The following is a 72,089-nucleotide window of genomic DNA, read 5'->3' as shown; positions in this document are numbered from 1 at the left end:
TTACGTGAAAACTATCGTCACCTTTCAATGTGATCACTCAATATTATGATAATTTAATCACCGTTACTTATGCCCTTGGTCAAAGTAATATCAGGATTATAGACGTTTCTCCTAAATTGAGGATATAGATTGTTTCTCCTAAGTTTTTTTTTATTAAAATTCGTGCCCTAGAGCCAATCAAATTTGATATTTTTTAATTTAATTTTATATTAATAATTAATAAAAGATTTATTATTATTCAATTTATATATTGTCTATTTATATGATTTTGTGAATAACATGTTGTTAGAATGATAGAACGGTGACATGAGGATCATATGATTGATTGTAGGAACCTTATATACATTTCTAATGGTCATTCTAGAAATGTCTGTAATCTCGACATTACAATGAACAAAGGCATGTGTAATGATGATGGGATTATCATGGTGTTAAGCGGTCCTAGCAAAAGTGGTGATAGTTCTCACGTGTCAAAGCTGTTATAGATAATTTGATACAACACATGGGTGCACGTTGTAAACTGTTCATCAAACTGGCTTAACTAAAGGATATCTATATAGATGGTTGCTCCAATGTCTATGAAATAAATCCTCTGAATACCACATAAACATGTGATCCTTTGACTTAAGGTCACCAAACCATCTCATGTAAGGATCACTATGGTTTGACAATATCCAACATGTTATCATAATTAAGGTAACTGTAAATATAATAATCAGCCATATCGTGAGATACATGCAGGCTATGGTTGACCAATAAAGGATTTATCACCCTTAAGCACAAGAGAAAATATCTTAGATAAAAATACTAAATGACATCTATGACATCTTGAATTTCATAGTGGGATGAAGTTGTTGCCTAATCCATTTTAGTTATTGATGTGTATCAGTTTATACCGAGGAACCAATGAGATAAAAACATTTCTATGTCTTAACTTCAAAACATATTGGTTGATAAAAGAATTGAATTACATGAAACTATGGTGTTGTAAAAGTTTAAAAGATATTCATTGATACTTTGTTGTCCAAATAGCCATGAGCTTTGCTAGAGGCCAATCTTGGTTTGTTTTCTAATTCAATCTAAATTAAAACATTTTCAATTCGATAGAGAGCTTATAGGTCATATGTATATAGAGATTGATTAGAACCTAGAGGTGTGGATTATTTGATGATAATCCTAGTGTTTAGGGAGAAAAAGAATTAGTTGACCATACTTTGACCAAGTCAAATTTAGTATGCATGAAGCTAGTTAGCACCATGCAAAATATAATAAGCATGGCACAACTAGACAACATAATGTCCAACCATTCAATGCTAAAGGTCATGTTGAGCAACACACTTGTGTGCCACCCATGCATGGCTTGAAAACATGTTAGGCGGCATATTTGTGTGCCACCTGTGCATGTTATGAAACATACAGATTGTGCATGTTTACATGCCAACTGTGCATGTGTGTTGAGGGTATCGAGTTTGGATGAGATCCTTGCTGTACTCGAACACCTATACATATTTAAAACATGCATCAAAATTAAAGAATAATAAGAACACTTATATAGTAAAAACCCTTGCTGTAGGTTTTTTGTTTTTCTCTCCTATTCTTGTGAACACAAATAATTTGATAAAGAAGCCCTAGTAGCCTTCTCCTTAGATTGTGTTCATGCTTCACATGGATGTCAAGGCATTGCCTCTTAAGAGTTGGATAACTTTCAATTTCAAGACAAATGAAGATTTGAAGGAGTCACCAGCGTAAGTATAAAATCTAAAACACCTTATGTGTGTTTTGTATGTTCATGATTATATGTCTAAAACGGGTATCTTGGTTAGGGTTTTTGGGATTGTATGTTATTAAAAAAATTTAAATTTCACTGTGCTATTGGTTATTGGTACCTTGAAAACCCAATAGTGGTATAGAGCCACAATTTAGCAAATTTTCATGAAAATATATATCTACAGGATTGTTTTGACTAATTTTATATATTGAATACATGCAATCAAATTGATCAAGACTAAAATTGGTAAAGATGATTTGCAATCGTATTGTTGCACAATTTGTTAAGTATTATGTATAACGTAAATTATGTTAAATTCTTAATGGATGATTTCTATTTTTTAGTTTTGTTGATATTTGCAAGTTAAATTTTGGTTGAAAGTCATAGGTTTCATGTTGTTGTATGAAATTGCCTTTGAATCCTATTGATAGCATGATTTAAGGGTTACTACCAATGTGAGTATGATTTATTTATCATATTTCCTCATCCCGGTGATTGGCTAGCCAAGAATGGGAGTTTTCTAGATTTTTTGTCATTTGAAAACCTAGAAGACTGGGTCTAGAAACCTCTCTGCTTGGCTTATTCTAAGCGTGCAAAGAGGGTGTCAAGTGGAATGGCCATGTCATGACTTTAGTCGTGCAATATTCTAGAATTGTTGAATTTCATATGTACGGTTGGACTTCATACCTGGATGCCCCACAAAGTTGAAATTTTTTATTTTAAAATCCTATTTTGTTGAATTTGGACCGACTTAAAATTTTCTTGAGTTTTGGGGTTGAATGACAATTTTGCAAAACTTCAAAAACTAACATGTAATTTATTGCTTGAGACAATAATAATTAAATTTTTTTAATTGATATGTATATGTATGGATATATGCATGCATGATGTCTAGTACACAGCTAAAGAACCTTTGTCAATGTTTTAATTTCTTTATTTTGTTTTTGGGTTGTAACCTCTAAAATAGGGCTTCCATGCCCTACCTTTAGCCTCTTTTTTTCTTTTAGTTTAGGTTGTTTTTATTTTTTAGAATTCTATAACTAGGAAATAAAGTCATCTAATAAGTGAAGACCAAAGACAAAAGAACAAGCATGAAGACTCGAAGATGAAAATTCATTTAGGTTGATTAGTCAAACTCTACTTAGCTTGAGAGGGTTGACATTAGTTATGACTTTGTGCTAGCACATTTTTATTTTATTTTGTAGGATGTATGTGTAGGTTTTATTTTGCAAATATCACCTAAGATGTGGCTTAAAATCTGATGAGACTAAATAATAAAACCCTTAACTTAAATATTAATTCAAAGATTTAATTAGTGTCTTCCAATATGATGCTTTAATTAAGTCCCTGTTCATTGAAACCTTATTCATCAAAGCGAATGGTACATTTTTACCAATTGAAAAATTAGGTAACGATCATGTTGGGTCTGCCTTAACTAATGTATTTCGCTTGCCACCAAAGTGAAGGTGAATTATGTTAGAAACATAAGAAATGCATTTGTCGATACAAGGAGATATGTAGTATCCACCCTACTGATACTGAGAGTCACATTTAAGGTTGCATGATTTATTAGGGTAACACATGACTTAAGATCATGGGCTTTTGGTGATTAATTTAAACTTTACCTGTTTGATTAATTTGAATTTGTTCACCAAAACAAATGGGGTAATTAATGTAATAGGATCTTGGTCCACTAGGAAGTTCATAAGAACTTCTCCAGTTCACTAGTAAGGGTTATGGGCTTGAGAAAAATAATGGGAGTATTTTAATTAATAAATCTGTAATTAAAATGAATATTAATTAGTTAAGTAAAGTTATTAATTCTTTGTTTGTAAATTCTAGATCACTTAATCACCATGTCAAACTCAACATATCGATCAATTCTCTAAAAGGAAAATAAGGTCACTAGAAGTAACTTTACTAATTGATAAATTTTTGGATTATTTTGTGTTAGGAGAAAAGGTTGTATATCCTTAAGGGGTTGTTGCTTGTTAAAGCTAGTCTCGATGCCACCTAGAAGCAAAAGGATACTTTTAACGAGAATCTTAATGACTCTATAAAAGTTCAGTGCCTCATGCTAACTTTCATGTCACCTAAGCTTCAAAAACAACATGAGAAAATAGATGCACAATTTATTCTTCCACACCTTCAAGAGTTATATGCCACTTGTGCAAGGGCTAAATAATATGAGGTGTCAAGTATAATGTTTGATTACAAACTTTTTGAGGGAGGACAAGTTAGCCTTCATGTGGTCAAGATGATTAGCTACATCAAGCAATTGGTGAGTTTGGGTTTCATCATAGACAATGAGCTTACCATTGATCTAGTGCTAAAATCCTTCTCTAAATCATAGGCTAATTTCATCATGAATTTTAACGTAAACAAAATGGAGAAAATATTTAAGAAGTTGTATATGCTCAGACAGATTGAACAAGAAGTATGAAAGATAGCTTTAACTAATTTACTTATGGTTGAAGCCCAAACAACAAAAGTTAAGGCTAAAGGCAAAGACAAGGCTACGCCTTAGTTTAAGCTCAAAGTGAAGAAACAACTTGATATTTCTACTCAGCCTATGGGTGGTATAGGGAAGGGAAAGGTTGTCTGCTTCTATTGTGGCAAGATAGGTCACTAGAAGAGACATTGCAAGGCTTTTTTAGAGAACTAAAAGAAAAAGGTAATTAAAGCTTCTAATTCAGATATGTTTATCATTGAGATAAACTATTCTCCTTATTCATCTTGGGTTAAAGACACAAGATGTGATTCTCATATTTATTTTGAAATGTAAGGATTACGACAAAATAGATTGTTTTCCAAATGAGAGGTTGATCTATATATTGGAAATAAAACATGTGTTGTTGCATTAGCCACAAGTGTTTATTATCTTAGTTACCCACCAAGCTAGTTTTAAAATTAAAATATTGTTATAATATTCTTTCTATTTCTAGAAACATAGTTTCTATGTCTGTTTTGGACAAACAGAGATATTTATATTTTATTGCTGGTGGTATTATAACTATCAACTTAAATAATATTCTCTATGGAACAACTGAATTGCATAATGGCTTAAATATTCTAAAACTGGATAATGAAATTCTCAATGTGCAAAATAATAAACAATTAAAATTGAACAATCTAAATACCACATATCTTTGGCATTACAAGCTAGGCCACATAAGACCAAATCATATATCAAGACTTATTGAACACGGAGTCTTGCAATCATTTGACTTCTAGTCATATGATGAATTCAAATCGTGTTTATTAGGTAAGATGACCAAAATATCCTTGACTGAACATAGTGAAAGGGTGACTGAATTATTAAAGACCATTCACAGTGATGTGTGTAGGCCTATGACAATACATAATAGATATAAAGAAGTTTACTTCATCACATTTATTGATGACTTCATTAGATATATCAATGTCATTTTTTATGAACAAAGTAATAAGAACTTGATGGAAATGGTCAAGTCTATGATAAGTTTTACTGATCTACCTATGTCTTTCTAGGTTATGCCCTAGAAACTATTACCTTTACACTTAACCATGTCCCATCTAAATCTGTGAATAAAACTTCATACGAGTTGTGGACTGGGCAAAAACCTATTATAGATTACTTAAGAATTTGGGTATGTAAAGCTTATGTTAAGAAATTGACTTCAAACAAGTTAAACACTAAATTCAAAATGTGTGTCTTTATGGGGTACTCGACGATCACTAAAGGATATTTCTTCTACCATCTAGAGGAGCAAAAGGTCTTTGTTGCTCAGACCGATCTATTCCTTAAAAAAGAATTTATTCTCAAGAGAACCAATAGGAAAAGGGTGAACCACAAGATACCGCAAATGTTAGACATGACAATATGTTATTACAGATGGTTATTCATAATAAGAAATTTCTCCCAGTTTAGGTGGAACAACCTCAATGCATATAAAAGCTACATAAGTCTACATGAGTACGTCACGAGCCAGAGAGATTTGGTTTTCTCCTAACTCAGCACGATGATGTACTAGTCATCAATGATAACAAGCCTAAAACCTATGACAAGGTTATTTCAAGTCCAGATTCTGATAAATGGTTAGATGCCATGAAATTTGAAATATATTATATGTTCCAAAATCAAGTATGGACTCTAGTACATGTACCTAAAGTGGTAAAACCCGTAGGGTGCAAATATGTTTCTAATAAGAAAATTGACATGGAATGTAATGTGCATACCTATAAAACATAATTAGTTAACAAATGTTTCACTCAGAAATATGACATTGACTATGATGAAACCTTTTCATCAATCATTATGTTTAAGTCTATTAGGATTATGCTTGCTATAACTACATACTATGACTATGAAATTTTTCAAATAGATGTCAAGACTACTTTCTTTAATAGTAACCTTGTAGAAGACGTCTATATGGCATAATCCAATGGTTTTATTCTTGCTAGATAAACAAATAAAGTATGCAAGCTGGAAAGGTCTATTTATAGACTTAAACAAGCTTTGAAAAGTCAGAATATTCATTTTGATGAAGTTGTTCATGAGTTCAGATTCATTTAAAAAAATGAATCATGTGTTACAAAAAGATTAATGGGAATGCGATTGTATTTCTAATATTATATGTCGATAACATCTTGATTATTGGAAATGACTTACCAAAATTGCAATCGGTAAAAGTTTAGTTATCTAAGTGTTTTAGCATGAAAGACTTAGGAGAAGTAGCATACATTCTTAGGATTAAAATTTACCAAGATAAATAAGGTATTCTGTTGGACCTAAGTCAAAGCATATATATAGATAAGGTATTGACTAGTTTCAATATAGAAGAATCCAAGAAAGGATTTCTACCCATGTCTCATGGTATATATCTTTTAAAAGATATGTGTCTTAGCACACAGTTTGAGGGAGATAAGATGAGTAAGATCGCATATGCTTTGGTTATAGGATCAATATATACACCATGTTATGTACAAAGATTGATATCTTATACGCTTTAAACACTTGTAGTAGATATCAATATAAGCATTTGTAGTAAGAGGACTTCTAAGTGCCAATTATCATACCATAACAGCATGTTCTCTCTATTGCCAATGATCTTCTTTATCTTGTTCCTTACTAAGCTTCTTAAATTTAGAATTTTTCTCCAAAGCCAAAAGCTTTCCAAGTTTGCTTTGACTTCCCAAAATTATTTTGTTTTAGCTTGTTTTCCTATATCCAATCAACCCAAAGGGAACAGTTTGTGTCAAGATTTAGATTCCATACATGTCTTATCATGAAGGTCTTATACCAATTTTTGATTTTTATTAAACTAAGTCTACCCTCTTCTTTAGGGACACAAACTTCTTCCCAAACAACCTTCACCTTTCTTCTATTCATGTTTATATAATCCCAAATAAAAATTTTGAGTAAGGCATCAATCTCCTTATAGAATTTTGAAGGAAGTATAAGTAAAGAAGACTAATAAATTTGGATAATAAAAAGGATAGACTAAATAAATACCAATCTCCTTGCATAAGATAGAAATTTGCATGTCCAAAAGTTAATTCTACCCAAGATTTTATTAATGAGAGAAGAGCAGGAATCCATCGAAAGCTTTATTGCAATAAGCAATAGGCCTGAAATAATAACAAGTAGAATGATTAGAATCCTTCGGCATAAGAGCAAGGATATTGTTGTTTACCTCCTTAAGAATATCGCTTGTATCAAGGAAATGTTTAATGGCCTTAATGACATCATGTAACACCCACAAGTACATTTTAGGGGTAAAATTGTCTTTATGTTTGTGTTAATATGATTTGAAAGCCAAAATATGAGTTCTAGGTGACACACGACCATGTATGGGGAGGTTATACCCGTGTGTCATACCACATCAACTATATAAGATTGATTCCACATGAATTTAAAATTAAGTTACACACGTTGTGTCCCTTAAGCACATACTTGCGCATATGTAACGCGTTTTTAGTTTATATATTACACGTCGTTGCATTTTTGGGATTACAGTTTCATAATCCCTAAACGCATGAAATCCTTCAAGTTTGAGTAAGGGAAAGAGTTTGGCAATCTGGCTATTGTGCAACATCTTTGACAGTTTGGCTCTAATGATGTGATGATGAGAAAAGAAAAGACAATGAAGCCTATTTGTAATTTTTTTTTTTATGCAAATTTAGGTAAGTAGGATCTGTTAGTTTCTTTAAGATGTATACTAAGTTTGTTTAATGATCCTATATGATTCATGATTAGCATGAAAGGTCAGTTTATGATCATGTTAGAGATTACAATGAAAAGAAAGTGTTAGTTGTATGTTTTGCATAAAATTTGGATTATTAAGCAAGAATTTGTTAATAGAAGATGTACTGTAGATTACAAATAAATATATAAGCATTGTCATGTTTTCTATGATGCTTTGGAACAAGGTTTAACCTGAGAATTTCGGCGTTGTGATACATGTATTATGGCTACATGTTATAACCTCTTATACAATAGAGTTATTGTAAGTATGCCTTAGATTTTCATTTGTCGATTTCAATTCTAACTCATTTGAAGTGGTATTAATTGTTACGATACTCTCTGGTGTGAATGGAATTATGTGAAATCAGTAGAATTGGAATAAGTGTAATAAAAGTTCAACAAATAAGGTTCTTAGTGTGTTTTCTAGGTTTGCCACACGGTTGGTATGAGATACACGCCCATATGTGCAATCCCTAAGATTCAAGCTAAGTGATCATGTTGTTTCGATGACTATTAGATGTTGTTGACCAAAGAGCAATCAAGTAAAACATGCAGACTTCTCGTATATAGCATTCACACTATAGTGTGTAGGGGTGAAATGACTAAAATACCCTTATGAAATGACACGGTTGAGATGAGTTTAAGATAGAAAGTAAAATAAATACCTAAAAGGGCACATGCCAATGCATCAATCAATAGTAACACATAAGGAGATGCCATGGGAAAATTGTCGTGTGCGAGTAATGTAAAGACACACACTTCCATGTGTCCATAGACACACACCAGTGTTTATAGATCATAATAAAAAAAAGAAAGAGGGAATTAGACTGGGAATTTAAGGGCCATCCTAAGTAATAGTATAAAGAGTCCGAGTGCACAGTAGTACCCAACATGCTTAAGAGTTTAGTTATAATAAGGTAAAAGACATTTTGTTAAGTGGAAGCAAGAGTAAGCTAAATAAGTAAAAGCTCAAGTTACATGCATGTTAGACGTTATAAGATCATTTTGAGGGGGCATCATGAGTATACAGTCACTACACAATTTATAGTAGGACATCAGACTCATAGTTAAGCTCAGTTAAGATTTAGTTGGTGTAGTGAAACAAAAGGATAGCTTACATGGCCAAGGTGTCAAATTCTTATATTTAATCTAAACCAATCGACCAATATATAGCTTCAGTCATAACTTTCAAATTTAGATGCTTCCACCAAGTTTAATAAAGTCACACCAAATAGAATTCCAAGGGAGTGGTTCCTTAGTGATTAAAAAGGACATAATTCGATCCAAAAGTTATGATATATAGCCTAAATAGTCCTTAGAGTTTAGTATGAGCACACATCTATAGAGGAGTTTAATGTCGACTCTAAATGATAGAGTTATTATGGTTCAAGTTTAAGGGCATTATGGGGATTTTAGTAAAAGTTATCTATATAGTTTCCTATTTATTGAATGTTTTTATCACTCATTCCTCTGCTTTCTTGTGTACAAATACAGGTGATCATGATGACTGCGAGACAAGTGGTAACAAAAGGTGTAAAACTATGAAGGCCTTTTTGTCATTTCAATTTTATCTATTTTAGTTTATTAAGATTTTTATGTTCGTATTTGACTGTACATATTATGGTTTTAGTTGATGATTATGAGATTAGACATCTTTTGAATGCTTCCAATTATTTTTATGATAAGGGTATTTTTGTCATTTTAAATATTAAATAACGATGTTTATTCAAGTTCTTTTAACAGTTCATTTATAAAGTTTTAAATGTTTTAAAAAGTCAAGTATGCTCAAATAGTCAATTTAGTGACGTTTTTCTCTAGAAGTTAGTACTTCTGGAGAGCGTGTCACAAGTATCAAAGCTTGATTCCTGTACCCAAAAGAAGTTTAAAGTATTTGTGTAGTCAAATTAAACAAGAATGTAAGTCCATCATGCCTCACCAACTGCCCTCGTAACTGATCACTATAAGTTCAATTTATTTATACTTGTTGAGTATTATGAAGACTTATAGTTGTAGGTTTTTAAGGAAAAATAAGGAGAACCAAAGTAAACACTAGAAACATATAGACAAAAAACCCATAAAAGAGCTAGAGTAAGAAGACAGTACCTCTAGTTCTCCAGGCTGATTTGAGTACCCAGGATGTCAAAGACATATTCAGAGAGATATTATAGAGCAGGAAGGTGTTTCAACTTAAGGTAGTGAGTTAGCATAGGTACCAATGACAAAGGCACAAGGATTAGTAAAGGTGACTTTAACACCAATAGTAGCACTGACAACAACACCAACCAAGACTCAACTATATCCCATCTTTAACCTACCTAGTATACACTAGCCTTAGAAATTTGATGATGCTAAGGATCCAATCGTAGGTAAGGAGTGATTGGAGTCAGTAAAGAGTGTCATTAGCCTGTTTAATATGATTGACAAGGAAAGAGTCAGATATGCCATATATTTCTTCAAGCCAAGTACAAGAACATAATAAAATATGGTTAAGGAGACGACTAAGACTTTTGAGATGTCCTAGATAGAGTTTAGGAGGAGATCTGAGATTAAGTATATATAGGCAGATCTGACATGCTCCAGAGCTCAAGAGTTCCTTATCTTGGTTTAAGGCACAAACTCTGTAAAGAAGTATTCTACTAAGTTTAATTATCTAACGAAGTATGCATCTAAGAGAAAAGACAGATTGAGAAATTTATGTACGAGTTCAATCTAGCTATAGCTCAAGACATTATGACAAGTATATAGCCACCCCAAACTTATAGTAAAAGCCTAAGTAGAGTTTTAAGGGCAGAGGTATTTGTAAGGAAGACGTATGGTCAGACCTCAACCTAGGCAACACCTCTACCAGTACTAATATTAGTACCGGTACCAGTTTCAATAGTAATACCAATAACAGTTAGGTAGTAGGAGTACCCTGATTTAGAGAAACCCTCATTCAGAGAAGAAAACGAAAAGAGCCTTCCAACATAAAGGTTATAAGAAAGGCTAAAAAAATAGTAAAAAACAAAGAGGTCTTGAGATTCCAAAATATTAGAGATGTGGTAGATAGCACAAAAGGGAGTATTTGACAGTGCAGACAGTAGCTAAATCTTATCTAGGGGTTCTAGCCTGAGTTGAGCAACTAGTGGGGGGAGTCAATGCCATAGTGTACACAATCACCTAGGGGCTAACTAAAGCCAATCTAGCTATAGCTATAGCTATTAGTCAGATTTCTTTCCTTGGTACTCCTATTTACATTTTGATTAATTGTGGTGTTACACATTATTTTATAGCTAAGAGTTTAATAGAAAGATTATAAGTATAACCAATCAAACAGGCCTAAAGGGTTAAGATAAAGTTATAAGATGGCAGATTAGTGATTAGTGATGAGATAATGATAGGATAGGTTATTGATATGTAGGACAGACAACTTCTAATAGACATGATATTATTCGAGATGCTAAATTTCGATATGATTTTGGGATAAATTTCCTGAGGAAGAATGAAACTGAGATTAACTATTGGTAAAAGAAAGTCTACTACAACCTTGATAATGAGGATCCTATAGAATGACCCCAGTCAAGTTATAAGAGTTAAAGAAGTAGCTCTGAGAATGACTTTATTAGACTAAGTCACTCTCTTTAATACATAGATTATAGAGAGTTGAATAGGGTGACAGTGAAAAACAAGTACCCATTACCTAGAATAGATGATTTATTTGACTATTTGAGAGGATTAGTCATCTCTAAGATCGTTCTGAAGTCAGGCTACTATTAGGTAAGGGTAGCTAAGCAAGATTTACCTAAAACAGTTTTCTAAACGAGGTATAGCCATTTTGAGTTTGTATTGATGCCATTCAAACTAACCAATGCCCCTGCAGTATTTATGGATTTGATAAACAGAGTATTCCATGACTACCTAGACAAGTTTATAGTGGCATTCATTGACAACATATTGGTGTATTCTAGGAGTCATGAGAAGCATAAGTAGAATTTGAGACTTACTTTATAGAGATTAAGGAAAAACAACTATATGCAAAGTTCTCCAAGTCTGAGTTTTGGCTGGATAGAGTAACTTTTCTTAGAGAATGTGGTTTCAACAAAGGGTATATCAATAGACCTAAGTAAGTTCGAGGCAGTTATAGATTGGTAATAACTGAAGATAGTTAATAAAGTCTGAAGTTTCTTAGTTTGGTTAGGTATTGCTGAAGGTTTGTTGACAAGTTTGCTAAGCTAGCAAGACCTCACACAACTCTCACTAAAAAGCAAACTCAATTTCAATAGTCAAATTTTGGTAAGAAAAGTTTCCAAGAGTTAAAAAGAAGATTAACTTCTACTTTAGTATTGGCCCTACTAAAAGAAAGGTCGAGTATGATTTGTACATTGATACATCTCACGATGTTTTTGAGGGTAGTATTAATACAGTGAGACAAACTATAGCATATGCCTTGAGACAGTTGAAAGATTTTGAGACCATATACCCCGTTCATGACTTAGAATTAACAGTTATAGTGTTTGCCTTAAGATTTGAAGGTACTGCTTATATGGGGTAATATAATATCTATATCGATTACAAAAGCCTCAGATACTTCTTCACCTAGAAAGAGCTTAACATAAGATAAAAAAAATGGCTTAAACTAGTGAAAGATTACAACTGTGATATCAAGTATCATTTGGGCAAGGCCAATATAGTTACAAATGCCTTCAGTAAAAAAATTTTCTTGTTGCAATTAATGGTTCAGAGGGAGATTTAATCAAATGTAAACTGAAAACATATTGAGTTAGTAATTGAGGCTCTATCCAGATTGGACGTCAAATCCACATTAGTGGAAAATATCAAAATAGCTTAACTTTAAAATGATTAATGTAAACAAAGGATTCATGATGGTCTTGAGTCAAACTTTTGGGAGATTGATGGTGTCTTTAAGTTTAGAGGTAGAGTATATGTTCCTCCAATAAATGAGTTTAGGTAGAAAATTCTTTTAGAGGCTTATAATTCTCTTTACATGGCTTCTCTTAGAGGTGTGTAGATGTATTAGGATTTGAGAAGAAGTTTATAGTGGTTCGACATTAAGAAAGATATGGGCAAGTACATGGCCAAGTGTCTCACCTATTAAGATTACTTCAGCCTAAGTGTAGCTAAGTGGAAGTGAGAGCATATTTCTATAAACTTTATTGTAATACTCTTGAGAGTTCAGAGTGAAGTTAATACACTTTGGGTAATAGTGAAAAAGTTGACTAAGTTAGCATATTTCTTGTCAATTAAGGACACCACCCCTATAAATCAGTTAGGAAAATTATATGTACGTAAGGTTGTCAGACTATATGGTATTCCCAAGATGATAGTATCGGATAAAGACATAAGATCTTTGTTAGCCTTTTGAAGGAGTTTACACAGACCCTTAGGTATTAATTTATCCTTTAATATGGATTATCACCAGTAGACATATGATTTGAGTAAGATGATCAACCAAATGTTAAAAGACATGTTGAAAGCTCGTTGTTTGGACCATTAGGCGAGTTGGGTTGAATTCTACCCCTAGTAGAGTTTGGCTATAATAATAGTTATTAGGTAACAATCCAAATGGCACCCTATGAAACACTTTATAGAAGGAGGTGTCATTTTCCTCTACACTAGAATAAATTAGGCGAGAGAGATGTCTTAGTGTAGTCACTTAAACATGAGTTAATCGAGAAGATGATTGAGGATGTTCAATTGATTAGATAGAAAATGAAACAAGCCCAAGATTTATAAAAAAGTTATGTTGATTAAAGATGTCTAGATCTAGAGTTTGGTATGGGTGACAAAGTTTTTATTATAGTAGCCTCGTTTAAACATATGATGAGGTTTGGGCGATTTCAATTCAAGTGACTTTGAAATGGTATTAATTGCTACAATACTCTCTAGTGTGAATGGAATTATGTAAAATCGATAAAATTGGCATAACTGCAATTAGAGTTCAACAAATAAAGTTCTCAATGTGTTTTCTGGGTTTGCCACATAGTCATGTGGTATGGTACAAATGCCCATGTATGCGATCCTTAGGATTCACGGTAGGTGATTACGTTGTTTTGGTGATCGTTGGGTATCATTGACCAAGAAATAGTTAACTAGAACATACAGACTTCCTATGTATAGCATTAGCACAATTGTATATAGAGTGAAATGATTGAAATACCCTTATAAAGTGACATGGTTAAGATTAGTTTATAATGGAAATTAAAATAAATACCTGAAAGGGCATAAGCCTATGTTAGTTAGGGTGTACACCCGTGTATCGATCAATAGTTACACATCAGAAGAAAACTTGGGAAAATGGTTGTGTATGAGTAATGTAAAAAGACATACTCTTGTGTGTCCATAGACACACACCCACGTGTACAAAGTAGAATAGAGAAAAGGTAAAGGGCATAGAATTTAAGGATCATCCTAAGTAACAATACAGAGAGCCCAAGTATGCAATAATACTCTATGTGCCTAAGAGTTTAGTTATTGTGAGGCATGAAACATTCAATTAGGTGGAAGCAAGAACGCACTAAGTAAATAAAGGCTTAAGTTGCATACATGTTAGACATCAAAGGATCGTTACTAGAGGGCACCATGAGTATATAATCACTACACCATTTGTAATAGGACATCAGACTTGTAGTAGGGTACATGCTCACAGTAGGGCCCAATTAACATACAGTTGGTATAGTGAAATAGAAAGACGACTCACATGACCAAAGTCTTAAATCTTTGTATTCAATCTAGACTGATCGATCTAGTATACAACTATAGTTACAACTTTTAGATTTAGATGTTTCCACTAAGTTTGATAGGGTCATGCTAGATAAGAATTCGGGGGAGTGGTTCCTTAGTGGCTAAGAGGGATATAGTTTAACCTATGATATATAACCTAGATAATCCCTAGAGTTTAGTATTAGCATAGGAACAATACACAAAGCCTGTCATCATCTATAGAGGAGTTTAATGCCGACCTAAATGATAGAGTTAGTATGGTAAGTTTAAGGGCATAATGGGGATTTTAGTATAAGCTATCTATACAATCTCCTACTTACTAAGTGTTGTTATTACTTATTCCTCTACTTTCTTATGTACAAGTATAGATGACCATGATGGCTATGAAATAAATAGTGATCAAAAGGCGTAGAGCTATGAGGGTATTTTTGTCATTTCAGTTTTATCTATTTTAGGTCATTGATATTTTTATATTCATATTTGACTATACATATTATGGTTTTTGTTAATGATTATGAAATTAAACATCTTTTGAATGCTTCCAATTATTCTTATGACTAGGTATTTTCATCATTCTGAATATTAAATAATGATGTTTATTCAAGTTCTTATAACAGTTTATTTATGAAGTTTTAAATGTTTTAAATAAGTAAAGTATGCTTAAATAGTCAATTTAGTGACGCTTTCCTCCAAAGGGTAATACTTTTAGAAATGGGTGTTACACATCATAACTCACCACATCCTAAGCTTTCTTGAAAAAATAGGCTTTATACCCATCCAAACTCGAGGCTTTGTTGTTGTTCATAGAAAAAATAGTGTTTTTAATTTCCAAGTCTAAGACCGAATTAATCATGTCAAAAGTTGCATCCCTATACACACGATATAAAGTAATCTATTATAATTGGTCCTCATTCAAAGACCCATTACTATAAAAAAAGATGAGCTTGTGGAAATGACTCAAGAACTCCTCTTTAATTTTATCCTTTTCAAAAGAGAAAGATCCATCTTTAAGTTAGATGGCATGAATGGAATTTCAGTTTCTCTGGCAATTTAATTTCTTGAAGAAAAACCTAGTGCATTAATCACCCTTATTAAACTAATGAACCTTGGATTTTTGTTTAGCAAGGAAATCCTTCGTACTACTAACCATACAAAGATTTCTCATTTTCTCCCTCTCCTCTTTCATTAGATATTTGTCCATCGGGTTGCCTTGAAGATGATTTTGTACTTTATCAAGAAGATCTCTAGCTTTTTGAACTCTTTCGAATATGTTCTAAAACTTATTCTTATTTAACTCTTTCAAACCTCTCTTAAGGCTTTTAAGTTTCATAACAAGTCTAAACATAAGGTTGCCACCTATACTCTTCCAATACTTTTTAATAATCTCCAAAAATCTCTCATATTGTGTCCATATGTTGAAGAATTTGAAAGGAATCTTCCTACCCTTTTCTCTCAAACCACAATTCACTAAGCAAAATGTGTGATCAAAGATGGAATGGTTTAAAAAGGTGGCAATGGAAAAAGGAAATTTAAGCTTCCAATCATCATTAACAAAAGCCCTATCTAGTTTACAAGCTATGTACTCATCTCCTTTTATACAATTACTCTAAGTTATGAGTTTACCCATAAATCTTAGATCCTCAATACCAGAATCATTATAACATATATTGAAGTTTTCATTGTACAAATTTATCTCTTTGCTCCCTCAAATCTTTTCATTTTGATATTTAATCGCATTAAAATCTACCATTACCATACAAGCTTTGTCCCCAATGGACCCAGATATATCAATAAGGTCTTTCCAATGATTTTTCCTATCCATTTAACAGTTAAAGTTGCAAATTATAGATAGGTTAAAAAGAAACTCACCTTTATAGTTGTAAACTTCACCATGGATGCCTTCTGCTGAAATTATGAATTGTTTGAATTTTATTAGCTCCTTGTTCTAACCTACCCAAATTCCCCCTCTATAACAGATCTTATAGTTGAAAGTGACTTCTTAATCTTCAAAAATGGTTTTTTCTATGTTTCTCGCATTATTCTCCTTTATCTTAGTTTCAAGAATCCCTGTAACAAAGATTTTATTTCTCTTTATCAAGTGTCTTAACTCATTTTCTTTCAAGTAAGAATTAAGGCCCTTTAAATTCCATACAGTAACAATCATGGTTTACTTAAATTTAAGGGAGGAGACATCTTCCTATTCTTGGCCAATTTTTTCTTCTAACTCCTTCAAAGAGTTTTCATCTCTTTTTCTCTCAGTTCTTTCTCATCCACCTTTAAGTAGGGTTTGAAAGTAATAAATTTCAAAGAAAAGATTTTATCAAAATCTGAATCTAGCAAAGTACTATCAATTGTAATCTCATTTCTTTTCTCCATACTCAAAGAATGGCATACCTTATTTAGCATATTGCCTTCGTCATTCTTTTCTACCTTTCTCAGATCTCTCTCTGGTTTTCATTCTCCTTATTACAACTTTTCCTTCCTTTTAACATTAAGATAGATTCCTTAGCTTTCTTTTGATTCTCTATCTCATTGACTTCTTCTAGTATTTGGAATCTATTATCACTTTTCAGTTTGTCATCAATATGACCAATTAGATATTTCCCTTTCATAGCTCTATATAAGACAAATTTAATTTTAATCTAATTGAAGACTCTTTGAGAACTATCTAAATTTAGAGCCTTTCCTTATTTCCTCACATGTTCTTTTCTAATTTTTTCCACCATATTGCTTACTTTCTCTTCACTTTGGAGCAAGACACACTGTCCTATAGCATAGTCGAAACAAATACACTTTGTACACTTGAAAGGCTTCCAAGAATACATACTCAACTTTTTTTCATTCAAAAGACACAAGTCAATTAAGTCAAGGCATGAGGAGTCCATAACAAGTTCTATAAAAATTCTATCAAATTCAAGATGCGTGCTTTCATCCTTGATAGAGTCAGCATAGTAAGGTTTACCTATTTCATTTGCAATGCAACTCGACCCTTTTGTTGTCTAGAATTCAAGATGTATTCCAAAAAATTTAATCCACATAGCAATAATCTTAGTGTCATTAACCACTATAGCAAGGTTTGGAGCCTATTTTGCCCTTGTCTTTAATAGAAAAAATTAACAGAAGTTAGCCAATGGATAGGTATTTTGGTTTTTTAAACCTCAAGAATGTGTATCTGTATTTGCATTAAAACTTATGATGAACCCCTAAGTGTTTTGATGATGCTAAAAACACAAGTTTGAATATTTAACATTATTAGAGGAATGCATGAAAAACATTATAAAGTGGACACACATTAAAAAATTCAAAAACAAGACATACATGTCTGTGCATCATGATTACACACCTGCGTATCAAACCAAAACACAAGAAAAAGTGATCGTGTATCATTCTTGTGCAGTTTTTGACAAAAGTCAAAATGGTCAAACCAAATACACGTCTATGTATCAAAAAAAAACCCAAGGAAAAATGGTCGAGTATTTTACCCATGCAGTTTTAGGGAAAAGTCAACATAGTCAAACCAAATACATGCTCGGGTGCCTTAAAACACATATTTATGTATTAAAGATGCCTATCTCTCTATCTATCCCTTACCCATCCTTTCATGCCTAAAGCATTTTGGAATTTTAAAAGTGAAGGACGCCTATATGCCTTAGACATATGGCTATGTGTCTCACACATTTTTGCAAAAATTATTGGTTTCGATGCTCAATAGATCTATTCTCCCAACCAACAGTCATATGAGCTATTCCAACCATCTAAAACTATAAAGTGAAGACTCTTTCATGGGGAATAGGTTAGACATTGCTAATGTAAAATCTAATAATCATTTCTTCTCTAATTTCTCTCCAAAGATCATAACTCAATTTCTTGAAAGATACACTTGTGTTTATTTTCTTATATCAGCCTTATAGAGGCATTCACATTCATTTTTATGTATTCAAACAATCTTAGGTGAAATCTTCGATAAATTATTGTGGTGGGCACAATCCCAGAGAACTAGTATATGTGGATGAAATCTTAGAGAACTTTACAAAGAGAGACTATCTTTATGAGTGAAACTTCAAGTAGATTGCTTGAATAAGTGGACGTAAAAGGCTTGGAAGAGAAAGCTCTGAACCACTATAAATCTTAAACATTTCATTTCTCTACTTTTTTTACTTTATGCATTATATATATGTTATAAGATTTTGACAAATTGTCGAATATTATCTATGTTTGATTGCTTAAGTAAACTTCTTGGACATTAATTTAGTTTGAATATTTTTGTTGAAACTATTTGTGAAATTGTGATTAATTGGAAATTTGTTCAAGATTTTAATTTGGTTTAAAAAATTTTAAATAATCCTATTCACCCTCTCTAAAATTATTAGCTATCTGGGGTTTTTCAGTTGGTATTAAAGCTTGGACTCTAGGTTGTGAAATCTAATGATTTTTAGAATTTAAGATTAGTTAGAATGGCTAATTCATCTACCCTAGTTTTTGGTAAAGGATATACCACTACAGGACCACTATTGTTTTGTGGATCAAACTATACTTAATGAAAAATTAGAACGAAACTTCAAATTCAATCCAATGACTAAAAATTAAGGAAAATAATTGAGAATGGTGACTTTATGCTTAGAGATCTACAATAAATTACCTAAAAATAAAGATGACTTTGATGAGGAGGATGAAAGATTAATGAGTTTAAATGCAAGGGCTATGAATATGTTATTTTTTTGATTAGACTCAGTAGAATTTAATCGTGTTTCCTTATGTGATTTAGGTCAAGAGGTATAGACTATCCTTCAAACCACTCACAAAAGTACAAGTCAAGTGAAATAGTCTAAAATCAACTTCTCTTTTGAAAATATGAATCGTTCCAAATGAATTTGAAAGAGAATGTAACCGATATGTATAAAAGGTTCTCAAACTTGGTAAATGATCTTAGAGGACTTGGAAAGAAATTTGAGACCATTGAGCTAGTGAAGAAGATTCTTTAATCATTGCCAAAATCATGGAGCACTAAGGTGACTGTCATTGAAAAATCAAAAGACTTAAGCAAAATGAACATGAATGAGCTTATTAGAAGCCTATTAACATTTGAGATGAAAAGAAAGCCCAAGGAAGAGGAGACCAAGCCTAAAAGAACAAATTCAACAAGATGGTGATGATTATTGAACGGATGAGAAAGATATAAGTCTTCTTGCAAGGAAATTCAACAAATTCCTTTTAAGAAGCAAAGACAAGAACTTCTCCAAATCAAAATACAAAGGAGATAGTGACAATGAAATTATATAATATGAATGCAAGAGGCCCGGTCACATCCGACAAAAATATCCTCAACTCATGAAAAGAAGAAAAGAAGAAAAGAGAAGAAACTCAAAAAGAAAATGCTTGTGGCCACTTGGAGTGGATGTGATAATTCTAGTAATAAAAGTGAGTTGGAGCATGAAAGAGGCAATAAGCGAATCAGAGGAAGAAGGTAATAACTCTAACTCATACTCTTTTATTGAATTGCAAGAAGCATTTGATTGTTTAATAGTTGAGTATAAATGCATGCGTACTAAAAATAAATATTTAAGAAAGTAATTGACATGCATTAAGAATAGTTATGAAAATCTCATTGGTGAGCATGCTAAAATCAACAAAGAACTTGAATTAGTTAAAAATGAAAAGATTTTAGCATCAAATGAGTTAGAAAAGGTTAGAAGTGACAATGAAGCATTGCTTGAAAAAGTGACCAACCCAAATAAGATTTTAGAAAAATTCAAAATAGGCACAAAAAGATTAGATGAGATGTTTGCATCTTAAAGATGTGCATTAAATAAGGAAAGCCTAGGATGTAATGGAAATAATCCTTTTATTAAAACATATAGGCCATTGAAAAATAATCATTCATTGCATTTAAAATGCAAGTTTTGTGTCTTTATTGGTCACACTATTAGAAAATATCCAATTAGAAATGATAAACCATTTAAAGTAAAAAAAGTTTGAGTTTCTAAAGGGACATTGAAGACTAACCTTGATGGACCCAAAACCATTTTGGTACCAATAACACTTGAATTTCTTTGTAGATGTGTCATATGGCATTGGAATCAAATGTTGCAAAATAAATAACTATGTAAGACACATATCCAAGCAATGGAGATGGAAGCACCAAAACACTTTGAAAAATAAAATTCTTCAAGTTGAGAGCTTAGGATATCAAGTAAGTATCTAAACTCTTATTTGAATTCAATATCTATATGATCTTGTTTGATGAGTTAGCTGAATATTTAAATAATGCATTTGAATTGATTGAGTGAATTCATGTGTAACTTGATTAATATGTGATGATATGGATATATTTTCCATATTTACATATTCAATAATTGGCATGCTTCAAAGACGTATGAATATGTGATACTTAATATAAGTTTGAATGTTTAAATGTGTTCAATGCTTGTTGAAAAATTGAGTTAAATCGATCTGAACTTATGTTCAAAGTTGATCATGACTTGATTAACATAAATACTCCTCAAAATGTATCAAGATATCTAAGATTTGTATCATATAGTGTTTTGATTTAATGCATAATTCATATATTTCATTGCATGGTTTTCAACTTCAAAATTCTTGAAAAATCATGTGTCTGTTCACATAAATGTTTAATCATGATTTTTAGCAAATCATTTTATGCAAAATGCTAATGGTTTCTAAAATTTAAGTTTTTGCATTTTAGAAACACCTAATGTGTTTTCTGCTCAATTTTCCTTTAAAATTTGAAACACATAGCCATGCATCGGAAGTACAAACTCATGTACTTTTGGTACTTTTTGATTTTCTAATTTTAAACAAATACACACTCCTGTACTTTTAGTACTAAGCAAAACACACAACCATGTATCGTGGTTTTTAAAGAAGAATCTATTTCTTTTTTTTTTTCATTTTTGCTCACCTTAAAACCCTAGCCATCGTGTGCCTCCACCGTAAACCAACTCTAGCAAACCCTTTCTGATCAAATCGAAGCAGACAAACTCATCTTTGGTCACTATCGTCCTCATTCTTCTTCGAATCAAAGCTAAAAATCATCGAGTCTTTATCTTCACCCAACATCTCACGGGTTTCTTCAATCTCTGAGCAAATTGGCATTAGGCTTTGTGTTTCTAACCACCATGAGCATCAATCTTTATCGGTAATTGGTCTACAAGCCTCGATTCACTTTATTCCTATCCACATTGCTCCATTTCCCTCAAAATATGAAAAGGTGAACATGGTACCAAGAAGAAAATCCATTGTTCAACCACAGGCATACAAAAATAGTTTTAGGATTATCTTGAAAGATCTAGATTAGCGATGTAAGCTTCAGGAAGTCCAAACAAGAGGTATCTTTAATGGTCATTGCTTTGATATAAATATTACAAATGAAATTGGTGTTGGAGATGAATTAATAAAGATAATTAGAAGGATGAGATGGGAAAATTTATTTCTCATGCATTTGGATGTTTATAAAGATTAGGTGTATGAATTTTATAGTTCTTTATCGATCCATGGATAATCATAGGAATATTATTGAATATAATATAAGCTTCAGAATGAGAAGTGATGATTATAATGTCACATCTGAAATATTTATTGAATGGTTAGAGAGTGATAATGAAGGCATTCTGAAAACTCTAATAGAGTGGATTTCAAATTTTTGGTGGCATGATTTGGGTGGTGTCGAGCCATATTATTCAAATATGAAAAAATCAATAGGATTCAACTGTCTAATAATAAGAATTCTGTACTGGATGTTACCATACACATTGAATGCAAGAAAAAGCACCAGTAGACATGTATTAGTGCAAGATTTGGTTTTATTGAAGGTCGCAATGGATGGGAGACAACTGGATTTAGCAAAATGGTTAATTCATAAGATTGTTGAAATTAGAGATGAAAAAGTGGAGATCCAGTTCGAGATGATTGTCACTTTTATAGCAATAAAATTGCAAGTCTCTCTCGGGGATTAGGCATTTAGACATCGAGATGATTTTCCACCACCTTAGCCATGACATCCTTTCATGCATCTCATTTTGATCTTATTCATTGTATATCATAACATTTTTTTAGGAACATGATTCATTTTTAGTACTCAAACTTAGTCTTATATTTATTTTGTTATTTAACATGTTTATAGTTGTGGATAACATAGATATCTAGGTGTCAATTTTGAAATTATGTATCGATACCTAGTTGACATAGATAAATTGAAATATTGATGATGCCTTTGGCTTTTTCTTTAAAAATTTATATTGATCATCTTAATGATGGTTTGAGTTTAAATTATGTACTTTGAAGTTTATTGCCATGAGAAGATACATTTATTGACAATGGATATTGATTGATTATTTGCAAAATGTTATATTTTATGGATTGAAATTGAGTTGATTGGTTGAGATGAATGGAAGTTTGGTGTTCCAAAAGAAGTTTGGGTGGATTGAATGGATTATATTGAAGTGTAATTTTTGTTTGAAAAAAAAAAAAAGATTTATCAAAAATATAGGAGACACAATGCCAAATTTTTTTTAAATCTTACCGAATGAACTTGCTTTTAACACCAAAACTTGTTAATCATGTTTGTTAAAATGTGTTAAAGTAAGGGAAAGCATATAGTCATTGACTAAGAGGGAGAGATTGGTTTGTTTTAAATAATAATGAATTATTGTTAAGTTTGTTGATGAAATGATTTGGTTTTTGAAATTTCCTTTTAACTTGAAATGGTTTATGAAATGAAATGGTTAATGGAATGACTTTATAAATTGGTTGCTCTAAATGGTTAATGAAAAGATTAAATAAAATGGATTAATTGCAATTGATTTCCTTAAATTGGAATTCAAATGAATCTTGAGTTTAAACTTATTATTAATGTCAAAAGATAGGGAGAAATGGTTTGAATACTTGTTAAAAATTAAATTTGATTTTGCATTTTACATGCTTGAGCAAAATGTGCAAATTTATGATAATGTTAAAGGGAGTATTTTTAATTGCATATTTTTTATTCAAACTTGGTTTTTGTCATCAATAAAAAAGGAGAAGATTATTGAACCCCTAGGTGTTTTAATGATGCTAAAAACATAAGTTTGAATATCTAACATTATCTAAGGAATGTGTGAAAAACATTATCAAGCAGACACAAATTGAAAAATGTAGATACAGGACATACACGCCCATGTATCATGACTACACGTTCATGTATCGAGCCAAAACACAAGGAAAAGTGGTCGTGTATCCTTCTCGTGAAGTTTTTGACAAAAGTCAATATGGTCAAACCAAGTACACACCCGCACATATGAATACATGTCTGTGTATAAAGACAAAACTCAAGGAAAAGTGGTTTTTCCTTCCCATGTAATTTTAGACAAAAGTCAATATAATCAAATCAAATACACGTTTGTGTGCCTTAAAACACATGCTCATGTATTAAGGACACCCATCCCTCTGCCTGTCCCTTGCCCATCCTTTCATGTTGAAACATTCTAGAATTTTAAAGGTGCAAGTAGGATGTCTCTCTTAGAAATAGGGACTATTGTCCCTCAAGCGTTTGGGAGCTTTGACCAAAGATTGATCAAGCACGAAAAGTCAAATACACACCCATGTGCCTTAGACACATGCTCATGTGTCTTATAGTTTTTTCACAAAAATTGTTAGTTCAATGCTCAACAGATCTATTCTCCCAACCAACGATCATATAAGCTATTCTAGTCATCCAAGATTATAAATTAAAGATTCTTTAATGGGGAATAGACTAGACATTGCTAATGTAAAATCTAATACTCATTTCTTTTCTAATTTCTCTCCAAGGCTCATAACTCAATTTCTTAAGAGATACACTTGTGCTCACTTTCTTATATCAACCTTTTTGAGACATTCACATTTATTTTTCTATATTCAAACAATCTTGGGCGAAATCTCAGATAAATTATTATGGTGGGCGCAATCTTGGAGAACCAATATACGTGGGCAAAATCTCGAAGAATTATTGTAAAAAGGCACTACCTTTATGAGTGAAACTTTAAGCGGGTTGCTTGAAGAAGTGGACGTAGGAGGCTTAGAAGATCCGAACCACAATAAATTTTAAGCATTTCCTTCTTTTACTCTCTTTATTTTATGTATTATATCTATGTTATATGTTTAAATAATCTTATTTATCCCCCCTCCCCCTCCTGAAGGATTATTAGTTATTTGAGATTTTTCAATTTGGATGAGAAATAGTCCTTCGGCCTCTTTTTTAATTCAAAGATGTTTTAAAAGGTTTTGTGACAAGATAGGTAAGTACTTAGATATATATTGTTATTATTAGGTAGAATGTCATCTTCCAACGAAAACAGGTTTTTCATTTATCCTCAAGTTTTGTTAATGAATAATGGTAAGCTTGCATTGGTTCTGAAAAAGTGAAAATAACCTTTAGTAGATGTTAAATTAAGGATTTCAAATATTATTTTGATAATCTATTTTTTATTAGTTATTTTATTTTGTTAAAATTTTAGTAATATTATATTTCTAATGCTAATAAGACAAATAATATAAGGGGTAATTTTAATTTATTACAAATTTATCATTACTTATTAATTTTTAACATAAAAATACTCACATTTTTAATTAATATAACAAGTAGTTTGTAAAACATTTTAAAATAATTATATCTAAGATATTTAAATAAATAATATTTTAGCAATTTTTTATTATATCTAATCAAATATAATAATAATTTATACTTAATCTTCTAAGTAATTTATCTTTACGATAATTTTTTATTTTTATAATAAAAATTACCAGAATCAAACCGGCATTTGTTATCTCTCTAATATTTGATTAAATTGAATAATGGTTTGCATACTAAGATTTATATATTATATTTTTTTCATCTTTAATTTATTTGTAATTTTAAGAATTAAAAATTCTTGGTGATGGAAAGGTTTATGATAATCTAACCAAATGTAATTCTAGTTATATCATATCTAAGATGACATGATTTAACTCTGATTCACATTGATAATAGTGAGATATGCAACACATTAATGTCAATATGATTCAATTAGATTATACTTCATGGTAAAATAATGGTCAAAATAAGAGTATAATTTGGCCAAAATCCCACCTGAAACACGTATATCTGTTTTGTGGCGTAACTGATATTATATTTATAGTATATGTTTTGCAAAATGAATAAAAATATCTTTTAATTATTAAAATTAATAATTTAGCATTCTCACGCAACTTGACAGAAAATATATATAATATATATAAAACAAATTTTATGTTATTATTAAAATAATAATAAAATTATACATAATTTTGAATACAAATAATAATTTATTATTATTTAATTAAACATTATTTTATTTTTTAATTTTTAGTTATCTAATCATGTAATATTATATATTATTTGTGTATAAAATTATATACTCGATATTATTCTTAAAATAATATATATTTAGTTTTTATATCATGTGGCACAAGATTATAAAATTAAACTTTAAAAAGTTGCATTTCTCCTTTAAAATTTCAATTTTTAAGGTAGCTCAACAAAATCCGGCAGGGCTACAAAGAAGAAGTGTCGAAAATCTAAAGGAGACATCATCGATGAGAAGTGTCGTTTTTTGTCATTTCGATTATGGATGACGTTTCGTTGTCTAGTTATCATCCTTTCATTATTTGGCCACGATTCGTTCGCTAGATTAGTTTGTCGAAAACAATTTTCAAACCTTAAAGGGGAAATGATAATTTTTTAAAACTTTAGTTTTTCAAACTAAGAAAAAAAAATTGTTAATTTTTCAATAGATTTTTAAAATTTTAGAATTTAATTATAAAATAATTATTTTATTCTTGTATATAATAAAAATTAATCTATAAATAAATATATAAATTTTTGAACCACCACAAATATATTTTTCTGATTGTGTTAAAATTGGGTAAAAAGTAATCCGTTGGCCCGTTATATCTCCTAAAATTATATTAGTGAGTTTCTTATATATTATGTTGGTCCACAAAGTTATATTGTTTTTGTAGTTTGTAATGTAAGGCAAGTCATACTACTTGGCGAAAAACCGACATGTATTAGAAACGCGTGCGAATCAATTGGCAACGACATGAGGCAAACAGAAGACCCATTTTGACATGTCGTCCTTTGTTTTATAGTGGTTTCGCACACAGTTTAAATATATATATTTTAAATATGTTTTAATAACAAATAAATTATTATTATTATAATCATATCATGCGCCATGCCAACATCTTTACCATTAACGCTGCGTTGCTTGGTAAACAAGCGAAATTTAATTTTAATCCTTGTTTAGCTTGACAAATTCGATTTGAAGAACTACATCATTAATTTTAATTCAAATTACATAGTTTTCAAAAATCATGATCCTCAACAAGACTATATACCATAAACGTATCTGATTTATAAAGGTAGAACATTCCAACATTTATTTGAAAATAATCTACTGTTAGATTAAGCAGTTCGGGTAATCTATATCATTTCAATTTGATCGAATCTTATCAAAAAAATTTCCACTCTAACATCACTTGTACAACATTCAAGCCAACCTTTTATATAATCAAAATGGACTCAAAATGGTCAATTGTTTTCATTTTTTTGGAGCATTTTTAACATTTTAATTTTTTTTTTTCTAAATTACCCAATCTACTATCAACAACATACACAGCTTAACACTTTGCCTTGTTAGAAACCAAAAATATTTTATACTTCTTAAATATGCTAATAATCTTAATAAACAAATCTTACTCTTACTATTTGAAAATAAAAATTAAAAAAAACCCACATAAGTATAACTTCATGAAGATAATACTATAAGCAACATGTAAGAATAAACTATTGTTTATACTTGTCTTTTCATATATCTTCAATCCACCCCTAATTAATTTTACTAAAATAATATTTGTAAGTCAAATGAGAGTAATTGGAGTTTCTTTCATATTAATTTGAATATGACCTAATTTAATTTAGAATAATATTAAATTAATTCAAACTAAATTTTGTGATAATGAAACATGGACATTAACCTAATTTTTTTTCATATAATTAATAAATAGAGAATAAACAAAATTATGACTGATCTGAAAAACGGATGAAAATATTTCGGACTTGAATTTGGAAAGTAAGCATGCTTTGATGACGTGCCAGGTATTACACATAGGCAGTGACGAAGGCAAAAGTCAGCAGCCAGCCGACTTACCTTTTTTCTTCAAGTCCTTGTAGAGTGTATTCAATAAAAAGGGAGCTACCCAATAAAGTATAAATGCAGAGACGCCTCTTCCACTTGCACTTGGCGCTTGCAAATAGACCTGCAAAATTTGACGTGATTCATTAATTTGATAAAAAAGAAATTATATTAAGATTATTTTTTTATACTAAAAATAATTCGGATCAACTTAGGATAGGCTTTCAAAAAATTGAGTCAATTCAGATTGATATAAAATTAATTCGAATTGATTTGAATTACCAAAAAATTTTATATAAAATATTACATATCGCCATGACAGTAAAAAATTTTTAATATCCTTTATTTTTTAATTTTATGAAAATGTTTTAATCTATAAAATCTTTATTCTCTGAATCAATAAAGAAATCAACGCTGCATCTTTAAACACCAAATTTATATTACTCAAAAACATTCATTATAATTTAACAACTCTTTTTAATATATTTGTAAAAAACTATTTTTAATTTATTTGAGTTTTTTTTCTTTTGTGTGTTATAAGTATTACTAATTTGAACTTATTATATTTGGTGTGTTATATTTTTATATTTGTTATTGGTTTTAATATTTATATCAATTACATTTATCATATGGATTAGAAATTATATTTCTTAAATATTTGACAAGTAGTTATTAATTTCATTTGTCATTAATTACATTATTTTGAAATTTAAGTTGTAGACTTATTTAGATTATTGACTACGATATTATATTTTTTTATCCTTACAATGATTATATAAAGACAAAGAACAAAATTAGTATTAACTTGAAATAGACTAATTTTGTTTAAAAAAATATCATTTTATGTTAAATTATCTTTTTATGTATTATTTTGTAATAAATTATGTTATTTTTTAACATTTAATAAAGTGTATGTTGTCATAATAAATCATATTGTTATATTTTGTATTTTGAAATGATTTTACTAATTATATAATTTAGATTGATTCGGATCAAATCGGGTTAATACAAAAATATTTTACTTTGGTCTAGTATTGAAAAGTTTTGACATGATTATATTGTTGATCGAGTTAGAGTTTAAGCCTTCAATATAAAACATAAAATGGCACGATATAAACACAATTTTATAGCACCAATTGTCAGGTCTACTCCCGCATCAACATGTGCGCCTTGCTGCCTCCCGCACTCTTTCGGGCTGCGTATGAGGTGACGTAATTCACAAAAGTGTAACCCTACCTTTCACTATAAAAACTAACTCAGACTCAGTGCCCTTGCATTCATCAATTATTCTCACCATCCTTTCGATTTTATCATACACCATAAAAGCAAAACCAGAAGAGAAAGACATTTAGAATTATGGGTCAGATTTATGATTTCATTCATGGTTTAAAGCCAGCGATGATGATGGTGGTTGTTCAGGTGGCCTTTGCCGGTGTAAATGTGCTCTACAAATTGGCGGCCAATCAAGGAATGAGTTTGAGTGTAATTGTTGCTTATCGATTCATTTTCGCTGCGGCTTTCATGATCCCTCTTGCTTTCTTTGTTGAAATGTTTGTCTCTTTTCCTTATTAGATATCCTCTCTTTCAGTTCTTTCTTTTTTCAGATATAAAAAATTTGAATTAAAATTCTTTTATATTCTCTAAACATTCTTGGTCTTTCATTGTTGCTGTGGTTTTTCTGGTCAGTGTTATCACCATAATGGTATCTTCTAGCGCTCTAGCAAGTTCTAATTTTTGTTTGAAACTTCCAAGAGAAAACGAAGCGTCTCTCTATTTCTGTTTGGAACTTTCAATAATAATATCATTGAAGCCACGAGAAGAGAACTCACCAGACAACTTGCTTTAAAAATTTTTAAAGGAAAAAAAACCATTTTAAAATGAAGAAGTTAAAAAGTTAAGATTTTATAGGATAATTTGAAATGTAATACGCTTGTTTTAATTATTATTTTTTAATTTTTCAGGAAAAGCAGACCGAAATTGAATTGGAAGATACTATTTCAAGCATTTCTATGTGGGCTATTCGGGTAAGTGTATAAATGCATGCATGCATTATTGCATATATCCAAATATATATATATATTTTAAAATTTTCTATATTAAACACACGTCAAAAACAGTAAAAAATATCTGTAACTTAGCTGTTTATAAAATAATATTGTATATTTATAAAATTAAGTAAAAAAATTTTAATTTAATAAGATTAAAAGATAGTTATTATTAACTCTTTATATTACTTGAATTGCAGGGGATCATTAGCTCAAAATTTGTACTTGGAGAGCATGGCCCTAACATCTGTAACTTTTATTTCAGCTATGTTTAATCTCATTCCGGCAATCACCTTCATGTTGGCCGTTGCTTTTAGGTTAAAACTATAATAATAATTTATTTATTTATTGATTTTGTATGTAAACGAATTAATATTGATATTGATATTGATATTGATGATTACAGACTAGAGAGATTGAGAATACAAACAAAGGCCGGGAAGGCAAAAGTGTTGGGAACATTGTTGGGAATAAGTGGAGCAATGCTTCTCACATTTTACAAAGGAAAAGAGATTAATATTTTCTCAACAAATGTGAACATTCTACATTATGATGGTAATTCACATCTCACATCTCTGCACGCAGAACCTCATAAGCGTCTCATTGGCTTCCTGTTGGCAATTGCCAGTTGTCTTTCCTATGCCTCGTGGTTGATTATTCAGGTTATTAATCATGCTCTAATCAAATAGTTCTCTTAACAACACTGTTAATTACAAGCATGAATGTTTTACAGAAGATACTTATTTAAATTTTGCAGACTAAGATGAGTGAAGAATACCCATGTCAATATTCAAGCACGGCATTAATGTGTGTGATGGGAGCAATCCAAGCTATTGTTTTTGCCCTATGCAGAGAAAAAGACTGGAGCCAGTGGAAGTTGGGTTGGGATATTAAGTTACTGACCGTAACATACTCAGTAAGTTTTCATTAATAAAACAACTTTAATTGCATTCACTCTATTTTTAGTCATAATCAAGTTACTGTGAATGTAAAAGTTTTTTTATTATATTAACTGGTAATTTGTGTGACAGGGAATGGTGGCTTCTGGTTTAATGGTGACTCTGCTATCATGGTGTGTGCGAATGAGGGGGCCTCTATATGCGACTATTTTTAGTCCTCTATTGCTTGTGTTCGTAGCTTTTATTGGTTCTTTAATACTTGATGAGAAGCTACACTTGGGCAGGTAAAAATCAAATTATTTTATTTTCTAAGATGTAAGACCCCTTTAAAAATATATGGTAAAATTTAAGAAATTTTGTTTGTTGTTTCAGCATACTTGGTGCGACGTTGATTGTGTGTGGACTTTACTCGGTGTTATGGGGTAAGGGAAAGGAGATGAAGAAAGCAACTCAATTAGTACCATTTAAAGACTTTGGAGAATCTGAATCAGTTGAGGTTGAGGTTGTTATAAACTCAAACAATGACCAAACTTGTAATACTAACCACAACATCATTAGTAATATGGGTGATGCAGATATCTCATCTAAGGAAAATGAAGGAAAAGAAGAAAATGTGATAGTGAAGATAAAGTAAAGCAAAGAAAAAGAAGAAAATGATTTGGAAGATAAATGTATCTGATAGAATGTAATGAAGAAAGCAACACCATCCAGGAATGTAATGAATTAATGTATATCAATCAAACTGTCCTACACAATAATTCCAATTACCAAGCTGTTTTTCGTTGAAAAGACGAACTCTTGTCAAAGTTTGCACTTGAAATTTTCTATCACTTAAAAAGGTAAGATTCTGCCGATCCTGGGGTTTGAAATGTGAGAATAGGAGGGTCTATTGACGTCAAAATTGCATAATGGTAGACCTCTTGCATGAACTTATTAGTGGCGCCACCACGTTAATGCAGTAAAATGTATATTAACTTTTTAAATATGTGTCAGCTTAAATTTAGTTCAATTTAAAAGTCAAATTAATTTACTTTAAATTCAATAATTTACAAAGAGAAAATATGAGTAATACACATATTTAAGAGCAGTACTATGTGTACCCATTTTTGGTACACAATTCATGTATACAGTGATATGTCATCATATGATAAAGAAACATTCAATCACATGATAACACCTCATCTATGTACACAAATTGTGTATAAAAAATTGGTATACATAGTTTTATCGCATATTTAATATATATCATCAAATAATTAAATAATTTTAAATTAAATATAAAATAATATTGAATCATATAATAACATATTAAATATAATAATTATTTATATTATTATTTTTATATATAATATATTATTATATATGCTTATTTTATATACTTAAAAATAGGTGCTTGACACAATTCAATTACCGGTTGGGGATATTGTTATGCACGAACGTGTAGGCGCTGTAAAGTTTTATACATATATTTTAAAGCATCCGGCTATTGCTACGCACAGTTGGCGTCATAGAAAAGTCTTATATTTTTATGAAGGCCTATAAAACTACTTCCAAGCAAAAATTGATGTCATTGTTATAAAATAATAGAATAAATGACAAAGTGATTGAATTACAAAAATGAGAATTATGCTTTTATTAAGCCAAAGCCACGGCAAAAGGTAGAAAGAAGCAAGAAGAAGCAAGAAGAAGCAAGAAGAAAGCAAAGAAGTGAATGATTTTCATGAGGAGAGGAGGGGGGTATTTATAGAAATTTGCCGCCCCTCCAGCCAATAAAAATGGTTTCTTCCAAGCTAAGTTTCTAAGGCATTTAATGTCTTCCCATTCTCTTTAGGCCAAAGTAAAAAAGATGGGGTGGAAAAATCCACCATGCATAACACTCCCCCTTGGATTTCCACTACTTACAGATAATTATATTAACTTTGTTAAGGAAAAACCCAGTGGGATAAAAAACCAAAGCAAAGGAACATAATTATTTAATATCCTGTAAGTTGGCGTTGGACGTGCTTAAACTGCCTCATTAAAAACCTTACTAGGAAAACCTAGTGGGACAAAACCTAGTGAAGGAAAAAAGAGTACAGGGCACCTTTTGTCCAATATTGGCTAAACTTTCAAATTTTACCTGAGGAATGCTCCCCCTGATAAACGCTCCCCTTCTTTGTAGTAAGATTAACTTGGTTGCTTGTTGAGTTGCCGCATACCGATGTTATACACTAACTTCTCAAATGTTGATGTCAGTAGTGTCTTAGTAAACAAATCTGTAAGATTTTCACTGGATCTGATTTGCTTGACATCAATCTTTTTACTTTGCTGGAGCTCATGAGTGTAAAAGAACTTCAGTGAGATATGTTTGGTTCAGTCTCCTTTGATGTACCCACCTCTAATTTGGGCTATACATGTTGCATTGTCTTCATATAATGTGGAAGGAGTGTCTGTTGTAGAAGGAAGACTACATGCATTCTGAATATGATGGATGACAGATCATAACCATATACATTCTCGGCTGGCTTCATGGAGAGCTAAAATTTCTGAATGATTTGAAGAAGTTGCAACCAAGGTCTGCTTGGTGGAGCGCCATGATATTGTTATGTCATTATAAGTAAAAACATATCATGTTTGTGAACGGGCCTTATGGGGGTCAGAAAGATAACCAACATCTGTATATCCAACCAAACTAGAATTTTTAGGAGATTTAACAGAATAGAATAATCTCAAATCTCTAGTTCCATATAGGTAACAGAGTATATGTTTGATTCCATTCCAGTGGTGACGGGTTGGTGCAGAGTTAAATTAGGCAAATAAATTAACTGCGAACGATATATCCGGTCTTGTGCATTGGGCCAAATATAATAAAGCTCCAATAGCATTAAGATATGGTACTTCAGGACCAAGTATCTTTTCATCTTCTTCTTTAGGACGAAATGGATCATTTTTTGGATCAAGAGACCGAACAACCATTGGGGTGCCCAAAGGATAAGTCTTATCCATATTAAAGCATTTTAATAATTTTTCAATATACGCTGATTGATGGATAAGTATTTCATTTGAATTGTGCTCGATCTGCAGGCCGAGATAATATTTTGTTTTCCCCAAATCCTTCATTTCAAATTCTTTTTTCAAATATTCAGCAGTTTTTGAGAGCTCTTCAAGAGTCCCAATTAAATTCATGTCATCAACATAAACTGCTACAATAGCAAATCCTGATTTTGACCTTCTGATAAAGACACATGGGCATATAGGGTCATTCACATAGCCCTCTTTTTTCAAATATTCACTGAGGCGATTGTATCACATACATCCGGATTGTTTTAATTTGTACAATGGTCGTTGTAATTTAATTGAATACAAGCCTCTTGATTTGACCCTTTTTGCTTCAGGCAATTTGTATCCTTCAGGGAGTTTCATATAAATTTCAGTATCTAAATTTTCATACAAATAAGTAGTAACTACATCCATTAGACACATATCTAGTCCTTCAGAGACTGTTAAGCTGATTAAATATCTGGATGTGATTATATCTATCACAGGTGCATATGTTTCATTAAAGTCTATACCGGGCCTTTGGAAAAAGCCTTGGGCTACAAGCCTAGCTTTATATCTAGCAATTTCATTTTTCTCATTTCTTTTTCTCACAAATACCCATTTATATCCAACGGGTTGTACGTTTTAAGGTGTTGGAACTACAGGCCCAAACACTTGATGTTTTGCTAGAGAAGTTAATTCTGCTTGAATTGTTTCTTCCCATTTAGGCCAATCATGTCTTTGTTTGCACTCAGCCATAGTACGTGGCTCAAAATCATCATCATTTAGAATTTCAGTAACTACTGCAAATGAGAATATATCATCAACTATAATTGTTTCACGATTCCACATTTCTTGTGCATGAACATAATTTAAAGATATTTCAATATTCTCATTTTCCTGTTCTTCAGGATTCTGTACCACTTCAGGGGCTTATGCCACTTTAGGGGCTTGAGTCTCTTCAGGGACTATAACCTCTTCTGGAGGAATATTTGTTTGATTATTTGCCTTTCTTTTTCGAGGAACAGTGTCCTTTGATCCAACAGGTCTACCACGCTTCTGGTGTGAGGTAGATGGATCAGTCACGGCTCAAATGGATTGTTCAGCAGTCACATTGATTCTTGTTAGTGCATTAGCAGCTGGAACATGTGATCTTGTCACTTTTGCCGTATCTACAAATGTATTAGGCATTTGGTTGGCAATAATTTGTAATCGCACTATCCTTTGCACTTCAGTTTCACTTTAGGAGGTGTGAGGATCTAAATGAGACATGGTAGGTACATACCAAGTAAGTTCATGCCTAACTTTAAGAGGCATTTTCTTTTCCTCTAAAGACGGGAAAGTTGTCTCATCAAAGTAACAATCTGTAAATCGTGCAGTAAAAAGATCACTTGTTAATGGTTCCAGTTACCTGATAATGGATGGTGAATTATATCCAACATATATTCCCAAGCAATGTTGGGGTCTCATTTTTGTGCGTTGAGGAGACGTAATAGGGACATAGACAACACAACCAAATATTCTCAAATGAGATACATTAGGTTGGTTACCAAGGACCAATTGTAGGGGAGAATATTGATGATAAGAAGAATGTCGCAAGCGAATTAACGCTGCAGCATGTAATATAGCATATCCCCATATAGAAGTAAGTAATTGACTTTTCAGTAATAAAGTGCGTGCAATTACCTGGAGTCATTTGATAAGAGATTCAGCTAATCCATTCTGTGTGTGGACATGCGACATTGGATGTTCAACCTTAATTCCCATAGACATGCAATAATCATCAAATGTTTTGGATGTAAATTCACCAGTATTATCTAGTCGTATTGATTTGATCGAATAATCTGTGAAATGTGTCTTTAATTTGATAATTTGTGCTAACAGTTTAGCAAATGCAACATTTCGAGTAGGCAATAAGCAAACATGAGACCATCGTGCAGATGCATCAATTAAGACCATAAAATAACAAAATGACCCACTTGGTGGATGAATGGGTCCATATATATCCCCTTGAATCCTTTGCAGGAATTATGGGGATTCACCTCCAATTTTGGAGGGGATGGTCTTATTACTAATTTGCCTTGAGAACAGGCGGTGCAGAATTGTTCACTGGACAATAAAATTTTATGATTCTGTAATGTATGTCCATGTGAATTTTCAATAATCCTACACATCATTGTAGATCCTGGGTGGCCTAAACAATCATGCCAAAGTATAAATGCTTTTGGATCAACGAACTTCTGGTTCGGTACTGCGTAGGTTTCAATTGCCTTTATGATTGTATAATATAATCCAAATGATAAAGCAGACAATTTTTCTAATATAAGCCTTCTTTCGGAGGCATTACTAGTTATATAGATGAATTATGCACCATTTTCACTCATGGTTTCAAGATGATAACAATTTTTTCTTATATCTTTAAAACTCAGTAGATTTCTTCTAGATCTACTTGAATATAATGCATCATTGATGCTTAATTTGGTCTCATTGTTTAACATAATTGTGGCTCTTCCGGAGCCTTCTATCAGATCAATTGATCTTGATATGGTATTTACTTTAGCTTCGATCAATGCTAAAGTTAAGAGAAATTTCTTTTCCTTAAGAATTGTATGCGTTGTTGCACTGTCCACCAAAAACATGTCTCCCACATTAGCTTTTGAAGTCAACACTTCAATTTTGGAGTTCATTTCCTTTCATTCAAAAATTACGTTAGTTATAACGTACACAAAATATTGAAAGGAAGAGAACATGATACTGAAAGAGAAAATAATATTTATGACTCCAAAATATATATGATGGACTTATAAAAATCTTGGGCATCTTTGTCACTATGCTGTTATTCTTTGAAAGAAGATTTGAAACATCAAGAATTATTAGATCGACAGGATCTAACTTATCAAAAATTTAATTCTTATGGGTGTTTAATATAGATCCACCCAATGTTTGTGTGTACTACAGGTACACTACCAATGACATTTATAACCACACTTATTATTTTGTGGTTTACCCTGCATTATAATTTACTTCGTCTCAGTCTTGGTCCACTTCTGGTGGTATGACTGAGATTTCTATTATTTCTCACATCCATATAACTACTTCTGATAGTTGCGTTCACTTCAGAGAACGATATATAACAAGAAAATATTAATTCAGAAGTTTCTTTTCCGATATTGCTACTATAGGAGCATAAAATAAAATGTGGGAAATATTTTATCTTTCACATTCAAGAAAAGATTCTGAATATTATAGAGTTATATTAAATATAGAGTCATTGGGAGTATTATTGAATCTGATGTTCAAATCTATCTTTCAAATTTCTTCACAAATTTAATGGATTTATCATTATATTCATATTTCGGCTTGCAACCCTTCAGGGATATAACGCCGAAAAATAATAGCTTTGTATTTGTCCTTCTGGGACATTTTATTTAGTTAGTTTTTCAAGGCTTATAAATTCTAGGTGGAGACTCATGCAAAAAGCCCATTTAATATTATCCATCCAATTTTAGGAACTTCAGGTTCAATTATTGTCATATTTACAAAACTTCTGGTTTTGTAGGAGAAATATTGGGATTAATTTTGGAAGCTCCAGGTCCATATATTATCTCATATTTACAAAACTTCTAGTTTTGTAATTAGTATTCAGATTATTATAATACGTATTCTGATTATATTTTGAACTTCAAGTCCATATTTTTCACACTTTATGCAAACTTCAGGTTGCAAAGGTGATATCATTATTCTAAAATAAAGACTTTGATGAAACTTGAGACTTCCGGCCCATATATATGTATTCTCATGATTTTACAAACTTCAAGTTGTAAATCGTAAAACTTTGGGACTTCGGGCCCATATATATATATATTCACACGATTTTACAAGCTTCAGGTTGTAAATCGGATATAAATAAAAATAGAGATTCAAATAAATAAAGATACAAATAACTAAATATGCAAATAAATAAATATTTAAATAATATCAGGACTTCTGGTCCAGATTCTTGGTTTTTGTAAACTTCAAGTTACAAATGATATTTATGACTTCAGGTCTAAATTATGATTTCGTAAACTTCGGATTACGAATGATATTCAGGATTTCAGATCCAGATTCATGATGTTCAGGACTGCAAGTCCAGATTCATAATTTTGTAAACTTCAAGTTACAAATAAGATTCAGAATTTCAGGTTCAGATTTATGATATTCTAGACTTCAGGTCTAAATTCATAATTTTGTAAACTTCAGGTTACAAATAATATTCAGGACTTCGGATCCAAATTTATGATATTCCAGACTTCAGATTTAGATTTAAGAGTTTCAAGACTTCAGGTTCAGATTTACAATTTTGCAAACTTCGGGTTGCAAATATTGTACAATTATAATGGAAAAATTAAATAGAAGCATAACAGAAATTAAAAGATAATTGGGATATCACAACTAGGATATCCATATTTATAATATATAAGCAGCATAACGGTATAATGGAAAGATATAATATACCTGAGTTGATCGTGCTGATAACGTGTTATAAAATAATGGAATAAATGACAAAGTGATTGAATTGCAAAAATGAGAATTATGATTTTATTAAGCCAAAGCCACGACAAATGGAAGAAAGAAGCAAGAAGAAGCAAGAAGAAAGCAAAGAAGTGAATGATTTTCATGAGGAGAGGAGGGGGGTATTTATAGAAAATTTGCCGCCCCTCCAGCCAATAAAAATGGTTTCTTCCAAGCTAAGTTTCTAAGGCATTTAATGTCTTCCCATTCTCTTTTGGCCAAAGTAAAAAATATGGGGTGGAAAAATCCACCATGCATAACAGTCATAACATTCTTTAGATATTGTTAAAGACCTGTGGGCGCATTTGGTTATAGTGCATAAAGATTGTTTTAATAATTTATTTTTTATTAATAATAAAAAATTATAATAATTTTTTATTATCGTAATAGATAATATAAGTAATAATTTGATTACTATCTTCACCTTTAGTATTAAAAAATTATCAAGGTAATCTTAATTTTATTATAATTATATTCTTATTTATTAATTTTTTTAGACAAAAATAACTTCATTTTTAATTAATAGAACAAGTAATATAGAAAATATTTTAAAATAATTATACACAAGAGTATTTAAATAAAATAATTTACTAATATTATTTTATTATACACAATAATTATTTATAACTATCAAATTTTATTATACACAATAATTAAAATTTGAAACATATAACCATGCATCAGAAGTACAAACTTGTGTACTTTTGGTACTTTTTAATTTTCTAGTTTTAAGCAAATACACGCTCATGTACTTTTGGTACTAAGCAAAACACATTACCATGTAATCTATTTCTTTTTTTTCATTTTCACTCACCTTAAAATCGTAGCCATCATGTGCCGCCACCGTAAACCAACTTTAGCAAACCTTTTTCAATCAAATCAATGCTGATAAACTCATCTTTGGCCACTATCATCCTCATTCTTCTTCGAATCAAAGCTAGACGTCATTGGGTCTTTATCTTCACCCAACATCTCATGTGTTTCTTCATTCTCTGAGCAAGTTGACATCAGACTTAGTATTTCTGACCACCATGAGCATCAATCTTCATCAGTAATTAGTCTAAAAGCATCGGTTCACTTTATTCCTATCCAGATTGCTCCATTTCCCTCAAAATATGAAAAGGTGAACATGTTACCAAGAAGAAAATCCATTGTTCAACCACAGGCATACAAAAATAGTTTCGAGATTATCATGAAAGATCTAGATCAACGGTGTAAGCTTTAGGAAGTTCAAACAAAAGGTATCTTTAATGGTCATTGCTTTGATATGAATATTATGAATGAAATTGGTGTTGGAGATGAATTAATAGAGATAATTAGAAGGATGAGATAGAAAAATTTATTTCTCATGCATTTGGATGTTTATAAAGATTAGGTGTATGAATTTTATAGTTCTTTATCGATGCCTATGGATAATGATGCAAAAAAAATTTGTGGCATGATTTGGGTGGTGTCAAGCCATGTTATGCAAATATGAAAAAATCAATAGGATTCAACCGTCTGATAATAAGAATTATATACTGGATGTTACCATACATATTGAATGCAAGAAAAAACACCAGTGGACATGTATCTGTGCAAGATTTGGTTTTATTAAAGGTCGTAATGGACGGGAGACAACTAGATTCAGGAAAATGGTTAATTCATAAGATTGTTGAAATTGGAGATAAAAAAGTGGAGATCCAGTTCGAGATGATTGTCATTTTCATCGCGATAAAATTGCAAGTCTCTCTTGAGGAAAGTGACAAAGCATTCATACAAAAATTGCAAGTCTCTCTTGGGAATCAAGCATTTCGAGATGATTTTCCACCACCTCAGCCATGACATCCTTTCATGCATCTCATTTTGATCTTATTAATTGTATATCATAACATTTTTTTTAGGATCATGATTCATTTTTAGTACTCAAACTTACTTTTATATTTATTTTGTTATTTAACATGTTTATGGTTGTGGATAACATAGATTCTAGGTATCAATTTTGAAATTACGTATCAATACCTAGTTGACATAGATAAATTGATGATGCCTTTGACTTTTTCTTTAAATATTTATATTGATCATCTTAATGATGGTTTGAGTTTAAATTATGTACTTTGAAGTATATTGCCATGAGACGATAAATTTATTGACAATGGACATTGATTGATTATTTGCAAAATGTTATATTTTATGGATTGAAATTGAGTTGATTGGTTGAGATGAATGGAAGTTCGGTGTTCCGAAAGAAGTTTGGGTGGATTGAATGGATTATATTGAAGTGTAATTTTTGTTTGAAAAAAAAAATTATCAAAAATATAGGAGACACAATGCCAAATTTTTTTTTAAAATCTTACTGAATGAACTTGTTTTTAACACCAAAACTTGGTAATCATGTTTGTTATAATGTGTTAAAGTAAGGGAAAGTATATAGTCATTGATTAAGGGGGAGAGATTGGTTTGTTTTAAATGATAATGAATTATTGTTAAGTTTGTTGATGAAATGATTTGGTTTTTGAAATTTCCTTTTAACTTGAAATGGTTAATTGGATGACTTTATAAATAGGTTGCTCTAAATGGTTAATGAAAAGATTAAATAAAATTGATTAATTGCAATTGATTTCCTTAAATTGGAATTCAAATGAATCCTGAGCTTAAATTTATTATTAATTTTTTATTAATGTCAAAAAATGGGGAGAAATGGTTTGAATACTCGTTAAAAATTAAATTTGATTTTGCATTTTTCATGCTTGAGCAAAATGTGGAAATTTATGATAATGTTAGGGGGAGTATTTTTAATTGCATATTTTTTTTATTTAAATTTGGTTTTTATCATCAATCAAAAAGAAAAAGATTGTTGAACCCCTAGATGTTTTAATGATGCTAAAATTGCAAGTTCGAATATCTAACATTATTTAAGTAATGTGCGAAAAACATTACAAAGTGGATACAAATTGAAAATTGTAGAAACAAGACATGCATGCCCATGCATCATGACTACACATTCATGTATCGAGCCAAAACACAAGGAAAAGTGGTTGTGTATCCTTCCTGTGAAGTTTTCGACAAAAGTAAATATGGTCAAACCAAATACACGCCCACGCATATGAATACATGCCTGTGTAGAAAGACAAAACTCAAGGAAAAGTGTTCTTTTATCCTTCCTCGTGTAATTTTAGGCAAAAGTCAATATAATCAAATCAAATACACGCCCATGTGCCTTAAAACACATGCTCGTGTATTAAGGACACCTATCCCTCTGCCTGTCCCTTGCCCATCCTTTCATGTCTAAAACATTCTAGAATTTTAAAGATGCAAGGTAGGATATCTATCTTAGAATTAGGGACTGTCGTCCCTCAAGCCTTTGGGAGCTTTGACCAAAGATTGATCAAGCCTAAAAAGTAGAATACATGCCCATGTGCCTTAGACACATGCTCGTGTGTCTCATAGTTTTTTCATAAAAATTGTTGGTTCAATGCTCAACAGATATATTCTCCCAACCAACGATCATATAAGCTATTCTAGTCATCCAAGACTATAAATTAAAGACTCTTTAATGGGGAATAGGCTAGACATTGCTAATGTAAAATCTAATACGCATTTTTTCTCTAATTTCTCTCCAAAGTTTATAACTTAATTTCTTGAGAGATACACTTGTGCTCACTTTCTTATATCAACCTTATAGAGGCATTCACATTTATTTTTCTATATTCAAACAATCTTGGGTGAAATCTCGGATAAATTATTGTGGTAGGCACAATCTTGGAGAACTAATGTACATAGGCAAAATCATGAAGAACTATTGTAAAGAGACGCTATCTTTATGAGTGAAATTTCAAGTAGGTGACGTAGGAGGCTTAGAAGAAAAAACTTCAAACCACAATAAATCTTGAGCATTTCATTTTTTTACTTTCTTTACTTTATGTATTATATTTATGTTATATGTTTAAATAATCCTATTTATCCCCCCTCCCCCTCCCGAAGGATTATTAGTTATTTGAGATTTTTCAATTTGGATGAGAAATAGTCCTTTGGCCTCTTTTTTTAATTCAAAGATGTTTTAAAAGGTTTTGTGACAAGATGGGTAAGTAGTTAGATATATATTGTTATTATTAGGTTGAATGTCATCTTCCAACCAAAATAGGTTTTTCATTTATCCTCAAATTTTGTTAATGAATAATGGTAAGCTTGCATTGGTTCTGAAAAAGTGAAAATAATCTTTAATAAATGTTAAATTAAGGATTTCAAATACTATTTTGAAAATTTATATTTTATTATTAATCTTATTTTGTTAAAATTTTAGTAATATTATATTTCTAATGCTGATAAAACAGATAATATAAGGTATAATCTTAATTTTATTACAAATTTATCATTACTTATTAATTTTTAACATAAAAATACTCACATTTTTAAATAATATAACAAGTAATTTGTAAAACATTTTAGAATAATTATACCTAAGATATTTAAATAAAATAATATTTTAATATTTTTTATTATATCTAATCAAATATAATAATTATTTATATTTATTAATTTTTTTATCAAATATAATAATAATTTATACTCAATCTTTTAAGTAATTTATCTTTACAATAATTTTTCATTTTTATAATAAAAAATTATTAGAATCAAACCAACATTTGTTATCTCTCTAATATTTGATTAAATTGAATAATAGTTTGCATACTAAGATTTATATATTATATTTTTTTCATCCTTAATTTATTGTAATTTTAAGAATTAAAAATTCTTGGTGATGGAAAGGTTTATGATAATCTAACCAAATGAAATTCTAGTTATATCATATCTAAGATGAGATGATTTAACTCTAATTCATATCTATAATAATGAGATTTGCAACACATTTATATCAATACGATTCAATTAGATTATACTTCATGGTAAAATAATGGTCAAAATAAGAGTATAATTTGGCCAAAATCCCACCTGAAACACGTATATCTATTTTGTGGCATAACTGATATTATATTTACAGTATATGTTTTGTAAATGAATAAAAATATCTTTTAATTATTAAAATTAATAATTTAACAAAAATTTTATAAAATTGACACAAAAAATTGTGCAATTTGCTTTAGTCATGTGCACCTGAATCAATAGCACCATCACACAACATGACAGAAAATAAATATAATATATATATATATAACACATTTTATGTTATTAAAATAACAATAAAGCTATACATAACTTTGAATATAAATAAAAATATATCATTATATAATTTAATATTATTTTATTTTTTAATTATTATTTATTTAATCACATAATATTATATATTATTTGTTATATACATAATATTATTTTTAAAATAATATAAATTTAGTTTTTATATCATGTGGCCACCATTCGTTCGCTAAATTAGTTTGTAGAAAACAATTTTCAAACCTTAAGGGGGAAATGATAACTTTTTAAAACTTAATCCTAAGAAAAAATTATTAGTTTTTTGAACTAAGAAAAAAAATAATATAGATTTTTAAAATTTTAGAATTTAATTTTAAAATAATTATTTTACACTTGTATTCAATAAAAATTAATTTATAAATAAATATATAAATTTTTGAACTACTACAAAAATATTTTTCATATTGTGCTAAAATTTGGGTAAAAGTAATCCGTTGGCCTATTATATCTCCTATAATTATATTAGGGGAAATTAATTAAAATAAGCGAAAATTTATCCGTTTATACGTTTTTAGGCCAACATAAAAAAGTTTCACCAAATTAAGCAAACACTAATTTTTTAACCCTTTTTACCCTTATGTTGAAAAACCAAGTAAAAATATTTTTTCTGAGAATGTGCGTCGGTTTATGGTAGTTACGATGGTGGCTAGGGATTTTTATTATGTATATGGATGTCCATTAACATCGAAACTACATCATTTTGTACCATTCGAAATATTCAAAAACATCCATATACATAATTCGACATATTTAGGATTTCACTGTAAAATCCCTAGCTACCAATGTAACCACCATAAACCGACGCACATTCTCAGAAAAAATATTTTTTTCTATCCAATCAATAACATCCTAACATTAAACCACACCCACAATAGATTATTTATACCAGATTGATAAAGATTATTTCACCGGTGATTCTTATTCTGTATTTTTAGATTTTTGATTTTGGCCTTCTCTTTTCCGTTTTTGGCAAAAGTAACTTTCAAAGTGTTTCACTTTCGATTTTACTTGGTTTTTCAACATAAGGGTAAAAAGGGTAAAAAAATTAGTGTTTGCTTAGTTTGGTGAAACTTTTTTATGTTGATCTAAAAACATATAAACAGACAAATTTTTGCTTATTTTAATTAATTTTCCTTATATTAGTCAGTTTCTTATATATTAAGTCGGTCCACAAAGTTATATTGTTTTTGTAGTTTGTAATGTAAGGCGAGTAATACTACTTGGCAAACGCGTGCGAATCAATTGACAGCGACATGAGGCAAATAGAAGACCCATTTTTTCTACCCTACCTTACCCTTTTTGACATGTCATCCTTTGTTTTATAGTGGTTTTGCACACAGTTTAAATATATATATATATATATATATATATATATATGTTTTAATTGTTATGCATGGTGGATTTTTCCACCACATGATTTTAACTTTGGCCATTTTGTGAATGCATTAATGGCCTTGGAAAATTTGCTTTGAAAATGCTATATGCTTGTCAGGAAGGGCGGCCAAGATTTGTATAAATAGCCCCCCTCCTCACTTCATTTTATACACACAATTTTCTCTTCTCTTCTCTTTATCCAGTTCATATATATAAAGGCTCTCTCTCAATCCTTCCTCTCTTCAATTATTCTTCATATGCTTTACTACAATTCTCCCTTGCTTTCTTTTATTTCATATTTGTTAAATTAAATTTATAACACGTTATCAGCACTATCAGCTTAGGTATATTATATCTTTTCATTATGTCATTATGCTAAATGCAGATATCCCAGTTGTGATATCCCAATTATCTTTTAATTTTTGTTATGCTTCTATTTAATTTTTCATTATAATTGTACTCTATTTGCAACCCGAGTTTACAAAATTGTAAATCTAGACCTGAAGTCTTGAAACTCTTGAATCTGGACCTGAAGTCCTAAATATTATTTGTAACTTGAAGTTTACAAAATTATGAATTTAGACCCGAAGTCTGAAATATCATAAGTCTGGACCCAAAGTTCTGAATCCTATTTGTAACTTGAAGTTTACAAAATTATGAATCTGGACCTGCAATCCTGAATATCATGAATCTAGATCTGAAATTATGAATATCATTCGTAACCCAATGTTTACGAAATTATAAATTTGTGACATGAAGTCATAAATATTATTTGTAACCTGAAGCTTACAAAACCAAGAATCTGGATCAGAAGTCCTGATATTATTTAAATATTTATTTTTATTGTATTCTATTTATTTGAATATTTATTTATTTGCATCTTTAGTTATTTCAATATTTATTTATCTGAATTTTTATTTTTATTATGATATTTATATCCGATTTACAACCTGAAGCTTGTAAAATCGTGATAATATATATATGGCCTGAAGTCCTAAGTTTTATGATTTACAACTTGAAGTTTGTAAAATCATGAGAAAACATCTATATAGGCCGAAAGTCTCAAGTTTCATCAAAGTCTTTATTTTAGAATAATGATATCACCTTTGCAACTTGAAGTTTGCATAAAGTGTGAAAAATATGGACTTGAAGTCCAAAATATAATCAAAATACGTATTATAATATTCTGAATACTAATTACAAAACTAGAAGTTTTGTAGATATGGGATAATATATGGACCTAAACCTTCCAAAATTAATCCCAATATTTCTCCTACAAAATAAGCTATTTTGTAAATATGAGATAATATTTGAACCTGAAGTTTCAAAGATTAACTCATATATATTGTCTACAAAACCAAAAGTTTTGTAAATATGACAATAATTGAACCTGAAATTCCTAAAATTGGATGGATAATATTAAATGGGCTTTTTGCATGAGTCTCCACCTAGAATTTGTGAGTTTTGAAAAACTAACTAAATAAAATGTCCCAGAAGGACAAATACAAGGCTATTATCTTTTGGCATCATATCCCTGAAGGATTGCAAGCCGAAATATGAATATAATGATAAATCTATTAAATTTGTGGAGAAATTTGAAAGATAGATTTGAACATCAGATTCAATAATATTCCCAATGACCCTATATTTAGTATAACTCTGTAATATTCAAAATCTTTTCCTGAATGTGGAAGATAAAATATTCCCCACATTTTATTTTATACTCCTGTAGTAGCAATATCGTTCCCTGAAGTGAACGCAACTACCATAAGTAGTTATCATGAGTACGAGTAACTTACCTCATAAGTATTACATCGTTCCCTGAAGTGAACGCAACTAATAGATAATTATCATGGATGTGAGAAATAATAGAAATCTCAGTCATACCAACAGAAATGGACCAAGACTAAGACGAAGTAAATTATAATGCAGAGTAAACCACAAAATAATAAGTGCAGTTATAAATGTCATTGGTGGTGTACCTGTAGTACACACAAACATTGGGTGGATCTATATTAAACACCCATAAGAATTAAATTTTTATTAAGTTAGATCCTGTCGATCTAATGATTCTTGATGTTTCAAATCCTCTTTCAAAGAATAACAATATGGGTCACTTGAATAGTGACAAGGATGCCTAAGATTTTTATAAGTCCATCATATATATTTTGGAGTCATAAATATTATTTTGTCTTTCAGTATCATATTCTTTTCCTTTCGATATTTTGTGTATGTTATAACTAACGTAATTTTTAAATGAAAGGAAATGGACTCCAAAATTGAAGCGTTGACTTCAAAAGCTGATGTAGGAGATATGTATTTGATGGATAGTGCAACAACGTACACAATTCTTAAGGAAAAGAAATTTTTCTTAACTTTAGCGTTAATTGAAGCTAAAGTAAATACCATATCATGATCAATTGATCTGATAGAAGGCTCTGAAAGACCCACAATTATGTTAAACAATGGGACCAAATTAAGCATCAATGATGCATTATATTCAAGTAGATCCAGAAGAAATCTACTAAGTTTTAAAGATATAAGAAAAAATGGTTATCATCTTGAAAACATAAGTGAAAATGGTACAGAATTCATCTGTATAACTAGTAATGTCTCCGGAAGAAGGCTTATACTAGAAAAATTGTCTGCTTTATCATTTGGATTGTATTATACAATCATAAAGGCAATTGAAACCTACGCAGTATCGAACCAGAAGTTCATTGCTCCAAAAACATTTATGCTTTGACATGATCGTTTAAGCCACCCAGGATCTACAATGATGCGTAGGATTATTGAAAATTCACATGGACATACATTACAGAATCATAAAATTTTATTGTCCAGTGAACAATTCTGCACTGCCTGTTCTCAAGGCAAATTAGTAATAAGACCATTCCTCTTCAAAATTGGAGGTGAATCCCCATCATTCCTACAAAGGATTCAAGGGGATATCTATGGACCTATTCATCCACTAAGTGGGTTATTTTGTTATTTTATGGTCTTAATTTATGCATCTACACGATGGTCTCATGTTTGTTTATTGCCTACTTGAAATGTTGCATTTGCTAAACTGTTAGCACAAATTATCAAATTAAAAGCACATTTTACAGATTATTTGATCAAGTCAATACGGCTAGATAATGCTGGTGAATACACATCCAAAATATTTGACGATTATTACATTTCTATTGGGATTGAGGTTGAACATCCAGTCCCGTATGTCCACATACAGAATGGATTAGCGGAGTCTCTTATCAAACGACTCCAGGTAATTGCACTTACTTTATTATTAAAAAGTCTATTACCTACTTCTATGTGGGGACATGCTATATTACATGTTGCAGCGTTAATTCGCTTGCGACCTTCCTCTTATCATCAATATTCTCTCCTACAATTGGTCCTTGGTTACCAACCTAACATGTCTCATTTGAGAATATTTGGTTGTGTTGTATATGTCCCTATTACGTCTCCTTAACGCACAAAAATGGGACCCCAATGTTGTTTGGGAATATATGTTGGATATAATTCACCATCCATTATCAGGTACCTGGAACCATTAACAGGTGATCTTTTTACTGCACGATTTACAGATTATCACTTTGATAAAACAACTTTCTCGTCTTTAAGGGAAAAGAAAATGCCTCCTGAAGTTAGGCATGAACTTACTTGGTATGTATCTACCATGTCTCATTTAGATCCTCGCACATCCCAAAGTAAAACTGAAGTGCAAAGGATAGGGCGATTACAAATCATTGTCAATCAAATGTCTAATGCATTTGTTGATACGAAAAAAGTGATAAGATCATATGTTCTAGCTGCTAATGCATCAGCAAGAATCAATGTGACTGTTGAACAGTCTATTCGAATCGTGACTAATCAATCTATCTTACGTCAGAAGCGTGGTAGACCTGTTGGATCAAAGGACACTGTGCCTCGAAAAAGAAAGGCAAATAATCAAACAAATATTAATCATGATGATCCTAAGATAATTAAAAAATCCACACTCACCTATAATAGATATAATCACATTCAGATATTTAATCAGTTTAACAGTCTCTGAAGGACTGGATATACATCTAATGGATGTAGTTACAGCTTATTTGTATGAAAATTTAGATACTGAAATTTATATAAAACTCCCTGAATGATACAAATTGCCTGAAGCAAAAAATGTCAATTCAAGAGGCTTGTACTCAATTAAATTACAATGATCATTGTACGGATTAAAACAATCTGGACGTATGTGGTACAATCGCCTCAGTGAATATCTGAAAAAAGAATTTGAAATGAAGAATTTAGGGAAAACAAAATATTGTCTCGGCCTGTAGATCGAGCACAATTCAAATGGAATACTTATCCATCAATCAGCGTATATTGAAAAATTTTTAAAACATTTTAATATGGATAAGATTTATCCTTTGAGTACCCCAATGGTTGTTCAGTCTCTTGATCCAAAAAAGGATCCATTTCATCCTAAAGAAGAAGATGAAAAGATACTTGGTCTTGAAGTACCATATCTTAATGCCATTAGAGCTTTATTATATTTAGCCCACGCACGAGACCAGATATATCCCTCGCAGTTAATTTATTGGTCCGACTTAGCTTTGCACCAACCCGTCGCCACTGGAACGGAATCAAACATATACTCCGTTAACTATATGGAACTAGAGATTTGAGATTATTTTATTCTGTCAAATCCCCTAAAAATCCTAGTTTTGTTGGATATGCAGATGTTGGTTATCTTTCTGACTCCTATAAGGCCCGTTCACAAACGGGATATGTTTTTACTTATAATGATACAACTATATCATGACACTCCACCAAGCAGACATTGGTTGCAACTTCTTCAAATCATTCAAAAATTTTAGCTCTCCATGAAGCCTACCAAGAATGTATATGGTTACGGTCTATCATCTATCATATCCGGAATGTATGTAGTTTTCCTTCTACATCAGACACTTCTTCCATCTTATATGAAGACAATGTAGCATGTATAGCCCAAATTAGAGGTGGGTACATCAAATGAGACAAAACCAAACATATCTCACCGAAGTTCTTTTACACTCATGAGTTCCAGCAGAGTAAAAAAATTGATGTCAAGCAAATAAGATGTAGTGAGAATCTTGCAGATTTGTTCACTAAGACATTACCGACATCAACATTTGAGAAGTTAGTGTATAACATCGGTATAAGACAGCCCAACAAGCAACCAAGTTAATCCTACTACAAAGAGGGGGAGCGTTCATCAGGGGGAGCATTCATCAAGCAAAATTTTGAAGTTTATCAAATACTAGACAAAAAGGTGTATTGTACTCTTTTTTCCTTCACTAGGTTTTGTCCCACTGGGTTTTCCTAGTAAGGTTTTTAATGAGGCAGTTTAAGCACGTCCAACACCAACTTACAGGACATTTAATAATTATGTTCCTTTGCTTTGGTTTTTATCCCACTGGATTTTTCCTTAGCAAAGTTCATATAATTATCTGTAATTGATGGAAATCCAAGGGGGAATGTTATGCATGGTGGATTTTTCCACCACATGATTTTGACTTTGGCCATTTTATAATGTGAATGCATTAATGGCCTTGGAAAATTTGCTTTGAAAATGCTATGTGCTTGTCAGGAGGGGCGGCCAAGATTTGTATAAATAGCCCCCCTCCTCACTTCATTTTATACACATAATTTTCTCTTCTCTTCTCTTTATCCGGTTCATATATATAAAGGCTCTCTCTCAATCCTTCCTCTCTTCAATTATTCTTCATATGCTTTACTACAATTCTCCCTTGCTTTCTTTTATTTCATATTTGTTAAATTAAATTTATAACATTAATAACAAATTATTATTATTATTATTATAATCAGATCATGCACCACACCAATATCTTTACCATTAACACTGCTTTGGTTGGTAAACAAGCGAAATTTAATTTTAATCCTTTTATAGCTTGACAAATTCGATTTGAAGAACTACACCATTAATTTTAATTCAAATTACATAGTTTTCAAAAATCATGATCCTCAACAAGATTATATACCATAAACATATAAAGGTAAAACATTCCAACATTTATTTGAAAATAATCTACTATTAGATTAAGCAATTTGGGTAATCTATATCATTTCAATTTGATCAAATCTTATAAAAAAATTTCCACTCTAACATCACTTGTACAACATTCAAGCCAACCTTTTATACAATCTAAATGGACTCAAAATAGTCAAATTGTTTTTTTTTTTTTGAGCATTTTTAACATTTTAATTTTTTTTCTAAATTACCCAATCTACTATCAACAACATACACAAATTAACACTTTGCCTTGTTAGAAACCAAAAATATTTTATACTTCTTAAATATGCTAATTATTGGATCTGAGCCCACCCATGATGGGTCGACTCGACCCGATTTGATTAACTACCAAAGGGCAGTTATTAGCGATTATTGGCGGTTATTATTTGCAGTTGAACTTTATATAAAGTCCTAACTGCCTCCCAAAGCAGGGTGATGAAGTGTGGTGATGTGATGAGAGAATGCTATTTTTACAGAGAACTTTTCTCTCCTGCCAAAACTAATACACAGTAAATTAGTCTCCTAAATGGAAATCAGTACGTGGGCAAATGGCGTCGTGGAAACAGACTAACGTCAACACCTTGCGTAGAATTCGAAGACGCTTCATCGAAAACAAAAATAGGTACGTAAATTCGTATTTACATATTTCACAGATTATGATCCTAACATGTTTAATTGTTTCTAACATTGGTATCAGAGCCTAGGATACATATTTGTTATGTTTTCTGTGAATGGTATTGCGTGTATTATGCGAATTAGAATCTGAATATGGAAATTTGTTTAAAATTTTGTTTTTGGGGATGAATTTAATTCAACCAAAATTGCATGAAATTAGTGTTCGGAAACATGTTGGATGAATGCTAGGAATGATATTACATATTTTAAATTGAAAATCGACTCGAATTAATGTCGAAATCGATCGAAATAGACCCAAATTTGAGACCCAAGGTGTGTCTTTCTTGCTCGCTGTTTCAATGGATTCCGGCGCCATCGGCACCGAAACTTGGAACGATTGGACTTCGCATAGACTGGAATACAAAAGCCCTATGGTCTTGTCGTCGAAAAATCATCGAAAAATGGCCAATTAGTCGGACAACAAGATTAGGGTTCATCGGGTAATTTCAGATCAAAAACGGGTTGGGAAAACCAGATTACCCGAACTGGAGGTCAACGGGTTGGTCAAGACCCGAACTGGTCAACGGGTTAACCTATTTAGTCAAACGGGTCACCCAACCCGGATCCAAACCCATGGATAACCCGATCAACTGTTGACCGGTCAATGGTCAAATAGTTGACCAATCAACGGTCAACATTTGACCATGCGTGGTGACCCATTTCTGACGCGTGACAGCGTTTCTGAGTCATTCCTGACGCGTGAAGGCGCGTGTAGATACTTATATTGCGCGTGGAGGCGCGTGCGGTGTCTACTTGGCACGTGAAGGAGCTTATGAGCTTATTTCCACAAATAAACACCTACTTTCTAAGTGTATTGACACGTGAAACTTGTTTTCTAGTCCTTTGGAAGTTATGTAGTACTTGGATCGGTAAATGAGATGTGTTCCATGGGTCTTACGGCGTATAAGAATATGTAATATCTTATTCCGACTCTCAAAAACACATAATGGTGTTTTGGGATACATGTTTCTACTTCATGCAAGTTTATTGATTAGGGACCATCACGTTGCATGTAGAAACTAACAATATCCTATTGAATTCTCTTATTTGAGAAAGAGAAAATATCCATGCGTGAAATATGATCCCTGTAATCAATGATCTTATTCGGGACAAGAATTTGAAACCTTTTAGGACTGAGTGGATTCATTACAGCTTGCTATAGAGCGACGCTTAGTAATGTACAATAGAATATTCATTATTTTATCGTTATTCCCAAAACTAACGTAATGCGAGGTATTTAACCTAACGCAAATGTAATAGAGACTTTATCATGGATAAAGTGACTCAAAGATCGATACGGGTTGATGAAATGGTCCTAGTCAAAATAGATGATGCATTCATTGTATCATATATATTTGTTAAGTGTGGGAATTCTGAGATTGGTAGAATTTAATGAAATTCTCATCGAGAATTAATATTGGCGCAATTAGATTAAAGTTTAAAATATCAAGCATTTGTGTCATGGGAGATGATTGGGAACATAGTGAGCTTTCGATTTTGTGTCTTATGTGAGATATTTTAAAATTTTAATACATAATTATGACAATTGATATGTATTTGATTACATTGATAGCTTTGTGTCAGATAGATGTCTCTGTGATCTAGTTAACTATAACATCTTAGAAAATGATGACTGATTTGAATGAGAATGATACTGAATAGAGAGAATTAAACCATGTGGCATTTGAAATGCACAATATCCTAGGTGAGCAAAAGGCTTTAGAGGTTGTAAATCAGGTTAAGATTTAGTTGTGGCTGACTAAGGGATAGAAACCTAATTAGTGTCTTACACAAACGTGATGTGGATGCACACCACGCATGTAAGAAGTAAGATCCACTTCGTGTGATATCTTGATTAGTTTCATGATTATTGATCTGGTATATAAGTACCATGAAAGTTCAATTACATATGTCGTAAGTCTGGTTTTAGTTGAAAAGTTTGGAGGAACTGTGGTCCCCAACTAAAGACAGTTGATTTTTGAATTTGATTGAATGTCAAATCTAATTATGAAACTAAAGTCAGCTACGCGTAACCTGATATTTGCACATGAGGTTCATTTAGAAAAACGATTTCTTCTCGATAGTGGGAGTGTATAAAGGTACATATGACCCACAATGAGTAAAGAAGGACTTTTGTTAATTATTCTAGCCATATAAAATTGGAGGACAAGCACCCTTAAGGTAGCTGAATTTAATACTCATGCATACGTTACAGAATCAACTTTTAAAAGTGAGTGGCTCAAGTCCTAATATAGGAAGAAGATCGTTTAATGCTCAAAGAATAAGAACAAGGAATTGAAATGAGAAGAGTGGCAAAAGTACTAGAAGAAGAGATGAAAACAAGATGAGTAGTTGTAATAAAAGCAACAAGAATTATATCGCCTGTGAATGAACAGAGATGAAAATGATAATCTTGTTTAAAATCAAGTGATGAAACTTTGATTTTCTAGTACTATGATATTAACTAAGTATTATCCTACGTGGATTATGGACTCTGAAGCCACCGACCAAGTAGTTCATGATAGATGATTTTTAGTAGATTTTTATCGAATTCTGAATAAAATGAATTGGATATATGTAGGCAACAACACAAAGGTTGTAGTAAGAGGAATAGACACAAACAAATAAGTTTTGCAGTTGATCGAATCCTATACCTACATGAAATCCAATATACTCCAAATATTCAGCAAATCTTGGTCAAAGTACTTGTTCTTCTTAAACTAGGATATAATTTGAATTTCTCTGGGTGTTTTATTGAAATACGATTGATTTCTGCATATTTGGTTTGTTGGTTGAATGGTTATATGGTGTTTGTCACTTTACACTTTTGATAATGTTAAGTTTTTCATTATTTGCTTCTCCTATGTGTATGCATATGAATGCAAATATGTGACATGTTACATTAGGGCATGTTGGCTAAGATGGGATGAATAAATTGGCTTATGAAAGTTTATTAGGAACTTTCACATAAATAGAATTGTCCGTATGTAAGCATTGCCTAGTTAGAAAAACTTCTAGAAGAACTTCTAGAAAACCATTTGACAAAACTATATGAGTTTGACTTCCTTTGCAATCTATATACTTAGGTATATATATATATATTTTCCTATGAATGTAAAGTTTGAGAATGTATCTTATTTTTCATTACTAATGATGATAACAATACTTGATTTGGTCTTGTCTACTTGATCTCTCATAAGTCAGAAGCAATAAACTGCTTTAGACACTATATATAATTGAGGTTGAGAATCAATTAGACAAAAATAGATAAGAGTTTTATGAACTCACCGAGATCTTGAGCATTTGCTCCAACAATTCAAGGAACTGAGTAATGAAATAAATAGTATGGTAAATAGTAATTCCAAAACTTCGCAACAACCAGTGTAGTGAAGAAGAGTAATTGAACTCTATTGAAAATGGTTAAGTCAATGAAAGCGTAAGCAAAACGTCAAGTCACTTTGTGATGATATGATATTTATTGTTGCGTGAGAACTTAACCGATTGCCTACTAATCCAGTTGCTTCCACTCCCTATGAGTTATGGTCAGAGAGAAAATCTGAGATAATTGATTGCAACCTCAGTGGTTAGCAATATCAATCCATAATTTTTCCCATAAGTTAGAGTAATTGGGACTAAGAAGAAATGAATGTATTTTTATCAGATATGTTGAGCACTCCAAAGGGTATGTGTTCATAAGGGAGGATTTTGTTGGAAGATTAATTGAACTTGTATTAGAGATACTACATTCATAGAGGATATTTTTCTTAATAGGGATGATGTTGATAATAGGTTTCATCTGAATGAGATGAGAAAAGAATGAGGATGGGTATCTCTTAACGACCATTAGTTGAGTCCTAAGATATAAGACCTATACTTGTTCTAGTTAGTGGGAGCAAATGCAATTGAGCTCCAGCCTATTTCGGATAGTGGGAGTAATGATCTTTAATTGTTTGCTTCATTCATCTCACCCTAGTGGAAGCATTGAGATTAAGTTTTAATCTATTTCGGATAGTGAGAGCATTAATTCTCAATTGCATTGGAGTGGACGTCCAAAAGTATTCAAGTGACGTTTTTAAAGTGAAAACAAAGTTTTCATAACCACTCCCTAAGATGATAAAGAACCTGAAATAAATGTCTCATCCTTTGATAAAAAATTTTGAAATGCATTGGAAGAAGAGATAGAATACTAAGAAAACAAACCAATTCTAGGTTTTGGGTGACTTATCGCCAGATCGAAAATTCATTGGGAATGAATGAGTTTCCTGAAAGTCGTAAGGCGGATGACTCAATAAATATATATAATTTCGCTTAATAGCAAAAAATTATACCCAATGAGAAGGTATAGATTGTGTAGAAGGATATTTTCGTCATTTATAATATTTACTTCAATGTATTTGGTTCCAGCTATGATAACACATTTAAATTTAGAATTACACCAGATAAATGTCAAGACAATTTTCCTTAGTGGAAAACTTGACAAAGAAATCTGTAAGAAATAAGATATAGATCTTATTGTTATAGGTCTGAAGCGCAGAGTGTGCAAGCTTCAAAGACATTGAATGACCTAAAACTGTCATCTAGATACTGGTACTTGAACTTTGAAATGATTAATCAAGACCATCATGTCTATATGATAAAGTCTGATGACAAATTTGTAATTCTATCAATGTGTATGATAATGCATAAATAGCTAGAATTGATTTGAGGTAAGTGATAATCATCGAAGGATGGTTGTCCATATTTTTGACTTGCAGAATGTGGGAAAACAGAATACGTATTATGAATTTACATAAGAATTGTTCAAAGAAACTTTTGACTCTGTCATAAGAGCGTAATGTTCAAAAGGTTCTAGAACAATCCAATATGGTATATTGTGAACCCATTGATATTCCTGTATCAAATGACGAATTATTAAGCTAAAAGAGATATGTCCCAAAAACTTAAGATAGAAGCAGAGAAATGTCAAAGGTTACCTATTCAGATGCCATCAAATGTATTATGTATGCTATGATACGTACATGCCCAGATATTTATTTTGATTCGGCTGGTTAGTCGATATAAGTAAATGTTGAAAAGAGCACTGAAAGGCTGTATGTAGAATTTTTAATATTTTTAAGGCTCTGTGGATGATTGATTATGTGAGTAAGGATCGAACTTGCGTTTGATTGGCCATTGAGATGCCAGTTGGGGAAGTGTTTTTAACCCAACGCAAATTAGATAACGGTTAAGTTTTCTTACTTCAAAAGGACCCATATCTTGGAGCGATAAGAAACAGAGATGCGTAGCCGTATCCACATCGGAAGCCTAGTATATAGTCTGTTCAGTTAATGTGCAAGAAACTGTTTGGTTAAGAAGATTCTTTGTGAATCTGAGTAAACAGGACAATATTGTCAAAGCAATGGTTGCCTGTTGAAATGAAAGATCTTGATTTTTTATAAGATAACCAAACGTATCGACACTAGATACAACGTAATAAGAGACTTAATTTCCAAAAGGGAAATGAACGTACAATATAATTCTACGCATTGTATAGTCACTGATCCTTTGACTGAGATTCTTCCAAGAAAAGTATATCTTGCACATGTTAAATTTCTTAGATTGCGTAGGCAATGATTGACGAGTGTTGAACTTATATATTGTACTGATGACACAACGTCGAAAACCATGAATTTAAGTTAATTTTATGTTTTGAACTTATGTCCCAAAATTCTTGGGTTTTCACTGCATACACATCGTTTTTAGCTCAACAAGATTGTAATGTCACACAAGTTAGAATATGTAATACTCACACAAGCAATCGCCTTTGGCGCTAAGAGAGCGAGCAAAGATGAGACATTATTCTTGAGAATTGTGATGCTGAGAGAGCATACCAATGGGAGACAAATTTCTCGAGAAAAGATTTATTGAAATAAAAATGTCGCTTTGATGATTGATCAAGATGAGGTCATGAATAGATATATTGAAAATGACCGATTTGGATTCCCCACGTCCAAATAACTTGTGAATGCCAGATGTGAGTTCTTAATATAAAGAAATACCTGCAAATGTGAAAATGATTAAAAACTCAGGTTAGGCGCTCGGGGTAGCGACTGAACTAAGATCTGTATAGTGTTGTAAATGACATTTGAGAAAATACACACTGTAGCATATGATTCATACCATGTGTGCATAAGTAAGACGACTAGTTAAAGTAGTGGAAGAATGAATCCCTGCTCCTTCACTGTGTGAGACTTTATGAGGATTAACTCATGTTGGTACCTTTTGACTCTTTACTGTTGTTTGATATTTACTCTTAGTGTTGCTATCTTAGCTTGGAACCTATGACCACGTATGATTCGGTCTATGGAACATGACTAGAAAAGTAGCTAAGTTTAAATTGAGAATTTCGAGTAGAAGAGGAAGACTTATATATATTACGTGTGTCCATTGGCTAGCCGATCATGTCACTCATATGGAGATTGGACTTGATCATGGATACATAGGAAAATAACACAATGAAAAATGAGGGATTAAAGGGAGCTATCGAGTAAGTCTGGGGTGCTGCGAGCCTAACACTTTATTTTTGTTTTATTCGAGTTGAAGCGACTATGTTATTCCTAACAGATGCATAGTATTTAGCTCCCAAGTGCAAGTTGCTCGCGAGGTCACACGACACATTTGCAAGTATGAAACGTACTGCTATATGAGATTTCTTTGGCTAAGCATTTGGTTCGGGTCTTCCATCATGTGTGAGTGGGAGATATTGGATCCGGGCCCACCCATGACGGGTCGACCCGACCCGATTTCATTAACTGTCAAAGGGCAGTTACTAGCGGTTCTTGGCAGTTATTATTGGCAGTTGGACTTTTATATAAACTCCTAATTGCCTCTCAAAGCAGGGTGATGAAGTGTGGTGATGTGATGAGAGAATGCCATCTTTACAGAGAACTCTTCTCTCCTGCCAAAACTAATGCATAGTAAATTAGTCTCTCAAATGGAAATCAGTACGTGGGCAAATGACGTCGTGGAAACAGACTAACGTCAACACCTCGCGTAGAATTCGAAGACGCTTCATTGAAAACAAAAACGGGTACACAAATTCGTATTTACAGATTTCACAGATTATGATCCTGGCATATTTAATTGTTTCTAACACTAATAATCTTAATAAACAAATTGAAAATAAAATAAAATATTTAAATAAAAATAAAAAATAACCCACATAAGTATAACTTCATGAAGATAATACTATATGCAACATGTAAGAATAAACTATTGTTTACACTTGTCTTTTCATATATCTTCAATCCACCCCTAATTAATTTTACTAAAATAATATTTGTAAGTCAAATGAGAGTAATTTGAGTTTCTTTCACATTAATTTAAATATGACCTAATTTAATTTTGAATAATATTAAATTAATTCAAACTAAATTATGTCATAATGAAACATGGACATTAACCTAATTTTTTTCATATAATTAATAAATAGAGAATAAACAAAATTATGACTGATCTGAAAAACGGATGAAAATATTTCGGAGTTGAATTTGGAAAGTAGGCATGCCTGGATGACGTGCCAGGTATTACACATAGGCAGTGACGAAGGCAAAAGTCAGCAGCCAGCCGACTTACCTTTTTTTTCAAGTCTTTGTAGAGTGTATTCAATAAAAGGGGGGCTACCCATTAAAGTATAAACGCAGAGACGCCTCTTCCACTTGCACTTGGCGCTTGCAAATAGACCTGCAAAATTTGAGGTGATTCATTAATTTGATATAATATGTTATAAAAGAAATTATATTAAGATTATGTTTTTTTACACTATAAATAATTCGGATCAACTTAGGATTGGCTTTCAAAAAATTGAGTCGATTCAGATTGATATAAAATCAATTTGAATTGATTTAAACTACTCAAAAATTTTATATAAAATATTACATATCGCCATGACAATAAAAAATTTTTAATATCTTTTATTTTTTAATTTTACAAGAAGAGTTTCGATCCGTAAAACTTTTATTCTCTAATATGAATTAATAAAGAAATTTCCACTGCATTACTAAACACCAAATCTATATTACTAAAAAACATCATTATAATTTTATAACTTTTTTTAGTAGATTTGTAAAAAACTATTTTTAATTTATTTGAGTTTTTTTTTCATTTGTGTGTTATAAGTATTACTAATTTTAACTTATTATATTTGGTATATTATATTCATATATTTGTTACTGATTTTAATATTTAGAACAATTACATTTATCATATAAATTAAAAATTATATTTCTTAAATATTTGACAAATAGTTATTAATTTCATTCGTCATTCACTGCATTATTTTTAAGTTAAAGTTGTAGACTTATTTAGATTATTGACTATGATATTATATTTTTTTTATCCTTACAATGAATATATAAAGACAACGAACAAAATTAGTATTAACTTGAAATATCTTTTTGTGTATTATTTTGTAATAAATTATGTTATTTTTTAACATTTGATAAACTGTGTTTTTTCATAATAAATTATATTGTTATATTTTGTGTTTTAAAATAACTTTACTTATTATATAATTTGGATTGATTCAAATCTAGAGTTGAAAAGTTTTGGCATAATTTTATTTTGGATCGAGTTACGGCTTAAAATCTTCAATACAAAACATAAACTGACATGGTATAAACGCAATTTTATTGCACCAATTGTCAGGTCTACTCCCACATCAACATGTGCGCCTTGCTGCCTCCCTCACTCTTTGGGGCTGCGTATGAGGTGACGTAATTCACAAAAGTGTAACCCTACCTTTCACTATAAAACTAACTCAGACTCAGTGCCCTTGCATTCATCAATTATTCTCACCATCCTTTCGATTTTATCATACACCATAAAAGCAAAACCAGAAGAGAAAGACATTTAGATTTATGGGTCAGATTTATGATTTCATTCATGGTTTAAAGCCAGCAATGATGATGGTGGTTGTTCAGGCGGCCTTTGCCGGTGTAAATGTGCTCTACAAATTGGCAGCCAATCAAGGAATTAGTTTGAGTGTAATTGTTGCTTATCGATTAATTTTCGCTGCGGCTTTCATGATCCCTCTTGCTTTCTTTGTTGAAATGTTTGTCTCTTTTCCTTATTAGATATCCTCTCTTTCAGTTCTTTCTTTTTTCAGATATAAAAAATTTCAATTAAAATTCTTTTATATTCTCTAAACATTCTTGGTCTTTCATTGTTGCTGTGGTTTTTCTGGTCAGTGTTATCATCGTAATGGTATCTTCTAGCGCTCTTGCAAGTTCTAATTTTTGTTTGAAACTTCCAAGAGACAACGAAGCGTCTCTCTATTTCTGTTTGGAACTTTCAATAACAATATCATTGAAGCCACGAGAAGAGAACTCACCAGACAACTTGCTTTAAATATTTTTAAAGGAAAAAAAAACCATTTTAAAATGAAAAAGTTAAGATTTTATATGATAATTTGAAATGTAATACGCTTGTTTTAATTATTATTTTTTAATTTTTCAGGAAAAGCAGACCGAAATTGAATTGGAAGATACTATTTCAAGCATTTCTATGTGGGCTATTCGGGTAAGTGAATAAATGCATGCATTATTGCATATTTCCAAATATATATATATATATTTTAAAAATTTCTATATTAAACACACGTCAAAAACAGTAAATAATATCTGTAACTTAGCTGTTTATAAAATAATATTGTATATTTATAAAATTATAAAATTAAGTAAAAAAATTTTAATTTAATAAGATTAAAAGATAGTTATTATTAACTCTTTATATTACTTTGAATTGCAGGGGATCATTATCTCAAAATTTATACTTGGAGAGCATGGCCCTAACATCTGCAACTTTTGTTTCAGCTATGTTTAATCTCATTCCAGCAATCACCTTCCTTTTGGCCGTTTCTTTTAGGTTAAAATTATAATAATTATTTATTTATTTATTTATTTTGTACGTAAACGAATTGATATTGATATTGATATTGATATTGACATTGATGATTACAGATTAGAGAGACTGAGAATACAAACAAAGGCCGGGACGGCAAAAGTGTTGGGAACATTGTTAGGAATAGGTGGAGCAATGCTCCTCACATTTTACAAAGGAAAAGAGATTAATATTTTCTCAACAAATGTGAACATTCTACATCATGATGGTAATTCACATCTCACATCTCTGCACGCAGAACCTCATAAGCGTCTCATTGGCTTCCTGTTGGCAATTGCCGGTTGTCTTTCCTATGCCTTGTGGTTGATTATTCAGGTTATTAATCATGCTCTAATCAAATTGTTCTCTTAACAACACTGTTAATTACAAGCATGAATGTTTTACAGAAGATACTTATTTAAATTTTGCAGACTAAGATGAGTGAAGAATACCCATGTCAATATTCAAGCACGGCATTAATGTGTGTGATGGGAGCAATCCAAGCTATTGTTTTTGCCCTATGCAGAGAAAAAGATTGGAGCCAGTGGAACTTGGGTTGGGATATTAAGTTGCTGACCGTAACATACTCAGTAAGTTTTCATTAATAAAACAACTTTAATTGCATTCACTCTATTTTTAGTCATAATCAAGTTACTATGAATGTAACAATTTATTTATATTAATTGGTAATTTGTGTGACAGGGAATGGTGGCTTCTGGTTTAATGGTGACTCTGCTATCGTGGTGTGTGCGAATGAGGGGGCCTCTATATACGTCTATTTTTAATCCTCTAATGCTTGTGTTCGTAGCTTTTATTGGTTCTTTAATACTCGATGAGAAGCTACACTTGGGCAGGTAAAAATCAAATTTATTTTATTTTCTAAGATGTAAGACCCCTTTAAAAATATATGGTAAAATTTAAGAAATTTTGCTTGTTGTTTCAGCATACTTGGTGCGACGTTGATTGTGTGTGGACTTTACTCGGTGTTATGGGGTAAAGGAAAGGAGATGAAGAAAGCAACTCAATTAGTACCATTTAAAGACTTTGGAGAATCTGAATCAGTTGAGGTTGAGGTTGTTATAAGCTCAAACAATGACCAAACTTGTGATAATACTAACCACAACATCATTAGTAATATGGGTGATGAAGATATCTCATCTAAGGAAAATGAAGGAAAAGAAGAAAATGTCATAGTTAAGATAAAGTAAAGCAAAGAAAAAGAAGAAAATGATTTGGAAGATAAATGTATTTGATAGAATGTAATGAAGAAAGCAACACCATCCAGGAATGTAATGAATTAATGTATATCAATCGAACTGTCCTACACAATAATTCCAATTACCAAGCTGTTTTTCGTTGAAAAGACGAACTCTTGTCAAAGTTCTATCACTTAAAAACGTAAGATTCTGCCGATCCTGGGGTTTGAAATATGAGAAAAGGAGGGTCTATTGACGTCAAAATTGCATAATGGTAGAAGACCTCTTGCATGAACTTATTAGTGGTGCCACCACGTTAATGCAGTAAATGTATATTAACTTTTTAAATATGTGTCAGCTTAAATTTAGTTCAATTTAAAAGTCAAATTAATTTACTTTAAATTCAATAATTTACAAAGAGAAAATAAGAAAATACGAGTATAATCGAGCATTGTTAAAACAAAATTTCACTAATATAAAGTTTGTATGTCAATCTAAAATTACCTCATTTTGCTCATTTGTTTTTATTTTTTTCCCACTAATAACAACGCAACTTGAACATTCATAAGGCATTTCATAAGGTATTGCAAAATTTTTGTTTTTCCATACAACTAGCTTCTACACAAAGTTGGCCTCGTAATAGTCAATGTCATTGCTATGCACAATTAGAGGCTGTAATTTTCTCATAATAATAAAATTATGCATACCTATTTTAAATACACAAAAATATATATATTTAATATATATAATCAAATAATTAAATAATTTTAAATTAAATATAAAATAATATTGAATCACATAATAATATATTATATATAATAATTATTTATATATATAATATGTTATTATATAATTATTTATATTGAGTAATCTTATAAATAATCTATCTTCCAATTAATCTTTTCATTTTGATAATAAAACATTATCCAAATCAAATGTCTAAAAGTTTGCGTCCTAATAGTTTTTTATATTTTTTATTTCCAAAAGATCTTAAGGCTATTTCTACGCAAAATTAGGCTTCATTAGAGAGCTTCATATCTTTTGGAAAGCCCCTTGGCTATTGCTTTGCAGTATGAGGAGCCAGAAAGACCTTTTTGTTTTGCTTTCAAATATTTTGGGGGCAATGTTACGCTGAGATGAGAACACGTTGTACCTATAGGCTTTTACAACACTTAGATGAGACAAGCTATAAATAAAACCTTTCAAATTATCAGCTTAGATTAATCATGTAACGTCTTTTATTTATATTAGGCCGAAACAACAACATCTCCCACCCAAGGTTTGTGAAACTAATAAATTTTCATCCAAATACCTAATTATCCACCTATCATCCATTTCTATTAGTACCTTTCTTTTAGTTTTTAAAGTAAATTATTGATTTACCATTTTCTAATATAATGAAAAAGAAAAACACATCCATAAATTGATATATATTTAAAATACATATTTGAATGTACAAAATTACCCTCTATATAAAAAATAAAATTTAATCAACATAATTAAGGTTAATTTGATCAAATTAATTTACCAATTTACTTTATTATTTTTACGTTTCATTAAATTCATTTAAAAATCATTCATTAATTCAATAATCTAATAAGATATTTGAAGCAATATTGGTTCTTAAACATTTAATATCAGTATTTTAAAAATCGAATTAATCCAGTTGATTTAATCGATTCAACTAAATCTAACCGCTTTAACTAGAAAGTGATCTATAATCCAATCCGGTTCTCATGCAATTTTTGATCAATTAAAAAATTGATCAAGCTCAATCAAAACCGGTTATATGAGTAATATAGAAACTTTAGTTTATGATAATTTTTTTACATACAAAAGGGATTGTGTCAATAAAATTTGGAGTAAAGAAATCAAATGTGTTTTATATGAATTATTTGGACTCTTATGTTGTGCATTGTATTATCAATATAAATAAATAGATTTAAAGTTGTATTGGTCCATTATAGTGGTAAATTTAGTAATGTTTGATAAATGATCATATTCATATTAATTAAATGAATAATTGTATATTATTATGAAATGTTAATTCAACCCTTCATGATTATTTATTTAATTATAGTGATTTAAATTAAATTGGTCAATTAACCTATGAATAAATGAGATAATCAGTTTGATTATTGTTCTGGTTTTAAAAATAATTTTTAATATTAATATTGTGAATTCCAAAATATTGATTATTTTATTTGAAAATATTTTATTGTTATGTGTTAAATGGCAATCTCACTTCCCACGTGTCATTGTTACATTTACTCACATCCTTTAGAAAATCTACATGGTTAATTTGTGACAATTAATCTTTAACTATTAATTTAATATTAAATAATGTGTTACATTAAATACATTTAATTTTTATATTTTGAAATAACATGTTGATTTTTTGTTTTATACCTCCCTACCTATCATGTGTCAATGCAAACGGTCTTTTTTAGAAAACATTTATTTATAATCCCACACAATTTAAAAAATAGTGCTTTTTTAATTGTAAATAATTTTAAAATTGGATTATTGAATACTAAATGCAATGACTATTATGTCCCTACCTCTAACGAATTTCATTATCGAAAACACTTTATAAATAGATATTTATAGTTTTTAAACTCAATGAATGAAAGTTTGTCATTTTAACAAACTTTAGGTGGAAATAGCTTTTGGGCCTTCATATTAGTGTTTTCCTTTAAAAAATAGTCGGCAGCATGAGATACTTCCAGAAAGTGGTTTAATACTTTTTCGTTTTTATTGGTTGATGCAATCTTTTATTATCAAAATTGAAAAATTATCATAATTATAGATTAATTTGAAGATTAATCAATATAAAATAATAATATATTTAGATAAATTAACGTGTATAAATAATTATTATGTTTGATTTATAATATTAAAAAATACTAAGATATTATTTTATTTAAATTCTCTTAAATATATTAAACTAAATTAAAGGTGTGAGACAAGGAGAAACTATAACAAATTAAAGATAAGGGACTGTATAATGAATGGTTTGGAGAAACTACAATAAATTAAAAGCTAGGGGTTGGATAAAAAAAATCACCCACCATCAATTGAAAACTACAGGAAAATCACTCATCCTCATTCGAAAATTATATAAAACTACTTTCCATCAATTGAAAACTACTACAAGACAACCACCTAGACACAAACAATGACATAAAAGCAACATTGGGGTGGGTGGGGTGTGTGTGGTGGTGGCGGGCATGATCAATCTAGAAGCAAACAATGACAAAACATCGAGCTCTACATTGACTTCTCCACATGATGACGAAATCCAATTGCCTTTACCTTCTTAGCATAGTGGTGTGGTTGGCAAGTGATGGTTGGTTGTGGTCAGTGGTAATGTAGGTAATATAATTTAAATTAAGGGTGGTGTTTTGTCCTTATACGTGTTTGAGTAAGGGTAAAATAGTCACAATGAGGTTTAAGGTTACACTTTATCATGATAGATCTTAATGCTAAGGATAAAGGTTGATTATCCTAAATCCTTCATAAAAAAACACTTGGATAAACACGTATTTATCATTTATAAGTTTAGTATGTCATTTTCAATAAGTAATATATCATTTACATATAACACCATAAATGTCACCACGCTCCTGCTAACTTTGTTATGCACATAAGCCTAATCTTCATTTTTTATGAAACTAAATTCTCTTATGGATTCGTCAAAACTAATATTCCAACTTTTGAAATTTACTTGAATCCATAAATAGATTTTTGTAACTTACACACCTTATCAGCTTGCCCTTCAAGATCAAAACCATTAAGCTACATCTTGAACACATCATTTATGAGATTTTTATATAGGAAAGTGATCTTAACATTTATCTATCAAATCTCATAGTTATGACATATAGAAATTGCAAGTAAAATTCATATGAACTTTAGCATTGCTACTAGTGAAAAGGTTTTATCATAATCTATGTCATAATTTTTGTTTTAAACCTTTTTTTACTATTCATGCCTTATAGATATGCATGTTGCCTTTCATGTTAATCTTCTTTTTTAAGACCCATATACAACCTATGGTTTTTACCTACTTGGGTGGATCCATTAGAGTTTATACTTCATCATGGTACATGGAATCCATCTTATATTGCATGACTTCTAGCCCTTTGGTAGAATAAGGATCTTGTATAGCATTTTCGTAAAATGTAGGTTTGTCATTGTGAATGACCAGTACATCATAGAATGTACATTTGATCTTTGTACTTATCCCATACAATCCATAATTATCTAGATTTCAAAATGTGATACAATTTGTGGATAATTATCAATGTGGGATAAGACACGACCATGCATTAACCATGCACAGTATCCTTATCCACTTGGATAAAGTCAAATATCCATAATTCTATAGACATCCAAACACCTGAGGAATATTATCCTTTGGTCCTCAAAATATAATAACTTACATTTTGGGTCTAAACACTTCTCAAGACTTAAAATCAATAATCCAAATACTGATCCTAATTCATCTCAAATAATCTAATATTTGTAAAGTTCAATTAACTCCTTTTGTGTGTGGCCCACAAGCTTTTTGTTAAGTCAATTGTGCAAAGATTCATATCGAACCAACAATTCAATAATCATTCGTACACAAACCAAGACTGGTCTTAGACAAGGCATATTGGTCATCCAACTAACAAAATGTTAACAATTGACTTTTAACTTATTAATCATATGGCTTTGTAATTTGACCCCTTTGTCATACGACATTTGTTCAAAGGCAAGACATGGATTTAGTGTCTACCTCAATGGGCCTTTAATATGCATGGATTGATGTTTGTATCAATAACCAAACGGTATTAGGCTCAATTACAACTTAATCTTACAATGGCCATAAATTTAATTGGTTATTGATGTCTATGAGTAGGCTTATCAAATATATCATCTCCCATGCCTGAGCATGATGTTGGGTTTTCAAGGCGTTGCTAACCGATAGTGCAGCAGAATTAAAAATTTTAAAACTCACAGAAACTTGAAAGCCCTAACTAGGATACCTGTTTTAGACATATAACCATGAACATACAAAACTCGTATAGGGTGTTTTATTTTTTATGCCTACATTAGTGGTTTTTCTAAAACTTCATGTGGCCTGAGAACGAACGTTAACCAACCCTTAAGAAGCGACACCATGGCATCCACACAAAGTACAAACATATAAGAGGTAATCTAGGAAGAAATCTATTAGGGCTTTTTTGTTGGATTTTACGTTCATAGGAAGAGAAGAGAAAACAGAAAACTTATGGTTAGGGTTTTCTGCTATGTATGTGTGATATTACTTGTTGAATTCTAATGCGCTTTTGAATATGTGCAAGTGTCTAAGTACGGTAAGGATTTTATCCATAACCCACACTTTTAACACAAATGCACAACTGGTATGTAAACATACACAATTGACCCTGCAAGGTTGAACAATATTTTGTCTAGTTGTGCGATGAATTATTTATATTATATATTGCCAAATGGCACCATGCACATCAAGTTTGACTTAGTCAAAACATGGTCAACCAATTCTCTCTCTCTCTTACTAGAATTATCATCAAATAATTTTTGTCTTTACATTCGACTCAACCCTTATATGCATGTGTCTCATAAGCTCTCTATCAAATTAGTAATGTTTAAATTCATGTTGAATTCAAACATAGACCAAGATTGGCCTCTAACAAAGCATCGTGGCCACCTAAATGACAAAATGTTAGCAAAAATCTTTTAAGTTTTTATAACATCACAATTATATGTAATTCAATCTTTTTGTCATATAGTATCTCCCAAGGCTGAGATATAGAAATTTGTCTATTTTAGTGGTTCTTCTATGAACTAATACACATAAATGACTAACATGGATTAGACAACAACCTCTTCCCATTTAGGGGTGGATTTAAATCGAATCGAGTTCAAACATAGGTTGGCTCAAGTTCAGCTTGAATGATTTTAGAGATCATTCGAATTTGGCTCAAGTTTGTTGAGGTAATCCAAAAAATGATTCTAATTCAGTTTGAAAAAAATTTAAAATTCGTAGCTTAGTTCGAATTTGTAGCTCGAATTTAATGTTCAAGTTTGTGGCTTGATTTAGTTTTTGCCAGGATTATTTCACACCATAAATTCCAAACTCTTGCTAAGATTATTTCACACCATAAATTCAAAACCCTACACATGTTTGAATAAATATAAAACTACTAGAAGATGAAATTAGCCAAATTTTTAACATATAAAAGACATAAAAAACCGCTAAAGATGAAATATGGTGCATCGATACAATGACAACAACACAAAGCAGAGTCATGGCTGACTAAGGTGAACTCTTTACTGGCGAACTAAAGAGACAGTGAGAAGAAAGGTTCAAAGGAGAGAGATGATGATTGATTTAAGTTTTAGGATGGATGCTTAAACAGAAAATTACCACAAAAGAGACTGAAAATGGTTTTATGATTTGTTTGGATGAAAGAAAGATGTGTTTGGGTAAAAGAAAGATGCAAAGAATGTGAGAAAAGATGGCTGAAAGGGGAAAAGAAAAGGTGGAGAGAGATTGACGATATAAGAAGAAAAAGGAGATTTTCTTATTTGGCCCAAAAGCCGAGACTGTTAAGTCTTTTAAGCACATAGACAACGTTGCCTTTTTAGCAAATCGAGTCGACTCGTACGAGCCATGACTTAGCTTGTTCCAAGTTAAATTGTGGTTGGCTTATAAGCCAATTCGAATTTAATTTAATTTGGTTTGAGTTCAGCCTATTTTTTGTTAAGCCATATTTTATAGTTCAAATTCAACCCGAATTTATTAAAAATAAACTCAAATCGAGCTACATCGAGCCAAGCTGACTCGGCTCACATCCAACCCTAATCTCACTATAGTCACAAATTCAAACTGTCATGGATGTCATTCAGTATTTTTATATGGGATATTTTCTCTTCTACTTAAAAGTGACGAATCCTTTATTGATCAACCATAAGCTTTATGTATCTCATGACATGGTCAATTACTACATTTATGGTTACCCCTATTATTATGGCATATTAGATAATGTCAAACCATATCGATTCTTACATGAGACGAGGGGTGTAAGGATCATTTCCATAGTTATATGCAACATTCCTATATTTAAAATCCATAAATTCCGTTTTCCCTAAAAATTCATAAAGGTGTCTCAGGTGTGTCCCTAACATATGGGGTGTTTTATCGCCTGACATATGCCCATGTACACATCACACACGAAGAGAAATTTCCCCAAATCCACATGGTCGTGTGTCATCAAATTTCTAGAACTCCAAATTACATAGGCTTGTGATTTCCTAATCTCCTAAGCGTTATCACAAACTTTCTTCCATAGGCTAAAAATGGTTTTTGTGTGGCAAGTAATTTCCTAAACAAACTCTTGTTGGCTTTAGATTCACCTAGCTCACCCTCACATCCCTTAAATTTATAAGAATTTTATATGAATATGAGCCAAAACGCATCTAGATTTGTTTTTATTTTCACTAAAATTAGCGATACACGAGCATGTACTGTTCACACACGAACGTGTATGCCATTACATGAAAATAACAATTTCAAAAATTCTCACAAAACTGCTCCTTATCAAAAATTCAAAAGTGTCGATGATGTATGAGCATGTACTATTCATGCATGGTTATGCAGACTTACCAGATTTATTCAAATTATGCGGATTACTTGGAAAAATACCATTTTGCCTTTTGTCATAGCACAAATGGGTGTATGGCCACCCCACACGGCTGTGCATCATAATTTTCTAACATGCTGAAATATTTAAACATAATTTTTACATGCAAGGCCAAAAGATCAAAATACCCTTGGGCATACCTATAGGTACTACATTTCTCTCCCCTTAAAAGAATTTCGTCTTCAAAATTCACTCAAACAGTTGTGGGAACACCTACCTCATATCCTACTTCACCTCCCAAGTGGCCTCCTCAACCAAATGATTTCTCCAAAGGACCTTGACTAAAGAAATTTGCTTATTTTTTAGCTTTTTAACCCGATGATCTAATATTTGGATTGGGCGTTCCTCATACACCAAGCTATCTTCTAATTCCACATCCTCTATCCTCAATACATTATTCGAGTCACTAATATACTTGCGTAGCAATGACACATTGAAAACATTATGGATTCACTTCATGCTCGTTGGCAATACAAGTTAGTAGACTACCTTACCTATATGCTCCAAATTCTCGAAGGGTCTCACAAGCCTCAAAGCAAGTTTACCTTTCTGTTCGAACCTTATAACATGCTAAAAGGGGGTTACTCTCAGAAAGACAATATCACCCATGTCAAATTTTAGATATCATCTCCTCTTATCCACATAACTTTTCTGATGATTTGAGGTCTATTTCATCCATTCTTTGATCAATTTTACATCCTTAATCATTTTCTAGGTTATTTTTGGTACCAAGGCCTGCTCTAAAGCATCTGTCTCATCTCTCTCATCCTAATAGAATGGTGATCTACACTTTCTCCCATACAATGTCTTATATAGAGTCATTTGAATGGTTGTCTAGTAGGTGTTGTTATATGCAAACTCCATCAAAGGTAACACATCAATCTAACTCACTCTTTGATCTATGCAAAATGCTTTCAACATGTCCTCAATCACCTAGTTTATTCTCTTAGTTTATCCATCTGTTTGAGGGTGATAGGCACTGCTGAAAGCTAATCTGGTACCCATAGATCTTTGTAAACTCTATTAACATGTTGTAATAACTCATGTGTCTTTATTCGATAACATAGTCTTAGGCACCCTATGGAATCTTATAATCTCCCTAACATAGATATGCCACAACTGATCATAACTTATACTATCCTTGACTAGAATAAAATGAGTTGATTTGGTCAATCGATCCATAATTACCTATAAGACATTAAATTCACCTTTTGACACTTGACAGTCCAACCACAAAATTCATAGAAATATGCTCCCATTTCTACTCAAGAATACTTAGAGGCTATAACAACTCTGATGGTCTCTGATGTTTAGCCTTAGTCTGTTGACACACCAAGCATTTAGCAACAAAATCGACAACATCCTTTTTCATGTTAAACCACCAAAATGACCTCTTTGGGTCTTGATACATCTTTGTACTCCTAAGGTGGGCAATGTAAAGAGAACTATATGTCTCCATGAGGATGCCTCAAATAATCATAACTAGGAACACAAACCCGATTACAAAATCTTAGCATATTATCTACCATAGAAAACTTCGTCT

The 72,089-nt window shown here is 31.2% G+C and overlaps 2 protein-coding genes across 2 annotated transcripts; both read left to right on the top strand.

Annotated features, from left to right (window-relative positions):
* Positions 1 to 29,191: 29,191 nt before the first annotated feature.
* Positions 29,192 to 31,551, top strand: LOC123193765 (WAT1-related protein At1g25270-like). The gene is made up of 7 exons (XM_044606853.1): positions 29,192 to 29,451; positions 29,863 to 29,925; positions 30,147 to 30,263; positions 30,353 to 30,608; positions 30,704 to 30,862; positions 30,978 to 31,129; positions 31,218 to 31,551. Exons 1-7 carry the CDS (start codon positions 29,258 to 29,260, stop codon positions 31,477 to 31,479), a joined length of 1,203 nt encoding a protein of 400 aa, XP_044462788.1. The 5' UTR covers positions 29,192 to 29,257; the 3' UTR covers positions 31,480 to 31,551.
* Positions 31,552 to 60,617: 29,066 nt separating this feature from the next.
* Positions 60,618 to 62,918, top strand: LOC123230273 (WAT1-related protein At1g25270-like). Its single transcript, XM_044656417.1, has 7 exons — positions 60,618 to 60,811; positions 61,216 to 61,278; positions 61,507 to 61,623; positions 61,719 to 61,974; positions 62,070 to 62,228; positions 62,341 to 62,492; positions 62,582 to 62,918. The coding sequence occupies exons 1-7, from the start codon at positions 60,618 to 60,620 to the stop codon at positions 62,844 to 62,846; spliced, it is 1,206 nt and encodes a 401-aa protein (XP_044512352.1). The 3' UTR covers positions 62,847 to 62,918.
* Positions 62,919 to 72,089: the final 9,171 nt, after the last annotated feature.

This window comes from Mangifera indica, chromosome 12 (genome assembly GCF_011075055.1).
Source record: "Mangifera indica cultivar Alphonso chromosome 12, CATAS_Mindica_2.1, whole genome shotgun sequence".
In the NCBI taxonomy this organism is placed as follows: domain Eukaryota; kingdom Viridiplantae; phylum Streptophyta; class Magnoliopsida; order Sapindales; family Anacardiaceae; genus Mangifera; species Mangifera indica.
Note: the sequence above shows the minus strand (reverse complement) of the source record. Positions and strands in the feature narration are given on the sequence as shown.

Excerpts from the sequence above, each read along its gene's own strand:
- LOC123193765 (XM_044606853.1), top strand. The coding sequence starts at position 29,258 with ATGGGTCAGATTTATGATTTCATTCATGGTTTAAAGCCAGCGATGATG. Across the intron at positions 29,452-29,862 it reads CTTGCTTTCTTTGTTGAAAT|GAAAAGCAGACCGAAATTGA; the intron begins GTTTGTCTCTTT and ends TTAATTTTTCAG. Across the intron at positions 30,609-30,703 it reads CCTCGTGGTTGATTATTCAG|ACTAAGATGAGTGAAGAATA; the intron begins GTTATTAATCAT and ends TAAATTTTGCAG.
- LOC123230273 (XM_044656417.1), top strand. The coding sequence starts at position 60,618 with ATGGGTCAGATTTATGATTTCATTCATGGTTTAAAGCCAGCAATGATG. Across the intron at positions 61,975-62,069 it reads CCTTGTGGTTGATTATTCAG|ACTAAGATGAGTGAAGAATA; the intron begins GTTATTAATCAT and ends TAAATTTTGCAG. Across the intron at positions 62,493-62,581 it reads GAGAAGCTACACTTGGGCAG|CATACTTGGTGCGACGTTGA; the intron begins GTAAAAATCAAA and ends TTGTTGTTTCAG.